This window comes from Thermobia domestica, chromosome 15 (genome assembly GCF_964235325.1).
Source record: "Thermobia domestica chromosome 15, izTheDome1.hap1.1, whole genome shotgun sequence".
Lineage (NCBI taxonomy): Eukaryota > Metazoa > Arthropoda > Insecta > Zygentoma > Lepismatidae > Thermobia > Thermobia domestica.
In genome coordinates, this window is record NC_137468.1 from 39,835,568 (window position 1) to 39,902,103 (window position 66,536).

General features: G+C 36.5%; 1 protein-coding gene across 1 annotated transcript; it reads right to left on the reverse strand.

The window, feature by feature from the left end:
- Positions 1–1,733: 1,733 nt before the first annotated feature.
- On the reverse strand, positions 1,734–34,324 carry LOC145671844 (uncharacterized). Its single transcript, XM_081741068.1, has 2 exons — positions 34,245–34,324; positions 1,734–3,120 (listed from the first exon to the last, which is right to left on the reverse strand). The coding sequence occupies exons 1-2, from the start codon at positions 34,281–34,283 to the stop codon at positions 2,524–2,526; spliced, it is 636 nt and encodes a 211-aa protein (XP_081597194.1). The 5' UTR covers positions 34,284–34,324; the 3' UTR covers positions 1,734–2,523.
- Positions 34,325–66,536: the final 32,212 nt, after the last annotated feature.

Sequence of the window (66,536 nt, forward strand, 5' to 3'; positions counted from 1 at the left end):
AGGGAAGTCATCTCTCACACGTGACGGGCTAACATGGCCATGGACACCGACAGTCCAAAAATCGAATTCCTATTCGGATTTCTACAGTGTATTGGCGTCTCTTAGTTTACGGTGCAAGTTATTAAGGAACGTGAAGGTCTAATAAATTTGGATGATTTTGTGATCACTGTGGTCACTTGTTGAAAGTTAGACAAATTATAGCGATTTTATTCGATCTTTTGGTTGGATTTCATGTAATCTCGTGGTGACCGAGGAGCGGAGGACAAGATCTGGCATCGACATGACTTCAAATTCCACCAAAACTGTGAGTAAATACTGCTAAAGCATACGACGAAACTATCGTCAGAATCATAGTGTTGTTAACAAAGTTGCGTACCAATAATTACAACCTTTACAGTGAAAAAAGTTTATTAAAAAAGCAGCATTTACCGCTAATAACTAACTAACTAACCCTATGGCCTATAGAACCTGGTGTTCAATGCTGCGTTCACAAAAGCTTTCCATTTACTTCTATCCTTAGCCAACTGGATTCAGTTTCTACTTTGCATTCCTATTTCTGCGAGATCCATCTTAATATTGTCCTATCCTACGCCTAGGTCTTCCTAATGGGCGTTTTCCGATTGGTCTTCCAGTTAAGACTTTGAAGCGTTCTTACACAGCAAAGAATGAGGTGTTGAAATAACACAAAATGACTACCACTTTAGCGTGTTACTTGTGTGTCAATTCAACACCAAGCACATCGCCTTCAGAGCACATGAGAAATACCTCGCTACTAGCTGTGAGTATTTGCATTATTTTTGTTATTTGGTATGAGCAAAGCTTTGCGAAATGTATTTCACATTTATGGCAAGTAACTAATAACATTCTATATTTTCTGTAATCGGTCACAATAATATTATTATAAACCTATGAATCATTTGACATCAATTACACAGATAGCAGTGCTTTCACCTATTTTCTTTATCTGTTATTCTTGTGTCTTAGCACGCATGAACAGAAGATGGCAGAACTGTTGCCTATGTAACTCTTGTCAGACGACTCACAGGTTTACAACAATACTATTGTGATCGATTACAGAAAACATAGAACACTATTCGTTATTTGGTATACGTGCCAAATATATTTCTCAAAGCTTTTCTTATATTTACCGATAATTACTAATTCAAATTCTCTCAGGTAGTAACTAGTTATTTCTAATATACTCGGAAGGGGATGTGATTGGTGCTGAATTAACACACGAGTATCATGCTAAAGTGGTAGTCATTTTGTGTTGTTTCAACACCTCAGTTTTTACAGTGTACTTTCGTATACAGCTTTTGTTCTTCCCATTTTTAATCACAAATATATTTAGAGGGGCATAAATGGAAAGGATTTTTTAAAATCTCATAAATAAAACTGTTGAGTAACATAGAAATCGACACATTACTGAAAGAACAAAGATAGTATATAGTTGCTGCACGTAACGAGGGGTTGATTTACCATTAGGCCCAGGTCTAGGGATGTACTCTGAACGAGAATTTAACAGCACGAAAAATATTTGTAAATAATAATAATAATAATAATAATAATAATAATAATAATAATAATAATAATAATAATAATAATAATAATAATAAATTTTCTTATATTGTTTTACTTCAACACCCTTTCCCCTTGTTTCATTAGTTTTATGCTTTGGTCTGAATAAAAAAGGAAATATTGAAATATGATGTTTTAATTCTTGCAATCAAAATAATCATTTTGTCTTACAGCAGAAACATAATCTACATTTCAACTATCAAAACATTTATTCTATTCGTTTTAGTGATATTTTTAGTGTTTAAATATACGCACTTATTACAAACAAAGATTAAAAACGAATTTCGTTCGTTATTGTACTAGTACATATTGTAGAAATAGAACTAATCATTATCTGTATCTTAATTTAAAAAATACATAAATTTGTAACAATTCAAATCTTTCTTTGCAGTACATTCAAAACGAAAATTAAAACTTACACAAAAAATCTTTAAACTAAAATATGCATAACTTATCTTTTAATTTTCTATTTGGGTTAAAATTCTGTACGTCAGGGTGAAGGACAGCAAAACTATTAAATCCGGCGCCGCATGTAACTATAATGTTGCTACTTCTATAATATGGAATTCGCAAACACCTGTAATACACTCGTCCTAGCAACCCTAATGAGGACAGAAACATGTGCTATTGAAATGCATTGCAGTAAGTTCACTTTGAAAATCTCCAGATTTTCATCTCTTCATGTGGCCATAAAACTTCCAAGTTTAGAGAGAAATTGTTGAATTTAACAATATAGTAATAAGGCTGAATTAGTCCGTCATTTTCTCTCCTTGTGAAAAGCTTTGGCAAAGTTCATAATAATAAACTTGCGCTTAGAAACATTGGTAACAATTATTGGGTCATCTTCGTTAACAGCAATTTCTGTGATTTTTACTACCATTTAACTTTTCGAACTAAAAACATAATTATAAATTTAATTTTACATTATTCAAGAACAAATCAAAATCAATTTGCGTTACAGCTAGATATATCAGAATTGAACTGACTACCATGTGGACATTTATAAAGAGATGGTATGAGTTTTTCATCTCTTATTATGCATGTGTAGTAGATATTTTTATTAGCCACTACAGCCTCAGTTTGTCCAAGAGCTTTGCAAGACGGAATAGGCAGCTTGGGACAAACACCAGGTGCGGTCAATTTGATGGAACATGTTTGAGTCGCGGGATCAAATCCGTATCCTTCATCACAAGTAAATGTAGTAGGCTTTGTAAGAGCACAGGGACAGAAATGGTATTTAATGCAATCATACGGATCTGGAAATAATCCTGAGTCCTCGCACTGAAAGTTGCCAATGTTGCAGCGTTCAGCTGAGGTGCACTGGGCAGTGTTATCATCCTCAACACATTGGGTATTGGAAGTACAATTGGACACTATAACTTCGTTAAACCCTCCATTTCCATCTGGGTTGCAGAAAACCAAAGTGCTACAGTTTTTACACATAACCCCTGTCTGAATACATCGTCTAGTTTCTGGTAAATCCCGAATTTCGCATGAAGAATCAATCTTGTTACCTCCAAAGGCAGTAAGACAAGTGGAGATCTAGAAAGAAAGAAAGTAGGTAAAATGAGAACATCTAGAATATATTATATAAACTCCAGTAGCACGTTAATTTGTTTTTTTAAAAAAAATATTGTAAAATGTTTAAAAATACACTATCCTGATAGAAGTAACAAACAAACTAACTCAATGGCCTTTGGAACCCAGGGGTTCAATGTCACGTTCACAAAAGCTCTCCACTGACTTCTATCCTTAGCCAACTGGATCCAATTTCTATTTTGTATTCCTATTTCTGCGAATCATCTTAATATTGCCCTCCATCTGCGCCTATAGCACTGCCAACAAGAGATGGTCTCTGACGTTTCTTACCACATGCGGTGGGACATTGCAGCCCCTACTTTGATACCAGTGTTACCAATCACGATCACTCTGTCTTATACCATTAATTAAATTGCCACTACAGTTGCACCGAAAAAAAAACTTGACACGCGAGTAGTGGCAATGTCACTGCGAGCTGTCAGAGACGTTCTCTTACTGGACGCACTATAGGTCGTCCTAATGGTCGTTTTCCGGTTGGTCTTTCAGTTAAGACTTTGAAACCGTTTCTACTTTCTTCCATCCTGGCTACATGACTTGCGCACCTGAGCCTGCTAGATTTGATGACCCTAGCAATGTTTGGTAAACCGTATAAATTATTTAGTTACTCGTTTTTAAGTTTCCGCCATTCCCCATTCCCGTTCCTCTTGGGTCCGAATATTCGTCTCAGGATCTTGTTCTCAAATACTTTCAGTCTATGTTCTTCACTCAGACTAAGCGATCATGGTTCGCAACTATACAGAATAACAGGCATGATTATCGTTTTATATATTTTAAGCTTCAAATTCCTCGACAGAATTCGCGACGACAAGAGATTTTGAACTGAATAATAACACGAATTCCCTGCTTTTAGTCGACATTTAATTTCTTCGTGAATATGATTTTCGTCTCTTAATATCGTTTCTAGATATCCACTTAATCAAAAGTAATATTTGATATTTTAACGCATCCATAATTTAACTTATTACAATCCCGACGAACTTCCATGTATTAATTTTCTCTGCATTTACTTCCCATGTAGAGAAGTAAGTAAAAGAGCAGAAAATAAGCTTGTGAATATTTCTCCCAAAGAGCGCACAAATGGAACCAACCATCCCTTATGTGTATTTAGTAGGAAGGCCAGTTTTCTTCAGGTTTCGTTCCGATTGTTGTGATTGTTGGTAGTCGCTAATGCAGGGGCACAGGCCTGTAGCCATCCCAAAAATGTAGGGGGAGCGGCTAAAGTTAGGGGGGCCCGATGCAACCATATTATAGTTCATTTGCCAGTCTACCGTGAAAATTTTAGGTGGGGCAGCCAAAATTTAGGGGGGGGGCCTAGACCCCCCTGGATACGAGCCTACAGGGGCATACCCACGTATGGGGTCTACCTGGTCCGGATCCTCCCAAAAACATCATAACACGGCATACGTTTGCATATTTTCTTAATAAAATTATACTTGTCTAGAAGGGAAATGATTGGAATGTAGCCTCAAGGTTTGATCTTATACTTCATCTGTATTCTTTCTTTTCTTATAAAAACAATCTAGTTTTATCATTTTCCTTGATAATCCAAATGATACTAATTAACGAGTACTTATCGTCTTTTAGGTAGAATAACACCAGTTCAATACTATACAGACAAAACGTGTTATTGGACTTTTCACTTTGGACACCTCTCAATAACAACAACAAAAATTGAGTGTGTGTATCCCTGCTCATCTCCTCCCTCCTCCAAGAGCTTGGACACAAGCTCACTCCAAATTAATCAGTATCCCTAATAAATTTGCCACACTCTCCCAATTTTTCTGTTCTGTCCCTTAAATTTACCATTCCTTCACCCCCAAATGTACTTTTCTATTCATAAAATTTGCCTATCCGGTTTGATAATAGCATTTTCTATCAAAAAGTGACGTCCCAAATAATCTCATGGAAGTGGCCTGCGCCGTGAAACTCTGCTCTGGGCATTCCTGCGTTAATATGATTCCAGTGTAAATTTGCCATAAAAGTCGTATGTGAACGCTTGTTAAACAATCTCAGTAAGCATGCAGGTCTATGGTAAGTCTATGTTTGCCCCTAATTTCTCTTGCTAGAATTAACCTTAGAGATTCTTTCTGTGTATGGCTTTACTCAGTGTAAATTTTAAGTCATGCTGGAGAGGTGCGTCAATTTAAAAGAATTTTAAGTCTAACCTTATATTACATCTAATTGATAAGTCTGAAGTAAGCTTGCAATTTAGAAACTAGCATGTTTGCTATAGTCTTCGTTTAAATGCAAACTTGTGCAAACCTACAAACTTAGCCTCCAAGGCTTGAGTAAAGCTATTAAACATCTGGAAAGCTATTAGGAACATTTCAAAACTGAAAACAATATTAAATTGAAATATGACTGTTAGGATTTTTCACAGATTTTAAAAATTGTGTTTAAGATAAATGTGGTGGTGATAGTCACTGATTCTCTCTGCGTCTAGTAGAAAAAAAGTACTGAAATACTCTTTTTCTAGACCATTCATAATCATAATTGATTCATACTTGATCCAGGGTGTAAAAGTAAGGGGGAACGTGGGAGAACGGAATTCCCCCACTTCCAAAAATATCTATATTGTTCATTCACTTCCTAAAAAATTACAATGGGTACAGATAGGCACGGGGAGCGGCATGACATCATCCGTCCCCCTGGCTTTTCAGATCCACTTTTACACCTGACTTGATCCATGAATAGTACTTGGCTATGATTAGATATTATAAACAAACCAAAATGAATTTTTGCTTATTATATATTTGCAGTCATAGAATCACATTTACATGCAAACGCTTTTTTTTTTTTTAGCATTATTTGTTTCTCTCGCATTATAGTATATTCTGACATCATTGCATTTGTTTTCGCACTGAATAAATTGTATTTGAGTTGCCAAACAAAACGGTATATTATCTAATCACTCAAGCACCATAATTCCTACAGAATAAGCTTACAAAACTCCATTTATTCTAGAAAACCTTGTACACTCTGCAGAAAAAAAAAACTGCAACATGAGCATGTAAGTTTATTATGAAACTACGCCAACAACGCAGGGAATCAACATAAGGTCTAAGTGGTATGAATTACGCCAGGAAAAACCTCAGCGTCCTCCCCTGCACACTTTATTTTGGAGCAAAATACTTCATCGTTTCACAATAAACCTGCATGCTCATGTTGCAAATTTTTTGCTGCGGACTGTACCTTTAAAATTACATAAAATTTAGACGCAATATAATCTAACTTGAGTTAACAACACATTTTATGTCGTTTGGTAAACTTATTTAAATTTAGGTTCACAGTAGTTCACAAAAATATCACAAACGTAAAAGTTCCAAATATAGACTGTAATTCTGCAATAATCAATACATAAGTGTGCTTGAATCCTTGCATACTGTCTGTACATAGTTCACAGCCTCACTTCTGCCTATTTATTGACCCTGGATATACTATCTGTTTGTGACGTACGACAGTCTTCGTTTTCAGTGCATGAACGTTAAAATTCACTTCTACTTAATTATGTGGAAAAAGAGGGCGCGGTGGCTCAGTGGTAGAACGTTCACCTCTGGTGCTTGGGGTCCTTCGTTTGATCCCAGCTCGCGCCGTGTGAACTTTGTGGTTGACAAACACCGTGCTCGTGAGTTTTTTCGGGGTTCTCCTTTTCCTCCCACTTTCTTTATTCCACCATTTCATTCATTTCTCATAATCATCGTCTCCTTTAGCCTAACCGGCATAACCGTGGGATCTAAAACTGAAAGATTTCATTTTTAATTATGTGAAGCTTTCATTATAACGATACAATCCACATACACAAATGCATATAATTTAAACAAAAATTAAATGAAATTCAATGCAAGAATTCTGAAAAAGAAAAAGGAAATAAATATTTTTAGTTCGAAAAACCATAGTACAATATATATTGGTACATTGTATTAGGCAAATGTGTTTTATTAGTTTATTTTGATGAATTAGTAATTGCCTCTACTGAAACATATTAGTTGATATTGATTAAATTAAAATTTAGTCTCATCTAGTGGTCATCCATTAACTTTGCGGTATGTAAAGCAATGTAATGTTTTCAATATTTTAATTTATATTCACTTTTTACGTTGCACGTATAATCGCGGAAAAATATTCTACAATGTTTATTACCATTTAACGGAAAGAAATTATCCAAAGATCAAACAAATACCAATCGATACATCTGATTGGGTAGAACAAAATGATGCTCATCAATGCTAAAGTTCATGCGTAGTTTTCGAGAGAATCCCGAAAAACAAAATTATTTTGAAAAAAAACCAAAAAAGTATTGCTCATTCAAGATACTAAGGTGATTCCAATACTGAAGTATACTGTAAAATTCTTTCAGTCTAAAAAGGTAGAGCAATTACTGTATACATGGGAATTTGGACTTTCCCATCACCTTTTATTATAAAATTGTCTTCTTAAATACAAAAGCTATACAATAAATAGTTCCACTAATAATTTGGGTAAGATAAAAAAAAAGGAACCCGGTGACCAAGCGTCGTGGGCTTTTGCAGATGAAGTTCCTCTCGGTGACCAAGCGTCGTGAGAGGGGTTTTGGGTGGTTCTATCAACCTGGGCAGATTGATGCTCGAAGATGTGTGCTGCTCTCTTTTATCCTGGTGTGTCGGCTGCCATCGGTGATCTCCGTTTTGCCGACTGCTGGCGAATGTGGGCGACTCCTCTTCGGGTCCGTCGTCTGCGATGTTTTTGTTTACTATTAACACGTGTTAGTACACATGGTTATCGGATGTTATGGGGACATGCGGAACCTTACAATACGTTCATGAAGCTCTTTATCATTAAACAAACAAAGACAATATAATCGATACACACCGGCTCCGGGCCCCCCAACCTTGCTGATCAACATACATTCGTACACTTTCTCAATAGAACAATTGTTTGACACAGAAATCATTGATGTAGCATTAAAATGTTTGATCTTACATTTTATCTGTACTCTTTCTCTTATAAAAACATTCTCATTCTAATATGTTTCCCCTGAAAACAAAGGTAGAACTATTTTACAATTACTTATCGCCTTTTCGGGTAGAGAAAATGAAATGAAATCTGTGAGTTTTTCGTCTCACGGTTATGCCGGCTAGACTAAAGAAGACGGTGACAATCGGAAATGGTGGAATAGAGAAACTGGGAAGAAACCCACGCACACGGTGTTTGTCCACCACAAAGTTCACTTGGCGGAAGCAGGGTTTGAACCCTTAACCTCATACACCAGAGGTGAACGCTCTACCACTGAGCCACCGCGGTGTCGAATTCATACTTTTCGGGGTCACTGAAATGAGCAATGACACTTCCGATGGCGTGGCCCTCAACATGGAGAGGAGAGGGGATATATACAAATCATCGTAAATGACCAATATCAAGAAGCGCTTTAGTAGTAGTAAAAAATGACTGACTAACGAAACATATTACTATTTTTTCTTAATTTAACCCAGCGAAGCGAGTACGGTAATTGATGCTAGTAAATAAATAAATAAATAAATAAATAAATAAATAATACAGTTAATTCTATGATTTAACCTAGAAAGACTGGCAGGATCTAGCCACGGGTGCCAGCAGTGTGAGCAAAGGGAGGGCAATCGCAGCTCACAGGATTTTCGAATGGGTTTCAGTTCTTCGAAATACATGTCAAAACATATCAGATATGCTTATTTAATGTTTTTACTGTAGTTAATAAAGTTATAGAATGTGCATCAAAATAACTGTTTTATATTAAGTATTATGTGTATCAAACTGAGTATATTTGCAACTTCGCTTGTGTGTCATCCTCTACCCTCCTTGAAAACAAAAACCCTCTGAGAGGATAAATATTACTTTCACTATCTTGTCTTTACATAATACATTTTAGTATAATTCTTTATAACTTCATCTGACGTTTCAAAAATTGTGATATTAGTAGTTTCAGAAACATACTTCTAACTTACTTGACTTGAAAAATACAAATTTATTTAATGCGTGAACTCAAATTTCACTTTCTAGCAATATTTCTACAAGTTCTTCAACAGTTCATTCAAAAAATTTTCCAAACTGGTGTATAAAAGAGAATATTTATGGAAAGCAATAGGTCCTAACTTTTCCGTTAAAACTGTCAGAATATGGGTCTTGAAACAGCACTGAATTACCGCCATCTGTTGAAGTTTGTGGTTAATTAACTGTAATTGTCTACACTTAAACTAGATTAAATTGTAATAAGCTCTGTACAGACAGAAGATAATACGAAATATATGTATGCGCAGTGGTGTATCTAAGGGGGGCTCCCGGGCTTAAGCCTCAACGAATTTCTTTTTACTAATTTAAAGTAAATCAAATATCTTGCCGAATTTTCACATTTCCAGGAATAAAGTTAGCAAAACCTCCCGAAACAAAATCATAAAAATACGCCACTGTGCATGCGATATCGATAACCAAAGTTAACCATTAAAGCGTAAACTAATTGACTTCATTAACGAACTAGAGGAGATAATCTTTCTTTGAGTTTTACGTCCTACGCTTATGCCGGTTAGGCTAAAGGAGACGGTGATGATGAGTAATGAATGAAATGGTGGAATGAAGAGAGTGGGAGGAAACGGGAGAACCCCGAGAAAACCCACGCACACGGTGTTTGTCCACCACAAAGTTCACTTGGCGGGGGCTGGGATCGAACCCGAGACCCCAAGCACCAGAGGTGAACGCTCTACCACTGAGCCACCGCGGCCCTAGAGGAGATAATCGTTCTATATTTCTATTGCAACAAACATTTTTTTTTAATAAATCGCATCCGTTTAAGACTTATCGTGTGCAGTAACGGATGTATATAACAACTTATTAGGATCACGCAAGTGGGGTTTATAAGATTCTACTATTAGTAGAGCTCAGGCCCGTATCCAGGGGGGTCTAGGGGGGCCGCCCCCCTAAATTTTTACTGGCCCCCTCTAAAATTTTCATAATAGGCTTGCAAATGAACTATAATATGGGATGAAATATATTATTTTTGGCCCCCCTAACTTTCACCGGGACCCCCCTACATTTTCGAGCTTGCTGCGGGCCTGGTAGAGCTACGTCCATTCGTTACACCACACGGTAACTCAGAGGAGGTCTTTAATGAAGTCAATCCGTTGACATATTTTAACGGATAACGACAACTTGAATTTTTCTTCGTTAGTGCACACAATAATTCTTGAACCAAAGATAACTATGGAATTCCTTTGTTTACAATAGATAGCTAGTAGAGCAATTATTTCAGGCGAGTTCGTTAACGGAGTCAATCCCTTTACTTCTTAACGGCTAACTGTGACTTACGTTCTTCTTTGTTGGTGCACACAATAATTCTTGAACCAAAGATAACTATGGAATTCCTTTGTTTACAATAGATAGCTAGTAGAGCAATTATTTCAGGCGAGTTCGTTAACGGAGTCAATCCCTTTACTTCTTAACGGCTAACTGTGACTTACGTTCTTCTTTGTTGGTGCACACAATAATTCTTGAACCAAAGATAACTATGGAATTCCTTTGTTTACAATAGATAGCTAGTAGAGCAATTATTTCAGGCGAGTTCGTTAACGGAGTCAATCCCTTTACTTCTTAACGGCTAACTGTGACTTACGTTCTTCTTTGTTGGTGCACACAATAATTCTTGAACCAAAGATAACTATGGAATTCCTTTGTTTACAATAGATAGCTAGTAGAGCAATTATTTCAGGCGAGTTCGTTAACGGAGTCAATCCCTTTACTTCTTAACGGCTAACTGTGACTTACGTTCTTCTTTGTTGGTGCACACAATAATTCTTGAACCAAAGATAACTATGGAATTCCTTTGTTTACAATAGATAGCTAGTAGAGCAATTATTTCAGGCGAGTTCGTTAACGGAGTCAATCCCTTTACTTCTTAACGGCTAACTGTGACTTACGTTCTTCTTTGTTGGTGCACACAATAATTCTTGAACCAAAGATAACTATGGAATTCCTTTGTTTACAATAGATAGCTAGTAGAGCAATTATTTCAGGCGAGTTCGTTAACCGAGTCAATCCCTTTACTTCTTAACGACTAACTGTGACTTACGTTCTTCTTTGTTGGTGCACACAATAATTATTGAACCAAAGATAACTATGGAATTCCTTTGTTTACAATAGATAGCTAGTAGAGCAATTATTTCAGGTGAGTTCGTTAACCGAGTCAATCCGTTTACTTCTTAACGGGTAACGGTGACTTACGTTCTTCGGTTACAAAACACGAGAACTCTTGAACGAAACGGAATGTTTGGATTTTTTTTTTTGCAACGGATAACTAGAGTAGACCTAATTATGTGAGCCGAGTTCGTAAACGGAGTTAATCCGTTTTATTCTTAACGAGTAAAGGTGACTAATGTTGTTTTGTTACTCACACCAGAGTTCTTGAGCGAAAGCGAATTTTTGAATTCTGTTTCTTTTTAGAAGCAAACGTCCTCTAGCTGTGACATCTAACGGACAAATTTGATACTTCCAGTGATTTTTTTTTTTTGGTTTGTTTTGTTTACTTCCTACCATAGTTAATTTAATTGTGCAGTAAAACGAAAAGATAGTGTGTGACAGTTTTCTTTTGTCGTCCTTTTAACTTCTCTATACAAAATTACAGAGCTTTAGTTTCTATGGGTGTGTATTTGAAATTTGAATTGCAACAATAGTCTCTAATAAACAAAAACGCATAGAAATATAACTTATATATATATATATATATATATATATATATATATATATATATATATATATATATATATGTATATGTATATATATTGTTTAACTAGGGTTGGCAAATGACAGGTATTTTGTTGGTTGACCTACGTTTATTAGTCAAGTATACGATATTTCAAGGCTTAAAATACATTTTTTTTGAGAATTGTGAACATTTACATTATTATTATTATTATTATTATTATTATTATTATTATTATTATTATTATTATTATTATTAATAATAATAATAATAATAATAATAATAATAATATTGGTAAGTAAATTGGCGCAACCGAGGGCGCCGATTTCTCTGTAAATTTGAGGGGGGGGGGCAATTCAGATGCAGACAGCAAATATATCAGGATTTTAAGACAAATGGCATTCGAATTATGCCAAATATTGTATATTCACTGAGGGGAGCCTGGCTCCTTCAGGATCGGTGTCCTTGGCCGCAACTGATATGCCTCCATTCTCCACGGTCTTCACCTAACCAATTCTTTTTCACGTATGATTTTTTCTGTTTTGATACCCTCCATCAATTGTAGCCTTCTTCGCCCTCTCCCTCTCTTTTCTGCCACGATAGTATCTAGCACGTCCCTCGTGATACAGTTCCTTCTTAACCAATGTGCCAACCATTTTCTCTTCCTCTTCTTAATATCTAAAATTGTTGTTTTCCCCTACCATTTCTAACACCCTCTCATTCGTTTTGCGCTCGACCCAGCTAATTCTTTCCATTCTGCTCCACACTCACATTTCGAAAGCTTTCAGTCGTTTGTCATCATTTTTGAGTAATGTCCATGTTTCTGCCCTATACAGTACAAATGAGCGGGTACCGGTATTTTTATTTTTCACACTTGGCAACCTTATGTGTAATGTACCAGGCTAAGGGAGACAGTAATGATGATACTGAATGAAATGGTGGAATGAAGAAAGTCAGAGGAAATAGGAAAAAAAAAAGAGAAAATCCACGGTCACGGTATCTATTCAGCACAAAGCCACTTCGTGCGAGTTACATTCGAACCAGGGACCCAGAGTTAAAAGGCGACCTAAAGGCTAACGGTTCAACCGTAAACTAATAATTAGAGCAACCCACATTATGCTGTATTACACCGAAAAGAAGTTTACAGGAATAAAAATAAGATTTTCATTGTTGTATTGTTATGTTCTCAATGATTTTGCATTGTAAATATTGGTTTTAAAAAGTATTAATACAATATGTTAAAATTGCAGTTAAACATAATTTTTCAAAAATTGTGCTATATATTTTAAATTATGCTTTATTTTCTTAGGTGGTGCGTTTAAAATTAGTTTCTTCTTGACCCTTAGACAACCATATGTGTAAATTGTTTTTATGCTTTTTATGCTTTTGGGTTGCCGTACTAATAATAGATACCAGTTATAGTTATGATAATTATTAATTTTGTTGTCTTGTAATTCAAACTTAAAGCATTGTAGACTACATAAGAGAACAACTTAACTTAACAACACAACAACCGAGTCATAAGTTTTACAATTCAGTCCTACGCAATGATTCCAATCGATAAAGCTAGGTTGCTACTTTACAAGAATCTTGTAGTTGTCATAAAAAAATTTTTGAAAACCTACAATATTTCTCCATGTAAACATAGTCTTGAAAGGGACAATACAACATTTCTTTCATCTTGCAAGGAGTCAAATCATGTGCAAATTTCTGGGTCGTCTTGCTTGCTGCCTGCTATCGCCCTCCCGCTGACATAAAGAAAAAACAGTTTCGCTGCTTCCAAAACAATCTTCGCTGCGTACGGATTCTTTTGGACGGGGAGGGGAAGGGCGCCAAAATACACGTTTTTAATGAGGAAGTTCAATATTTGTCCACTAGAGTTCACTGCTGCATGAGTGAACATATCTTTCTTGCTTTCAGAAAGTTGTAATGTGTAAACAGTAAATCGAAAGATCGGGTTGTAAGAGTTTTTAATGTCAGCTACAAGATTCTTGTAAAGTGACAACCTAGCTTAAGAAAAATCACATTTTCTGAAATATTTTGACATTAATTTTTCGAAAAGGAATAAAGGGAAGTTCCGTTGAATTTGGCAACATATGAGTATTGGATTTTAGGAATACATACCAATAAATTCTCTAGGGGGCCCTAAATAGATATAATGGGTTGCCAATAAGCATAAAATCAGTATTAATTTTCCAGTTTTTGATCTGAAATTCTTTATTTGCTATCGGGAATATGGTGTTCTCCTACTGGTTTACATTCCCACTTCCGTACATATCAAAATCTTTCCCAGTTCGTACAAGTACCAAATGCAATGAAATGTCACGATTTGAAAGCGATATAAGAATTCCCACTTCCGTACAGGTACAGTAGCTGGCACTGTTTGAATGAATTTTTCTTAGTTTTTGAGCAAAGTGGGATATGGAATCTAAGGGTTTCGTTTCGAGTAGCAGCCAAAATAAATCAGTATATTTTTTGGGTCTCCTTTCCTGAAAATCCTAACACCTGGAAAGATTGTGGAATGATCCCCTGGACCGAAGAGCCTAACAGATTTACCAGATTGTGGAAGGAGAGTGATTCCGTCATTAAAATTATTATTATTATTATTATTATTATTATTATTATTATTATTATTATTATTATTATTATTGAAGAAGTTATTAAATCTGCGATGGAATGTAATATTCCTAAATCTAGGTCTAAAAAAATCTAAATTTACCTTATGGTATTCAAAAAAATTGATCTCTTTATTGAAAATAAAAAATTAGGCTCATAAAAAATACAAAACTTCTCAATGTGAAAATGATTATGTAGTCTTTTCCAATTGTAAAAGAGCTTTTAAAACCCAATTAAATGTGGACAGACAAATTCATTTTAGTAAAATTGAAAATGATCTTATAAGGCCGGCTATACACTATAAGATAGATCCTAGGAAATCTCTTACGATTTATCCTAGAGTCAAAATCTCAACGTGTATGGCAACAGATCCCATGTCATTTCCTGTGTTCTGAACAATCCTATGAGATTTCTCTTGTTTAGAGCACGCTCTATTTCGGAAAGAAAATTCGTAAGATTTCGATTTAAGCGACATCAGGTGAGAGAAAGTGAAAACAAAACAAATGAAAACACAAATGATGAGGTATCTTCTGATCGTGCAGGTTTACTTTAGATGTACCACTCGAAATAATTGTTGAAAAATTATAATTTGTCACTATTTCCTAAATGATTTGCGTTGACCGACATGAAAATATCTTACATAGCATAGATAAAATCCCTGAAGGGGACCAACAAAAGCAATTGTTGATAAACTACAATTCTTTTACGATTTGCGTACAAATACGGGGTCAAGATATATATAGTATAAAACTATAGTGCAAAAAACGCAAACCAAGTTGTACTAGGTTGTTTCTAGAAAGTACGAATGCTATTTAACCGAGTCAGAGCAAGGCTAAGCGGAGTCCCGAGCGTCAGTGAGGGGGTGCGAGCGAAGGAAGCAGGCGCGTCAGTTGATGTAGTGAAAACGAGTGCGTTTTGGCAATGATACGAGTTTGAATAGCACTTGTCATGGTATCGTGGTAGTAGCGCTCCACTCGTAAACATAAATTATAGCTTCTGTAAACTATGCAGAAATACACCGGTGGTGGAAAATAGTAACACCGGTCAACTTTCATATGCACTCACTTACGTAAAAGTTTCGCAGAAGGGGTCCAGAAGTAAGCAGAACATACACAATTTACAGGAGAAATGGAAGATGCAAGTACTTAGACCTAACACAACCTAACTAAATCTAACCTAATGAAGTTAACTAGCTTAAACTAACCTAATATTAATAGAAGTAAGCGAAATTCTATCACTTTTTGAAAATTGTGTTGGACCCATGTACTAATATAATCTAACGTAACATAACCGTAACTAACCTGAACCAACCTAAACTAAACTAATGTGAATATAAACTACCGAAATTGTAGCATTTCTTAGAAAAAATAGCTGGACCCTTTCTGCTAAACATTGTCTCACCTATTTTAACCGTCGTTAAAACATTTATAATGATTTTACACTAGTAACCCTACAGTTGTAAACATAAAATACAGGTGTATTACTTTGTATTTAATTATGTTGCTTCCAAAAAATTTGTTCCTTATAAATATGTCTTTTCATGCAGTGTTAAATTTTACTTGTAAATCTTCTAAAATGTGGTACGCCAAAAGTATACCAGCACCCTTCTGACTTATGCTTTTTTTTTTTTTTTTTTTTTTAGAGGTATCCAATTTAACAATATAGCGCCTGATATTAATATCAGTGGGATGTGCAGTGTGGTTAGCATAGTAATTCTTCAACTTTATACTTTTATTAAATAGAACTATTTCACAATGTTGATATACGTCATTCGGTCAGACAGGAAAAATCTTCACGTGTATGGCACACAAGGGTAAGATTTCCTACAAGATATGTCATAACATTTTTCCGAAGGTAAATCCTAAGATATTTCCTAGGATTGATCTCGTAATGTATAGCGCGCCTAACTGCTCCTGAAAAATTTTGGAAATATGTAAATGGCTCTAAAAATAAGGTAATAAATGGTATTATTGACAATGAAGTTTTGTTGACTGATGATAGTATGTTGGCTGAAAAGTTTGCCAACTATTTTTCGTCTGTCTTCCAGACTTTCTCGGTTAGTGCTATTAATAATCAATGTTCATTTAAAGAATTTGGTCAAGTTAAACCCCCAGAAATTACTCCTCAACATGTATTGGAAGCTATCAGAACTTTAAAGATTAAATCGTCAAGTGGGTTAGACGGAATTCCAGCTTTCAGGAAAGGAATAGGTGAAATAATCGCACCAATATTGTCTTCTTTGTTTAACTGGAGTCTATCCACTTGTAATTATCCTGATGTATGGAAATTGGTTTCAATAACACCCATACCTAAAACTAGTGGAAACTCTATTAATGATTTTCGACCAATCTCTGTAATGAAGGGAATTCCGAAAATTTTTGAGAAAATAATTTATAAATATGTTTATAATAAAGTAAAGAATGAGATTAATATAAACCAACAGGGATTTATGGCTGGTAAATGTGTAATAACTAATTTAGCAAGTCTTATGCATTATACCCTTCCAGTTATTTGGGCGGGTGGTCAAGTTGACGCTATTTACTTGGACTTTGCTAAGATATTTGATAAATTACCACATCATTTACTGATAAACAAATTTTAAAAAATATAACCAGCCTAACTGTGTTATTGATTGGTTGACTTCATACTTAAATGGAAGGAAATTTGTCGTAAAATATAAAGGGAAACTGTCTGCTATTTATACTAATACCTCCGGGGTACCCCAGGGTTCTAATCTTGGTCCACTATTGTTTTTGCTGTATATTAATGACATTTGTGTTGATTTAACTTGTAAATATCTGTTATATGCTGATGATATTAAAATTTTCAGTCAAATTAAGTCTAAACAAATCAAGATACTTTGCAAAAAAAATATAGATATTATAGTGAAGTGGTCCGAAGAGAATTTCCTACCCCTGAACTTTAATAAAACGCAAGGAATAACATTTTCGAGGAAAATTAACCCTTCCATCTACAAATACAGGATAGGAAATCAACCGATTCGTTAAGCATGTTAGAGATTTAGGAGTAATATTAGATGAAAAATTGCTTTTTCAGAAAAAATCTTCAAGTTGTTATCTCCAAAGCTAGGAGGAATTTAACAATGATTAAATGCTTTTGTCGAAATTTTACAAATATTAACACCTGCAAAATTCTCTACATGTGCAATTTCAGGTCTCATCTTGAATATTGTACGGTAATTTGGAACAGTGAAGCAAAATGTTTTAGTTCTTCAATTGAATCAGTTCAAAATTCATTCCTAGCCTGGTTAAAATGGAAGTTTAAAGAAAAATGAGGGGCGAGCTTGTCAGACATAGGGGTGGATCTTAATCTTACCCCTCTGTATGACAGGCGTCGGCTCTTTGACTTGAAATTTTTTCATGTAATTCTGCATGGGGATTTTGTTCTGGAGAACTTTTTTTCTTTAACCCCTTCAGTGCGTAATTTTCAGATGCGAACCGCTGTAAAAAAAAAGTGTAGTTTTTTTAGAACTTTGGAATGTGTTACCTTTTAATAACTTTTGAACCTCTCAAGCAATCACAATGAAATTTTCGGCATTATGATCTTTGTTGCTTCTAATTAGCTACTATAACTTGTCATTGTCGTATTTATGGTCATCATCATCATCATATGGTTAGGTTACACAAAATTTGGGAATGCCTCAACAGATCAAGCCCAATTTTTCTGCGTGGTCTCTTGGGGTTCCTAGGTGAGCGCAAACTCGCTAAATATTGTCGGGAATAACATTACTCATACTATGGGCAAGTATATTCGCCATGCGCAATACAAAATAGCCAAAGCAAAATGAAAGCGTATATATACGCCACCCACACTGAAGGGGTTAAAAATTCCTCACAGAAACATTAGGAAATTTGTTCCGTTTATTAGTAAATATCTAACTAGGTCTTCTATATATAAAAGTATAGAAACAGCTAATAACTTTTATCCAGTTCTTGTTTCATAAGAAATTCAAGAAGGTGCGTGAATTATTTTTTATTTTTTTTATATAAATTTTGAAATGTCTTAACATCCTTAGGCTAGCAACTAATTCTCTTAATTTGGGTTTGTATTCTTCTAAACATTGTATGAATTTGTTTTATAAATATATTGTATTTTTTAAAAGTCAAATTGTAAGAATTTTTTAAATTATGAACAGATACACATGTTTGTTTCTTATTTTTATTATATTTCCGGATGTCATTTAGTAAAGTTTGTAAGGTGCCATTTGAAAGATTCTTTTATTTTTTGTTAGGCCTTTTTTTATTGTTCACTCGTCTTCATTTTCCTATCATCTTTTCTTTTCTTCTATGCTTAATTCCTTCTTTACTACACTGTAAATCGTATGGTGTAATGAAACACCCCAAAGTACCCTTTTTAGGTGTGATGTAGCACTTATGAAGTGTTTTTGTGAATAAAACTCCCTTACGTGTCACGTATACACCCTTTCGGTGTTCAAGTTCCACACACAGGTGTAAGGCAAGCATAAGGTTTTACTTTAATCCCTTTGAAAAGGGTGTAAAGTTAGTAGGCTAGGGTGTAAACGATTACGCAGAGATGTAAACTGCTCAATCAGGAAGTTCACATTAGTCGTTTTATTACTCTGGTAAGTATATATTATAGTCAGGTATGCAAATATAGTATTCTTTTCAAATATAAATATTTTTAACGTTGGTCTTCAAACGAAATATACGACAAGAGTAAATAATAGAGTGCGGTGTAAGAAATTAGTATGACAGGTTGATTGACGTAGTGCCGGAAACTGACTTGAATTACATATTTTTTTTTGCGTGTATCATACGCGCTTTAGGAAAGAAATACAATCTTACAGGTAAAGTATAGCATTTCATAATGTTAGTACCATTGTGATTAACATTTTTATTATTTAAGATTGTAACCAGTTAAGAAATGTTTAAGAACGTTATATTGAAACAACTCCTGTATGGTGTATTCAAAGCTGGAATAGACGTTGTTATATTTAATTTGCAAAGCTTGGAACACGAGATGCACTTTTCTCTGCTACAGCTTTGAACCTTGAGCACAACGACTACAATGGGATGGTTCTATATTACTGTTAAACCAACATCTTTCATACATGACTTCGCTTGGCATTACTGCCAAATAAAATATCCGTAACACTGGGTAGAACATTGCTACAGGTAGGCTTATTATTTCAGGTAGCAAGTTTAGTAGGCAAGGTTCTAGAACACAGGTCCCCCTTCCCACTGAATTGTAATAAAGACAGAAAGCAACGTATCCTGCGGGCCTCGAACCCGCATTCACTCGCTGACGCTCGCTCGGCAACCTACTTGTATGTTGGTGTATAGCAAGAAATGCGTATTTTTTCTATCATTTTCTGTGAATTTCTGCGTCGATAAAAACAGTGGTGACGAAACTAAATATCGGGAGGGAAGAGTTTCACTCTGCAGTGTATCTAACTATTTATAAAGGTTGAAGTTTAGGCCTACATGTTATAAGTAGCCCAATCTGTTTGCGATTAATAAAGAACATCATAAATTATATAGTTGTTATGAAATGGAGGAATGGTCCATCATTCCTGTAGTAATGCACAACTATTGTGTATGGTGACATATGCATGGAAATTACCAATTTAAGAACAACGTAAAACTTACGGAAGTGAGATACTACCATGTATTAATTACCTTGCGGGTTTACGTTTGACGCACCAATCGAAATAATTGTTGAAAAATTATAATTCTTTCACCAATTTCCTTCCTATTGTTTCCTAAAAGATTTGTGCTGGGCGACACGAAAATATCTCAATTTGCGCAGATAAAATTCAAGGAGGCAACCAGAAATAATTGTTGAAAGATTACAATTCTTTTTCGATTTGCTTATATACAGTTTCCGGATGTATGGCACAAGAACTACAGTGCAAAAGCATAAACCAACCTGTGATAGGTGGTCTTTAAAAAGCCCGAATGCTATGTAACCGAGTCAGGGTGGGGCATAGCTGGTGTGCCTGCGCGGGTGTGTACGAAGGGAGCAGGCGTGTCAGTGCTGGTGTGTATACGCGTAAGCGAAGATAGTGAAAAAGAAATGTATTTTGGCAAATATATGAATTTCAACAGCAATTATTGTGGTTTCATACTAATAACGTTCCACTTGCAAACATAAAATACTGTTTCTGTACATTGTGCAGAATACACCGCCAATGGAAAATAACATTTAATGGAGTAATATATGCACTCACTTATTTTATCCACCTTAAGGCCCTTGTAATGATTGTACACTAGTACCCCTATATTTGTAAACCTAAAATACAGCTGTATTACTTTGCATAAAATTTTGATACCTGCAGAAATATGTTCCTTATAAATATATCTTTTCATACAAAATGTTAAATTTTACCTGTAAATCTTTCAAAATGTGGTGCGCCAAAACTACACCACTATCTAAATCAGATTGGATAAAAAAATATTTCGTTTTATTCGAGTTCATTATAAAACAGGAGCAACCCGTAAAGCACAACACTAACGATATCAATGACTAAAAGATTGCTTTAGTGTTGGATAACTTAGAAACTTACACAATATCTTGTAACTGTAAGTTTAAATCAGTTTAAGGCTCGCTATGCTTGAGTTTGTTTTAAGTATAAATCGGTTAACAAATTATTTTCTCTTGTTTTAGCCAGGGAAGAATTCAGATACGTTTCCACTCGAGAACTGTGTAAGTCCTCGCCGTTGGTCTATTGGCTAGCGCATGTGCCTTTGCTGTACGTGGTTCTGGGTTGAATTCCAAGTGAGAACCAAAATTTAATTTTAGAAACCTTTACCTGCTAAACATCTGCCTTCTCCATCATAAAGAGCATAAGCATGGGAAGTTAAACTAACGAATTTTCATTTCATTTTTTCTATGAATGTGAATTCTTTGGGGGAAAAGGAGATGAAGAAGAAATTTTCCTTTATTTTTTTTAAAAAAAAGCTATGGGATTGGATAGCTTGTCTTTCGGGATTGACTAATGAAACTTGATTATAGTACATCTTTCTTTTAGGATTATTATTGAAATCCAACATTTTGGTAAATATGGAATAAAAGTATTGATAAAACATCAGAGTGTGGATAGTGTAAGGGTAAGTGTAGTTGCTTCAACACATAATAAATTTACAATTTCTTTCAGATTCTATGTCTCTCAATGGAAAGAATTAATTTTATTGTTTTAACATACAACATAATTTTTAAACTTGGGATTCTAATGTTATCTTAGTGTCTGTAATACGTATTAATTTGTCGATTGACTTCAGAGGACTGAGTGTAACCCATAAGCACAATTTGGCTATAGTTCAAACATATCAGACGTACGATCGTCTTTAATAAAATCTGACCCTCTCCCTCCTCTACCTGAAAAGCCCTGTATTGTTATTCACATATGAAATTCAAAGACAAAGGCAATCGTCATCAACCAGTTGTATTTTTTTTCAAGTCTAAGTATTAAACTGTGCTTCGTATGGTTGTAAAAGTTTGGGTGGCTTTTTTTTTTTTTTTTTTTTTTTTTGTTAATCTTGAATTTAGGTACCTAATATTGGCACTCATCTTCTTCATGAATTGATGTAAGAAGAGTCCACGTGACTTTTGGCAAATTGTTTCATCACCGGTATCTTTGAGCACTGAGGTAAGAGTGAAAGACAAACTTCGGTCTTCTCAAGCTTGATACTTTAAAAAACTTATGCAAGCGGTTTTGTTATTGAAATATTCTAATAGAATGAAGAAATAAGAATCGAGTTGAGTTGATGTTGAGTTTAACGTCCCGTTCAGCAGCGAGGCTATATGAGACGTGGACCTACTGATTAACGTGGACTCCGAATCACTTGATCTCCCGCCGGGAATCGAACCCGGGTCTCCCGCGCCAAAGGCGCGTATGCTAACCGGAAATAAGAATCGAGTCTCAACGTTATCCTTTATGCAAAATAGATGAGTTCGCGGTGGCTCAGTGGTAATGCGTTCACTTCCGGTACTTGGAGTCCCTGGTTCGATCCCAGGTCGCGCCGTGTAGACTTTGTGGTGGATAAACACCGTGCTCGTAGGTTTTCTCGGAGTTGTCCCTTTTCCTCCCACTTTCTTCACTCCACCATTTCATTCATTTCTCATAATCACCGTCTCCTTTAGCCTAACCGGTATAAGCCTGGTACGTAAAACTGAAAGATTTCATTTGTATGCAAAATGGAGTTAGGTAAAATTATCACCACTGTTTTAATTCAAAAAATATATGGCTATTCCAAGAAATCTGAAATGGTTTCGAAACCTACGGGGGACGCTGGAGCAAAACTTCTTACCTCCATACGTTGTATTTTCCTTTTTAATGATGATACACTTTGTTTCTGTTTCTATCCGTTTCACTGTTTCGCATTTAGAGGATTGGCCATAGACTTTAACGAAAACTGTGTTGAGATTTTGATCGTCCACCAGTTGGCTACAGGATTAGCGTAGAGACTCGAGGCGGTATTTAGATACTGGAAACAAGTTAGTTGTTCTGAGATTTTCCCTCTGATTTTAAAATAGCCGCAGTTACCTACGCCGTAGCTTTTTCTTTCATCCTGTAGTCTTCGCAGCTTTTCCTCAAATTCTCTAACATTGCATTAATTTTGATTTTAGATTCCGGGAATTGTTCCATCTTCTTTCTTTTAACAATACCTTGCAAACGATGGCTCCTCTTGTCATTTGAAAATTCTATAGTTGAACCTTGCCTGGGACAATCCGCGGAACTCTGGGGCAAAGTTTGTTACCTCGATACTTTTTACGGTATAGAAATGAAGAAATGCGTATATTCTCGTTTTGACATCTCTTTTACGGGATGGAAGCGGAATTCATGCCCACTCTGTATATTTAAGCACAGTTAGCTTTGGCTTCTCTCTGAAAGAATAAGCATTTAGGCAAGCAGATATATAGTTTGATATCGATTGGTTTATTTAGGCTTAACACCCTTATTTGACCGCGGGTTGGGGAAAGGGAACTTACTGCTTAAATACCATCTGATCCCGGTTTTCACCTTAGAAATTTTGTAGCCCACCAGGTTTCGAATCCGGAATCTTCTGACTAAAATTCGAAAATTAGATACAATCAACGTAGATGGATTGACTTTCAGATATAGAGAAATGTGAGCCTGAAGTTTACACTATTTGTTGCCCTAGTTTTTGGTATAAACTATTTAAAAGGAGTTTAAACCTGTGATGGCTAACTTCTCAGGACTACGGGGCCACGGGGTGCATATTTTGAATCTTGAAGGCCGCAGCCCTGTTTCAGTTTTTAGTGTCTTTTTTATTTAGTTCATCAAATAAATAAGGGAATCACTTTTGATTGCGGTGGTTCAACAAACTATTTGCAGCGGTGTAAGGCTTTCTTTGGAAATAAAAGAAGGCGTGTCGGCTTTCCGCAACCTCGGGGAAAAATAGAAGCTATAAAAGGTTAAAATACCTTGCTGGTTTCATCAAGAATTCAGGCAGGAATTATTATGGAAGCTTGCTGGGTTTTGCTGAATATGCTCGATGCAGCAACAGGTTTCAAAGCCGACAGACATGCTGGAAAATTTTACTGTATTAAGATGGTTCAGCAAAGATTTTCCAGCATATATTGTAACCTGTGTAGTTAATAAAACGACAAATGCTAAATCTAAAATTGTCAGAGATAATAAAAATGTTAAAAACCTCCATAAGTTAATATTTATGCAGGGTTCCTAGTGGCCAGGAAAGTCAGGGAAAATGAGTTGAAATCAGGGAAAGCCAGGGAAATTTTATAAAACATATTTTCTCTAACTAATTGTAGCTACGCCAATTTCAGCTTAGCAACCATTAATGATCACAGTATGGAACGTTACTCAGATTTATGTGGGTGATAAGTGGAATGTAAGTATGAGCAATTGATTGCTGTTTGTCTCTAAATGTTTTCATATATAAATATTCACCGTTATTTATTCCTTATTTATGTATCGTCATCCAACACTTGTCATTAAAGTCAGGGACTTTTCTACCAAATGTCAGGAAGGTTACGGAGAAGTAGTATTATTTATTTGAAGTACTATTTATCCAGCGTAGAAAGTATGGCTTATTAAATCACTTAAGAAGGCATATATATCTGTTCTTTTTTTTGGGGGGGGGGCCTCGCCATGACCGCCATTTTGTTTTCCGTTCTGTGTGCACCGTCTATATTTATAAAGTTCAAAGAATTTCTCGATAGCTTCGGCAATTTGTTTGCAATGTAAGTACTATTTTACCTGAATTTTAACCTGTTCTGTTTAAGAAATGGATGTTTCGAAATTGTGCGGTACGTGCCCAAGGAAAGAGCTTGACGAACCAACAGTAAATTTCATTGGTTCATCATAGCTCTGAGGAATCCCTTGCGCACGCATCGCACATTTTTGAAACGCATTTTTAAAATAAAACATTTATGATTTCGTAAGTGATTTGTTAAGCTGCACTTCCTTCTACGTTGGATAATATTTGAAATATAGGCCTCTGAAATTCATTTCCCACCCTTTTATAAGCATATATCTCTGAAACGTAGATTTTGTTCAAAGTTCAAGAACAGTTTTTAATTATTATTATTATTATTATTATTATTATTATTATTATTATTATTATTTGCTTGTTTTCACATCCAGTATCTAACATTCATTTTTTGTATACGTATTAATCTAACACCCTGTATACACCTGAAAACTTGTAAATTGTGACAAGGAAAAGGCAGAAAATTTTCGGTCTCCACAAAAGTGGGAATCCTGTCATATTTCCTTGTAGGTTACTAATATATTTCTTCTATAGTTTGTATTCCATTTATGTAAATGTAATGTTTAGTTAAGTGAAATAAACGAAATAACTTTATGTATACCATTTTTTTTCTTGATTTTGTTAAAAGTGTACAACTTGTAGAATAGTAAATGATGTACGTTCATTGTATGTATTTTCACTTGTAATCAAGGCTTTGTCAAAGTGTAATGGAATATGCTCCCACCAAAGGTGTAAGATATCACCTTTCAGGTGCTTCCCCTTCCCGCAGGTATGTGCTATTTGCATAACGTTACCTGCAGTGTATTGTGCTGATTTCTATATTGATTTACATGCAGTGCACACGATAAGGTGTGGAGGCCTGTAGTCTCTAAAAAATTGGGTGCAAGAGTAGTATACGTAAAAGGTTATGCAACTTTTCATATGTACCTGCTGACTACATGATTTCGCATGATGGACTAGTGCTTCAAATTTTGTTTTCTTCTTCGTGTTTGAGGAAAAGCACACCAACAAGTAAAGACAAAGTGAGAATAGCCCATCATGAGAAATGATGTAGTCAGTAGTTACACCTAAAAAGTTGCATAACCTTTCATGTATGCTACTCTTGATTAAATCCGCCAATTGAACCCAATTTTTAGAGACTACAGGCCTCCACGCCTTATCATGTGCACTGCATGTAAAGCAATACACAGATCAACACAATACATTGCAGGTAACGTTATGCAACCAGCATTCACGTGTACGAAGAGGGAGCACCTGAAAGGTGATATCTTACACCTTCGGTGGGAGCATATTCCATTACACCCTCGCGTGGAAGCATTTACACACTAGGGTGAAACAAGAAAAAATTGTTTCACCCTAAGGTGTAATGTTACACCTTACTTTTCAGTTACACCTTCCAACTTGTCAATTACACCTCAAAGGTGGCAGCATTTAGGTTCCACCTAAGGGTGTAAGTAAAGGCAGTGAAGTTACTCCTCAGAGGTGTTTGTTTACACCCAAGGGGTGATAGTTTGGCGGCAAAATTTGCAGGTTCGTTACACTTATAAAGTGTTAGGTAGCACCTTACAAGTGTTAATTAACACTTTTGGGTGCAACCTTATATCTCGCGGGTGTAGTTGTGCGAACTCGATACTGTACACCTTTGGGGTGTAACAAATCAGCCGGTAGAAACTTTACACTCTTCACCTACACCTTGAGGTGGAACCTAAATGCTGCCACCTTTTTGGTGTAAAGTTACACCTTTTTGATTTACAGTGTACATATACTGCATTAAATAATAATAATAATAAAAAAATTGGTCATGGATTCTTTATTTGTGTCATATGATTTTTTTATGCTTATTTTTTTCGTCATTATTATTATTAGCCTTGTTAATCTGTGTATTTTACCGAAGCGTTCAACTTGGAAATATTTATTTTCGTATTGTATAAACAGCTACAAAGTGTATTTTTGATTTTTGTCTCTTAACTGTTACAACTACATGGTTAATAATAATCTTTTTTTTTTTTAATTTCACTTTGTATACTAATCCTATAGGCTATACCCTTTTTATATATGCATGTTAATCATGCTTTTTTTTCACTATTGTTATTTTTGTATTTCCAGTTTGTGACAGATACTGCATCTTTTTATTTTTTTTCAACAAATATTTTATCTTTTTCATCCATTTTTGTATAATCTGTGGTATGATGTTATTCTATTTGCATGCGCCCTATGTAAAATATTTTTTTTCTTTCTTGTAAGGGGCACTTGTGGCTGTATTGCTGTCTGCTTCTAATAAACATTTTCAAACATTATTATTATTATTATTATTATTATTATTATTATTATTATTATTATTATTATTATTATTATTATTATTATTATTATTATTATTATTATTATTATTACAATAACAATGAATCTACATTTATCTTTACTTTCAGCGTGTTGTGGGTTCGCTATCAATATAGCTTACATAGGATTAATAAGGAAAATGTAAGAAGTTTGTTATGCATTTACGAAATAAAGGAATTGTGTCGGGCCCGAATGGAGACACAGGGTGAAAAAGTTCTTGGTGTATCTAAACATGACTGTACGGGTGATAAAATTTTGAGTGAGAGAAGATGTCACTATACACTGCAAAGAAATGTGTTCGTGAAGATGATGTACCTGTTTCAAAAATATACAGGAAAGTAAATGCTGATTTATACGGGCAGGGTTTTGAATTCTTAATAAAAGTGTCTCCGTTCATGTCTGTCAAAAATTCTCTTATCGAGAAAGACAAAGAGTTAAGAAGATCAGAAACTAATTGGTCACACAATAAAGAAATAGATTTATCAGATAGTCTTTGTTATTTGACGATGGAGAAGAGGAGAGGATAATAACGTTTGCTAACAAAAAAGGGGAGAGAGCTTCTACAAAGTTGCACGACCTACTCTATTGATGGCACGCTTAAGACCTGTAGCAATCTTTTCTCCCAAATTTTTGTAATTTATGCAAATATTAGAAGTTCAACAGAGGAAACTAATGCGATTCCAGTGGTTTTCGGCATTCTCTCGAATAAAAGAAAGCATAGATATGAAAGTTTTTTTCACTAATGAAGAAAGAAGTCCCGAATTAGAATACTGAAATTGTTATGATAGACTTTGAGAAAGCAGTAATAAATTCTTTTAGGATAATGTTTCCTTCAGCTTCCATAAGTGGATGCAATTTTCACTTTAACCAGTGTCTTTGGCGTAAGATACAGAATTTGGGCTTGGTTACAGAGGTTACAAAGATAATGATGATATAAGACTTCACGTTCGAATGTGTGCTTCATTCGCTTTCCTTCCGTTAGAAATGGCCGACAGTAGTGGTTCGCTGTCTATTCAAGAGACTACCCACTCATCCCATAAGCTTGAGCAGTTCTATGGCTATTTCGTTGACCAGTGGCAAGAAACTTTTACACTCCCAGTAAGCATGTGGAACTGTTATGAAAAACGCCATAGAACAAATAATCCCACAAAGGGTTGGAGTAATAGATTCGATACTCTGCTAAACAAGCAAGATTCTCATGTCATCGAATTAGTCCGTTTTCTCAAACTGGAAGCCAGGACAAGTGATCATGCTCACGACAAAAAGTGTTTCAGCTTGCAAGGTAAAAGAAGAAAGGAAGTACGGTATTTGTACAGCTCGACAAAAAAGGAAAGGATATTTTAGGTAGTTCTGATGTTTAAAAAGAAGTTAGAAAATATTTGGTTGCACTTTCATATATTCATAAGTTGTCAAAAACTGTAAATCGTGTACACAGTATATCTTGAGATATAAGTGGTGGTAACAACGGTAAAGGCCTGCTGCAGATGGACCAAGATCATAGAAGATCCAGATACTAGTTCAACGAAGGCTCTCTATAAGAGCCGACTTTTGTATCCCTTTGATGCGATTTGTGAATTCACATCCAACACATTTCGCTGATGGATTGGTCGATTTTGAATTCAACGCGTTTTACGTTAGTACTAGTTCTCTTGTTACCACTGTTGCCACAGTCCTATCTCTGGAGTGGACTGAAAAATAGTACCAAATTTAAACAAAAAGGGCTGAATTCATTATTTTATACCAGAGTATAACACGAAAAAAAGATGGTGAAGTTCTAGAACACTCCTCTTCCTCTTGTAAGAGTCCAAATCAAGAGTGTTTTTTTTTTCTTTTTTAAATGCTTTTTAAAAACATCTAAATTAGAGGACCCTGAACAACTGTGGAAGTAGATGAAACTTTTCTCGTACATAGGAACTATAACAGAGGATGCAAATTAAAAGGAAAAACAATGATCATTTTCGGTATGTATTGTAAAGAAATCAAACGCGCCTCTGTTTCAAAGTGACTAATAAACCAAAACGATATTATGGCCATATATAAAAAAAATAAATAAAACGAAGAACAAACTAATCATCTCTGAGTTCGTGTGTAAACAGTACTTATAATAAAATAGTAAAATATAAATTATTGCACCTTATTCTCTCTTATTTTACCACCGTAAGGAGGATAATAGACTACAATATTTGTTAGATGGTACTGAATTGGGAAGTAAAAATGAAATGAAATCTTTGAGTTTTACGTCCCATGGTTAGGCTAAAGGAGACGGTGATGATGAGTAATGAATGAAATGGTGGAATGAAGAAAGTGCGAAGAAACGGGAGAACCCCGAGAAAACTCACGCACACGATGTGTGTTTATCTACCACAAAGTTCACTTGGCGGGGGCTGGGATCGAACTCGGGACCCCTAGCACCAAAGGTGAACACTCTACCACTGAGCCTCCGCTACCCTTTGAATTGGTAGAATTGTACCAACTTTTCACAAAAGAGACTGAAAATGCCAGCGTGGTACCAACGGGCCGATGATTGACAAAAAGGGCTGGATTTGGTACAATTGTACCAAGTGTGGCAACACTGCTTGTTACTACTTTAAAAAACAACAGTATGGAAAATATGTATTACTGTTATTATTATTATTATTATTAATCTTTTTGTATTTCCTTGCGTATGCAATTCCATATCCCCCTCTGGCCAAACTTTATTAAAAATACACATAAACAGTGTCAGTTATTAAACATGAATGGAAGTGGGAAATCTTTTATCAATGTCAAAATATGTCATGTCATCGCTCATGTCACTTTTATGGATCTGGGAAGGATTTTGACATGTACGAATCTGGGAACGTACGCATCTGGGAGGTAATCAGGAATATTCATACATGAAGAACTGGTTATTAGCATCAAGTGACTTAATCGTTACGTAATTCTCAAATTTTAGGAACTCAAAATTCAAAAAGGAAAATTGTGCTGTGGTATTTAATACTAATTGTTAAACTTATCCTTAGACCTAGAGGAAAGGGGGGCAAAGTGGATATATGAGGCAAAGCGAATAACGCAATTTACAGTCAACTGAAAACAGAGGGCAGGAAATGTTTGCCCCAGTTTATGACGTCACTAGTGAAACAAGAGAAGGACGTTACTGTTTTGTGTATACGTGTTGTTGTTTAGACGAGAGAGGAGAAAAAAAGAAAATACGCATTTTGCTAAAAAAATTCAAGAGGTAAGGATTTTGAAATATTTTCTTACTATTCCGTAGAATGTTTGCGAACACACTATGCATGGCCAGGGTGGGATCTTACCTTTGTTATCATGTTTGAGAATTATCGTAAATACGTCGTCCATATGCTGTAGACAGTCTTTTGTCTCATGTGGTAGTGTGGGGCAAAGAGAATAATTTTAGAAGGGGCAAAGCGAATAGCGATTCAGTTTGCCCCAAGCATAATGCAGTACTGTTTTAGAACATCTGTTTGGCACTAAATGTGATATTGACGGTACGTATACGTTGCAACACAGCTAATATGAATATTGAAATTCATATGGAATTTGTTCCGTTAACACTCGCCGAACAAAAACATAGCAGTAGTAATAGTAGTAGTGGTGGTAGTTGTAGTAGAGTAACATCAGTAGTTGTTGTAGTAGTAAGTTGAGTTAGGATAGGAGTTCAGTTAAATAATCGCAGCGGCTATTAACGCAACATATCCTATATTAAACTATGTAATTCTATACCACTGTTAAGAAACTATTAGTTTGATTTTACATCTTTTAAAATGATTTTAATTAACTTCAGTTCTTTGTTTGTTTCTTCGTTTCTCTACTTTTTGCCTCGAATCAATTTACGTAAAATTTCCATACATGTTCAGTACTAATGACTACAGTGGCGTACGGTGAAATTTTGTTCGGGGAGGGGGGAAGCTTGAGGTCTCTACGTGCAGAGGAACTAACGAGTACTCCTATCAAGGAATGTTTAAAACAGAAGAGTGTGAAGAATTATAACAAGTCTACTATGTCTACCGAACCAAGTACTGGTGCAACTTCCGCAAAGGAAGTACCAGAGAAAAGAAGGAAATCTACCATTCAAGGTTCTCCTGCAAGAAGACATGTTTTGCTGCGGCAATAGCTATCCCAAGTACATCTGGAATTACAAAGAAAAAAACATTCAAAATCACCAGAAGGAGACGGTAGTTACCAATGCAAGTTCTGTTATGAATATTATTCAGATCCACTTAATGAAGACTGGATTCAGTGTTCTATTTGTCTGTCATGGTTTCACGAAAACTGTACCGATTATTATAAGGGACAAGACATTTACATTTGTGATCTGTGTAAACCAAGCGTGTGATGTGATATTATTTTCAGTCTTAAGCCTTATTATTGTTATTTTTTTTTAATCTGTTTGTTACTACGTAGATTGTACTCATTAGGGTTACTATAGATTGAAAGAAACTAGATACTAGATACCTACTTCATAAGAAAAAAGACTTCTATGGACTTGAGCTTTTTAAACATATTTAGGGATAATGTGTATGCAAGCTTTGTCTAGACTTAATTCTATATTTAAATGTGTTAGGCTAATATTCACAAAAGATTAAACATTTTAATCTTCTGGTAGGTAAAGCAGTTCATTTAGCTGTCATTCTTTTATTATCTTAGATTGTGTACACATATATTGTTCTTCTATACAATTTCTATTTTGCATATCTGCACTAAACCCGGACTTTTAATGTATGAGTTTTTGTTTATTCACTTTGCCCAACTATCATGATCCGCTTTGCCCCACCGGTGGGGCAAAGTGAATAAATTGCAGTAGTTCAGTAATTAAGCAATATCATTTATGTATATGCAATCCTTGTTACTATTGTATTGTTATTTGAAAGTCTAATAATCATAAAATATTTCCTCAAAACTTTGGTTTCCTAGTCTTAATTTTAGTTGCTATTTGAGGCCCTTGAAGTTAAGTGATCCGCTTTGCCCTCCTTTCCTATACACTTATCCTGATTCAGTATTCTTACGAAAAAAAAAAAAAAATAATTCTCTAGAACTAATTTTGAATATCAATATACGAAGTACAAACATTCTGCATGACTTAATCCTTGTCACCAGGGCCGGATTTAGCAGGGTGTATCATAGCACGTGCACTCCCCCTTCGTTGTAGATATACACTATCTAAAATGAGAAGCTAGCAGTGAAACTAGCGACACTTTCCTAAGGATTCTATACGATACAAGTATCCATCACATTTCAAGTGTCCATGATTAGAGAAACTCCTGATCTAAAGCAGAAAACTAATAATATACTGAACATTATACCGATACAAAGAGGACGTGGCTCAGTTGGTTTGCACTCGGAAAGTCGTGGGTTCGATTACTGAGATCGGGCACTGAGCATTTCCAGGCAATCCCTCATTCACACCACAGATGCCTAAAGGCATTTTAAAAAATAAATTTAATTCAAATTTACTGGTAGTTATTGGTGCAACCCCTGTCAGAAAATTCTGGATTCGACTCTGCTTGTCACTTTTACTAGTATCATTGGAATAAATAATAATAAATGCATTTGTATCAATACTTAATAAATATATACATATTCATAATAATACAATTGTATCTAATAAGAGTAATACTGAAAATTAATGCTCGAACTATTCTAGAGTAGAATTTCTCAACCTTTTTCTCTTTTGGGCACACCAAAGTATGTTTCAAACTTTCGCGACACCCCTACACGTGATTTGTTTTTCCTAGATGCAAAAAAGCTAACACATAAAATAAAAATACATGCAATACATTTCTTTCAAAATTATGGAACGTCTATGAGATATAAATCTCACAAGCAAATTAGATAAGACTCTTGAATAGAAACATATTAACATAAAAGAAACTTATGACTCTTAAGCAGGAATATGAAAAAGAAATATTACCATCAAAATATAAGAGGACACCAAACTTAAAACTAGTGAGATATTTACTCATAGCGATTTTGGCAGAGCATATCTATTTGTGGACTAATTTTTGACAGACACATTGTCTGTGTCGCGACATACCTGACATGTATTTGCGACACACCAATTTGTCGCGACATAGCGGTTGAGCATCGCTGTTCTAGAGATACAGTATATTGATTAATAGAGCAACCCACATTCTGCTTTACTTTTTGTTTAATTATGCTTTATTGTTTTCCAAATTATGCTTTATTATGCTTTATTGTTAATTTCAATCATTATTTTACATAAATCGTGTATAATGTATGATATTTACTATACATTAAATATTCTAAATATCTTGATCTATTTATTAATAGGCTATTTTATGCAACCAGTTTCTTTCATATTTAATGAACTTTCTTCTTAATGCACTATAAAGAGATATGCTTTACTCGAGTCAGTTTTTTCTATCACTTGTGTTCGCCTTAGAGGTGCATATATACAGAAAGGGAAACTAAAAGATGCCACCAAAAAGTACGGAAAGTGCTCAACTTCAAAGTGTGAAATTCTTGTGTTCTGTTCATTGTTGGCGGAAAGTTTTCTTCTTCTTTCCTTTTTTGCCTCACTTCAAAGGATTATACCGAAAAGTTTACAGAAATAAGCTTTTCATTGTTGCATTGTTATGTTCTCAATGATTTTGCACTATAAATATTGGTTTTAAAAAAATATTAATACAATATGTTAAACTTGCAGTTAAACAGAATTTTCCAAGAATTGTGCTATATATTTTAAATTATGCTTTATGCTTTATTCTCTAAAATTATGCTTTATTACGCTTTTGAAATTAGTTTCTTCTGGACCCTTAGACAACCACAACCATGTTCAAGATACCAACCATATGTATGAATTGCTGTTATGCTTTTTATGCTTTTGGGTTGCCCTATTGATTAATAAGATGGTTGGGCCAGGTTCACATTTTCTAAAAGTGGTCTCAAGATGAAAGTTCCAGAATTAATTCTCAATAAATAAGGGAATTGGCAGCTAACTTATATTTGAGATGTGTGTGAGACTGACCCAACCACTTCGAATTTTTTTTTTCAATACAACTCCATCCACAAGAAATACTAGGACTGCATTTCTCTATGAGAGAAGTACATATTATATTAATTCATACTCGTTGCTATAAAACAGGATTGCACATAAAATAAATTTTGAAATGCTAATTGTATAAAGTTTTCTAATATATAGTTCTTTTACTTACAGAGAAAACAAAAACTGAAAGCAAAGTTACAAGCTTCATTGTAGATGTCAGGTAACAAATCTTGGTGTGGATGAGAACAGTTACACCATCAGTAAATGAGAACAAACAGACGTATTCTCACTTATTTATACTAATTAAAAGACTGGAAATACATGATACGTTAAAATATCAATGAATCATATGTTAAGAAAAAGAAGAAATTGTTCTTTAGTTGTCGGCATCTTTCTTTCTGCCTTCGCATTTACTAAACAAACATGATTCCATTAAACCACATTAAACGTTATCAGTTCTTACACATGAAATGATTGACTTGACAATGATTAAAACATGTGATTTAATTTGTACGTCACATATATGTATTCCTAATTACTTCTTTGAAATGAGGAAACACGAGTTAACAATATATATATATATATATATATATATATATATATATATATATATATATATATATATATATATATACAGTATATAATAAACGATTGAAATATTGATTATTATTTAGATAGCCTGTAGTTGAACAATCGCAACACCGCCACATAATGAATGCAAATTTATAGGTTCTTTGCAGAACTCAGGGCCGCGGTGACTCAGTGGTACAGCCTTCACCCTCTGGTACATGGCGTTGTTGGTTCGATTCCAGATCGGGCCAACTGAATTTTGTGGTGTACAAACACCGTATGCGTGGGTTTTCTCGGGGTTTTCCCATTTGCTCCTACTTTCTTCATTCCAACATTTCCTTCATTTCTCATCATCGTCGTCTGCTTTAGCCTAACCGGCATAACGTGGGACGTAAAACAAAGATTTAAAGATTCGATTTCATTTTCTTTGCAGAACTCATCTTTTATTGCTTTGAATGGTTTCTTCTAATAGAAATTTTCATTTCTTTCTTTCTTTTTATTTGTTTCAACCATGTCAGTACAGATGAAGAACGCAGGTGTCGCCAGTGTCGTGCCGTGGGAAGGGCGAGTGGGGCGACGACCCCCAGGCGCTGAAGTAGGGGGACGTAAAATTCGGGAGGAAAAGAAAAGTAAAGAAGGAAAGAAAGAAGAGAGAAAAATTACTTGGAATATTACTAGTATGTACTTAGATCCTCTTCCTGCTTTAGGAAGTGGTCCTATAATGTTACTTATGTTAGGAAAATGCATGTGCACATATATAATATGGAAGGAAAAAAGTAATAAAAAGTGCTCAAAATCAAGGAAAAGTAGGGTTAATTTTTGAAAATTTTCTTACGAATCGCGCTAACCATGGCGGCGCTTCGCGGCTGGTCTGTTGCTGAGTTGGCGTGGGTCAATGAAAACAACCCATGACCCACTGACCCACCATCCACTATGACCCCCGACAAGCCATAACCCACCCCCGACAGGTACCCTCTCTGACCCACCACCCACCGTGACCCACTCTGACCTACTGTGACCCACCACCCACCATGAACCACTGTCATCCACTAGGACCTACTCTGACGCACCAAAATCCATCGTCATCAACTCTGAACACGATCCACGATCTCTTCTGTATTGACTAAAGAGCTTACACTTGTAATAAAACAAGACTGTGAAATTGTCACTAATCGTAGTTTGAATTTCTAGTCAATCGCTCACGCACCACTCTGTTACAATAACGGTGAATCTGACCTTTATAATATCAAATGGTAAAGTATTTATCAGTGAGGAAATTGGAGCACTTCGAGGTGGGGGAAAATTAGTGTGTGCCTAAAGTATACTTGTACTAAGAGAGTATTCTTGCAAGTGTTAATTTCTCAACGCATTCCAAAAGAAACTTCTATTCACAGGGAAATACCCCTGTACAATATGAAAAAGGTTATGGTTTCTCAGTTCACAGTATTTTTTCTTACAAAAGTTGAAAAATCAGTTTTTCATAGTGTATAAAAGTGCTCGGGTACCCTCTGTGAAAGCATCTCCATAAAGTATGTTCATAATTATAATTTGTGTAATCACTAAAACACCACGTTAAATTTAAGTTACAAATATGTATAATTGCAATTATTGCATTCACATAATACCTATTTGCATTCGATTTTGTAAAATAAGTCATTCAATTTCCCAATCACAGGATTAGATAGTGTTTTGGGGCGTCCATCTCTTTATTTTTGTCTCTGGAGAAGGACTGATAGCCTTCCCTAAACCTTTTAGAGACGAGTGTGGCATATAAATACACACGGTTGTTGTTTAGCACAGGTGTGGTATATAAACAAAATCTGGATTGAGACAATTCGAATAGATTATAAATCTTATTTGCATTCAATTTTGTCAAATAAATCATTCAATACTCAATCATAGACTTGGATACCCTTCAAATCTTCCATTTCTTTATTTTTCGTCTCTGAGTAAAGACTAATAGCCGTTCCTAAAACTCTTACAAACGGTTGTGGCATATAAACACACATACGATTATTCTCTTGAGGGCGGGTGTAATATATAAACAAAATCTAGGCGCAGAGGACTGGCACGGTTTACAAATTTTATTTGCATTCAATTTGGTCAAATAAGTCATTCTGTATTTAATCGTAGGCTTGAATAGCGTTCAGAAAGTCCATTTCTTTTTTCTTAATGTTTCTTTATTTTTCGTCTCTGGAGAAACACTGATAGCCGCCGCTAAACCATTGAGACGGATGAGGCATATAAATAGACATCCAGGTCCGGATTTAGGGGCTGCACCGGAGCACATGCACCCCCCTTCACTGAAAATATACACTATCTAAAATGAGAACCTAGCAGTGCAAAAGCAACATTTCCCGAAACTTTCTGCTGTCATGTGTCCGTTTGAGGCTTAAAAGAAAGCTTAATTTTGCAAAAGCAATAGTTTATGTCGATTTTCTGAAGGTTGAAGGAAAATGATTCACTGAACAAAGTAATATTCCTCATTCACACCACAGATGCCTAAAGGCATTTAAAAACTTCTGAAGGTTGAAGGAAAAGGATTCACTGAATAAAGTAATATTCTTCATTCACACCACAGATGCCTAAAGGCATTTAAAAACTTCTGAAGGTTGAAGGAAAAGGATTCACTGAACAAAGTAATATTCTTCATTCACACCACAGATGCTTAAAGGCATTTAAAAACTTAAAAATTGAAATCAAATATAGTGGTAGTTATTGGTGCACCCCCCTTCAAGAAATCCTGGATCCGGCCTTGCACACATCCAATCGTTCTTTTAAGGAGGTGTGTAGTATGTAAACAAAAACTGGACGGAGAGAAATGGTATGGTTTATAAATATCAAATTCAATTTTGTCAAATAAGTTATTCTGTGTATTGCAATCTATTAAAACTTCAGTTTGATATTGTTTATTTATTTGTGTCTCTAAAGAAAGATTGATTTAGAATAGACGTACCTCAAGGACTAGAAAAGAAATTTAGATTCTATACTTTCGTAGAAATTCCTCTATTTTAGTGCACTATGACATATTTTCTTTAAGATATCCCAGTTATCCCCATTCTTAGAGTTGAAATCTTTCAATAATAGCCTAAAGAACTAAAAGGGACAAATTCTTGCGGTTAAGACATAAACTTCCTTGCCCCGCTAAAGAAGGGATAGATTTACTTATATCTTTGTGACAGAAATTCTAGTATTTTGAAGAAAGCAGTATTGCGGTTGACATAAACTTCCTTGCCTCGCTAAAGGAGAGACTGATTTATTTATATCATTGTGACAGAAATTCAAGTATTTTGAAGAAAACAGCATTGCGGTTCAGACATAAACTTCCTTGCCTCACTAAAGGAGGGATAGATTTACTTATATCATTGTGACAGAAATTCAAGTATTTTGTAGAAAGCAGCATTTTATGTATTATACTACTCTGGCTTCCCCGGTATTTTCTTGTTTCCTTTTCATGTCAGTTCCACATGGTTTTGTTTTCTGCAGGTAGACATGCTTTATTATTCACAGGTTAGAATTATGTAGTCATTTAGTACCGTGAAATGGGGCTACTTGGAAAACTGACATTTTTTTGTGTTATATGGTATAATAATGAGAGAACTATGACAGATACGTAGTTTTCTTATAGACCAAAGAAAAGTAGGCACCTAAAAGAAACAACATGAATGGTCATCAGTGCTGTGTCTTATTTATAGATTGGTCTAAAATTCTCATAGCAATTGATTTTTTTGTGTTTTTTTTTTAATTTTCTGTACATTGTTCCTGTGTTACCGTAATGAAAAGTGATTTTTACCTGGTTATGCTAAATATTATTGATTTCAGAAGTTTCCTAATGAGACGAATTGGTTTCACATTTCTACTTCGTTTCTGGGACAATCTGTAACCATTTTCTTCATTTTCTTCTACTAAAAATGATGATATTGGATAGACAACGACGACATTATTGAAGTTTTGCCTGAGAGGACAAGTTGCTTTCCATATGACTTTGCAGCAAAGAATTTTAATATGTGAATTTTTGTCCTTATCGTACAGTGTTACATTATTAGTATTATCACAGTATCACAGTATCTTTTTGCAAAGAGTTAACGTAAATGTATACTTGTAAAATAGTACCAGGCACTTAAATGCACTTAAACGCACTAAGCACTAACGTTAGTGCTACCATATTTTATGATTTATTCATGATTTTTGGTGGGGGACCAACTTCAAAAATATCAAATTCCATACAAATTGACGTAAAACATGGGATTAACGGCAGTCATTAGTGCATAGTTAGTACACTTAAACGCACTAAGCACTAACGTTAGTGCTACCATATTTTGGGATTTATTCATGATTTTTGGTTGTAGGGCCAACTTCAGAAATATTAAAATCTATACAAATTTACATAGAAATGTGGGGTTAACATCAACCGTTAGTGCATCATTAGTTCACTTAAACACACTAAGAACTTACGTTAGTGCTACTATATTTTGGGATTTATTCGTAGTTTTTGTTGGGAGGGCAACTTCAGAAATTTCAAATTACATACAAATTGACTTAGAAGCATAGGATTAACGGCAATCGTTAGTGCATCGTTTCTGCACTCAAACGCATTAAGCACTAACGTTAGTGCTACCATATTTTGGCATTTATTCAAGATTTTTGGAGGGGAAGACAACTTCAGAAATATCAATACCTATACCAATTTAGGCGCAAGGATAGGAATGGCGAAAGAAGCCTTTAGGAGGAAGAAAAGTCTGTTTTGTGGGACCTTGAATAAAGAGTTGAGAAAAAGACTCATAAAATGCTTCGTGTAGAGTGTTCTAATGTATGGGGCAGAAACGTGGACATTACGTAAAGGTGACGAAAATCGGCTGGAAGCCTTCGAAATGTGGGTGTGGAGTAGAATGGAAAGAATTAGTTGGGTAGAGCGGAAAACGAATGAGAGAGTGCTAGAAATGGTGGGTGAGAAAAGAACACTTTTAGATATTATTAGGAAGAGGAAGAGAAACTGGTTGGGACATTGCCTAAGAAGAGATTGTATCATGAGGGACGTCCTAGAGGGTATGGTTTCGGGAAAGAGAGGGAGGGGGCGAAGGAGACTACAATTAATGGATGATATTAAAACAGAAAGATCATACGCGAAGATGAAAAGGTTAGCGGAGGACCGTGGAGCATGGAAGCTTCTCAGCTGCGGCAAGTGACCTGCCAATAAAGGCAGGATACCTATAATGATGATGATGATACCAATTTACGTAGAAACATGCGGTTAATGTCAATCGTTAATGCATCGTTAGTTCATTTAAACACACTAAGCACTAACGTTAGTGCTACCATATTTTGGGATTTATTCAAGATTTTTGATTAGCGGTCAACTTCAGAAATATCAAAATTTGTACAAATTGACGTAGAAACATTGAGTTAATGGCAATCGTTAGTACATCGTTAGTGCACTTAAATACACTAAGCACTAACGTTAGTGCTACCATATTTAGGGTTTTATTCAAGATTATTTGTGTGGGGTCAACTTCAGAAATATCAAATTCCATACAAATTGACGTAGAAACGTGGGATTAACGGCACTCGTTAGTACATCGTTAATGCACTTAAACACAGTAAGCACTAACGTTATAGTTACCACTTTTTGTGAAGGGTATTCAGAAATATCTAATTCCATAAAAGTGTTAGTGTTTTCTAGAAGCACTGACGATGCACTAACGAATGGCACCAATTTTTTCGTTAGTGCTTGAAGTGGGCGGTAAGTTTACGCTGATCACTAAAGATGTTTTACTTGTAGCACCTGCACTAATGAAGCACTAACGTTAGGTGTTGGTGCAATAGGTAGACTAAAGTTGCACTAATGAATTACATTAATCTTTTATTACTGCTTGAAGTGACTGTGGCAGTGAACTTGGCCCCCCAAAAGATTTTTATTTGTAGTATCTATACTAATGAAGCACTAACGTTAGGTGTGCTTCATTATTGTGGGTGTTACAAGTAAAAAACCTATGGGTGCCCAGCATGAACTTGGACCCCATACATTAAACACAAAATAATTAGTGCCATTCGTTAGTGCTTCTAGAAAACACTTAAGAGTTCTTAGTGCTTTACTATTAGTGTAGTTATGGCCAATTACATGTCACGAAACTCGCATAAGAAATGTATGGGGAATTTTTCATTGCGTCAAACTTCCGTCAAATTCAAAAACACTAATGATCTCTTCTAGTGCAATCGTTAGTGCATCGTTAGTGCTTCCTAGTGTACCAACCCCTAACGCTAGTGCTTTATTAGTGTAGGTGCTACAAGTAAAATATCTTTGGATTTCAGCTTGAACTTGCCCCACTTCAAGCACTATCGAAAAAATCAGTGCTATTCGTCAGTGCTTCTAAGAAAACACTAACAGTTTCTATGGAATTAGATACTTATGAAATTGGCCTCTCACCAAACATTTTGAATAAATCCCAAAATGTAGCGTTTCTACGTAAATTGGAATAGATATTGATATTTCTGAAGTTCGCTCCCCCACCAAAAATATTGAATAAATATGGTAGCACTAACGCTAGTGTTTAGTGTGTTTAAATGCACAAACGGTGTACTAACAATTGCCGTTAACTCCATGCTTCTACGTCAATTTGTATGTAATTTGACATTTCTGAAGTTGGCCTCCCAACAAAAATCACGAATAAATCCCAAAATATAGTGGCACTAACGTAAGTTCTTAGTGCGTTTAAGTGAAATAATGATGCACTAACGGTTGCCGTTAACCTCACATTACTATGTCAATTTGTATAGATTTTAATATTTCTGAAGTTGGCCCTACAACCTAAAATCATGAATAAAACCTAAAATATTTCAGCATTAACAGTTAGTGCTTAGTGCGTTTAAGTGCACTAAGATGCACTAATATTGTGATAAGTTTGGTGGAAATCTGTGTGGATAATGGTGGGTGGGGAGCTACTTCATATGAAGTTAGCTCCCCACCAAAAATCTTCCATAGCTCGTAAAATCTGATAGCACTAACGTTAGTTCTTAGTGCACTAACGTGCACTAACGATATACAACGTTTGGTGTAATTTGGGAGAGGTGTGGGGCCAACTTCATACACGTTAATATTGTTACTAAGCAAATTCAAAATAGTAACAATCAGTAGCGTACGCAGGAATTTATTTCGGGAGGGGTCCAAACTCAATATGAGGGTATCTATCTATTAAAATGCTTCAGTACCAATTAAGAGCGATTTTTTTTTAACAAGAGTTTCATTCCCATCCAATGGATGGGCGGGCCGTAGAAGGCAACACCTTCTCTGTGGCCAGAGATATTTTCAACTTTTTTGAATTTGATGACATGGAGAATGATTTCAGGCTATAGAGTAATGTGGATTGAAGTAAGGAACTAGTAGCAAATCAAGTTGACGAGGATGTGAAAGAGGTGGCTATTGTGTTAAAATGTTTCTTGGGTACATGTGCAGAGGTTATGAGCAATATATATGTGGATTTCGGTGGTAGATACGGCGGTCAGGATTATACTGATCTATGGCTTCGGTGCATTCGTATATTGCTAACAGATGATCCAGTGGTGGGTAGGCATAGCGTGGTACAGCAGGAACTTGGTCTAACAGCTCATGGACAATGGGATGTGCCAATTGGATTCGTGTCGCTATAGTGGGGGCTGAGGTTGAGGCATGTCGGCTACATAAAGAATATATAATAGAGGAGATAAAACAGATCCTTGGGGCACACCGGCGCGGAGTTGAAAGATGCGTGACTTTGCCCTGTTGATCTGAACGAAAGCCTGGCGCTGATGTAGAAAATTGGCTATTAATCGGACATAGCTGTGAGGAAGTAGACGTTTGAGTTTGTAAATTAACCCCTCATGCCAAACAGTATCAAACGCTCTTTCAATATCAAAGGAGATCAAAACAGATGGTAAACGCTTATTAAAATGGTTGACAAGTAGTGTAGAAAGTTTGAGTAATTGATCAGCAGTGCTATAGAGTGGACGGAATCCAGCTTGAATAATTGGTAGTTTGTTCGTGATTTGTAGATAGTGATGTAGCCGTTTTACCAGAAGGCGTTCTAGTGTCTTGCTAAACACGTTAGTAAGGCTAATGGGTCTGTAAGATGACACAGCAGTTGGATCTTTGCGAGGTTTTAGAAAGACCACAATTTTAGCAAGTTTCCATGTAGTTGGAAAATAGCCTGTAGATAAAATAGTTGTATACAAAGAAGCAAGTAAGACTAGAAACGCCACAGGTGCCTTAAGCAGTTGACGATACGTAATTGAGTCTGCCCCCGGAGCTGTGTTGCGACGGCATTTAAGAACAGCTGTAATATCATCTGATGTTATTGGAGCAGTGAGCTGATTTGTGGGATCAAGGTGGTAGTTGAAATCAGGTTGAAATGATGGCTGCACTAGAGAACCAGCGTGTGAGATATGGGTATCTGTAGGACAAGTGAACAAAAGTGTAGTGTGTGGAGTGAAGACTCCCTCAAGATATGTAGTGAAAGCAGTTGCCTTTTCTTCATCCGTCGTTGGTACTTGGTCAGCACATATGATAGGGTATTGTGGGCCCTGTTTCTGAAATGTTAGACGTTTAAAGGTATTCCAGAATTTAGTAGGATTTGTTTCTTGGCGCAAAGCATTACAGGACGCACGCCAGTCTAGTCGTTTGCGGGCTACTATGTAGTTCTGAACCGTTCGTTGGAATTGACGATGGAGAAGAAGAAATCGGCGGTCATGTGTGCGACGAAACTCTGTTAAATACTCGTGTGAGCGCCGGAGAAGATCGAGGGCGCGTGCTGGTAAACGAGGTCTAGATGATTTGGTGGTACATTTAGGAACTGCGTAATCCGTAGCGTGAGACACTATATCAGTCAGAGTATGTGAGAGTGTTTCAATAGATGCAACTGTTGTGAGAGTAGGTGCAGTAGCCGGCAGATTTTCGGTAAAATAAGTGCTGTACTGATCCCACCGAGCTTTGCTAAAGTTATATCTGGGTGTGCGTGGTGATGCAGATGCAGTGGATGTCAGACGTGGAGTTATAGAGAGAAGTATTGGGAGATGATCACTACCTATGGAACCAAGGACATCTATAGTAGTAAGTGGAAACAGATTATTGGAAATGATTGCCACGTCGGGACTAGTGTCGCTTTCCGGACGAGTAGGATGCGGCAGCTGCAGTAAAGAACTATGAGTAGTTTGGAGGAAATCATGAAAGCGTTGTTTCTGAGCTGCTGTACGAGAATGGTAGTTGATGTCTGCTAAGAAGATGTATGTTTTAAAGTTGAGATCTAAGTATGTCAGAAAACGATACGGAAGTGGCTGTGTAGATCGAACATAGGTGGTGGCGATGGTATTAGTACTAGCTGGAAAATAGAGCGTCTGTATGACATGTTCGGGATATTGCCCGGGAGAAGGTGGTATGATATGGCGTTGTGGAATAGAATGCTTAACGGCTATTGCTGCACCACCACGTGCGATGTTTTGTGGCAGATCAGAGCGTATGAGATGATAACGTGGAAAATAGAAGCGGTCAGATCGTTTTAGAAAGGTTTCATTAAGAAGAATGCTATCTGCATTGTGCTGAGTTGCTAAAGTTTCTAGGAGAACTCGGTTGGTAGGTAACGAACGAATATTGCAGAATAGCAATGTAATAGTCATCCTTCTCTGACCTGTACTATTCATTATAGGTGTCTGTATGAAAATGGAAGTAGGTTGAGAGTCCGGAATATGTAGCTGTCATGTGGAGCTGGAATATATCGAAGGCGGCTTTGGTTGCATGATTTAGTATAGCCTCACGCTGGAAAGGAAAGGCATTTTGAAGAACGATAGTGATGAACTTCAAAATACTTTCTACAGTAGGTGGTGGTAAGTAAGATGTTTGTGTGGTCGCTGTGGTACTAGTCGGACGTGATGAGACATGAACGCGTAAAGGTACAACAGTCTCGGGCTTATCTGGAAGTGGTTTAGGTTTGCCCTTACACTTGTAGGAGTAAGTTGGATGTTCCCCGTCACAAGTGTTGCATCTAGAGGGTTCGTTGAGCTTAGGACACTCCTTTATTTTATGATCTCCTTTGCAGTGGGAGCAAACGGAAGGATTTGTGCACTTGTTCGTTGGATGTGCATTATAAGTTAGGCAATTTTCACACCGTAGTGAGAGAGGCGGGGGTGTGCGTGAAGGCTCGACTCGATGGTGGCAACGGTAGATGTAGACACCGTTATTTAGAAGATCGTCTACCAGTGCTGGATCATCTGTTAGTAGTCTGACCATATATGTAGGGCCATTTGCATTTTTAATACGGAGAGCTCTAGTAGGTTGAATCCCATCTTGCTTTAGTTCCTCCAGTATATCTTGTTCGGTATAGGTAGGATCAACTCCACGGATAACGACAGAGAGTAATGGAGTACGCCGAGGCGGAGGTGGTGTTTTGATATGAGGAGTTTTAAGGAGTTGAATTTTCGTGTTAACGCCAAACATTGCTGGTCCTACTTTATAGATGAGATGCTTATAAAGATCAGGGTTCTTTGTTTTTAGGATGATTCCGTTAGATGTCTTACTTAATTGATGGAGGTCCAGTCTAGAACAGTAGCGTATTAGTTTTTGGTCAAACTTTTTGATGTCCATGAGCTCAGCAGGAAGATTAGTAAATAGAATTGTAAAAATGAGAGTAGGAACAATGTCCATAGTAGCTTCTGAAGTAGATGGCGTAGATTGAAGTTGGATGTTGGCTGTACTGGTTCTAGGAGGACTGCGCAAAGCATCAGTGTATCTAAGCTTCTTAGGTGAGCGTGAACGGTCTCTGTTTGGTTCGCGAGTTGGTGAGAGGCTAGAGGTAGATGAGTGAGATGCTGAACGTGCACGCGCCCGTGGGAGGTCTATTGGTGGACCCATAACAGTTGGCGGTAGTTTATGCCTTTCAACTCGACGTTCCGGCGGATCAGAACCCGGCATTAGTGAAACTACTTAAGTACTGCCTAGTCAAAAATTGAGTAAGAAGTTGCAGATAAAGCGATAAACAGCACACAGTTGATTTCCAATAGCTCCGCCTCCGAAGAGGAGAGAATAAATCAAAAAGCCAAAAAAATAGCCAAGGTCGTCAACTTAGAATCAATTTCGTTTGTTTACCTCCGTGGAGGCTTATAGTCAATTCGACGGTTGTTTCCTTACCCTGAAAAAGGCAAGTAATCCAACCGTATATGAGAAGATCGCGACTAAAATAAACCACTAGGGATGGAATACCTAAGGGACTTGGTTATTTTTCTCCGCCAGCTACGGATACCCTATTTTTTTACCTGGTTAGAGATTCCAGGTGGCCAGTTCGTTTAAGAGCACACGGTCACGGTCACGGTCACGGTAATGTTGTAGTTTTGTATAGAGTATCGGGCCTTAGCCCCTGACTCCATGAGTAGGACTGGATAAAAAATACATAAAGATGTGTTGATAGTTAGTTGGAAATTACTATTGTTTTGTGATGGATGGAAGTCTACATCTGCAACTGTCGCAGAGTAGCTGATTGTGAGTGCATTACGAGTTCTGGAAAGATATTAAAGACGTGGCGTACGATGGACGTTCCGGAGAGTGCATTCAGTGCCGATGTTAGCTATGGCGGAATTAATATGTCTGGGTAGAGTACGCCAGAACTTACTGTGCAAATGCCGTAGAACTTCTCTAACAGTGGGTAGCTCTAAATCTTCCAGAATCTGACTGTTTCGTGTGTATCTGTCGTGACCAGTGATTATACGACCAGCTCGAGTTTGTACACTTTCGAGTGTTTGGATATGACTGGGTGAAGCATGTTGCCAGGCAGGGCATGCATAATAGATTGTAGATAGGACTATCATCTTGAAGATGTGAACTCGAACCTCATGGGAAAGTGAACTGCAGCGAAAGATGGGGTATAACGCTGAAATTTTTCGTAAGGCCCTCTGTTTGATGTCCCTGATGTGAGCGGCGAACGTTAAACCACGGTCTAAGGTTACACCCAAATATTTGGCGTGCAGAGCGTGAGGAATACGAGCATTCTCATAGGTTAAATTTCGTGGAACACGGATGTGTCTCTTACTGTGAATGACTGCACAGCTTTTGTCTGCATTGATTTTAATCCTCCAACGTCTTGCCCATTCCTGAAAAGCGTTTAGTTGTCGTTGCATGTAGATGTAACACTGCGCAAGTGAACTACTGCTCGTGAAAAAGGCAGTATCATCAGCATATGTTGCGAAAAAGCAATGCGGTAAGGTCGGGAGATCTGCCGTGTATAGATTATATAAGAGCGGTGAAAGTACAGCGCCCTGTGGAACACCTGCTTTGATAGATCTAGACGTGGATTTAACACCGTCAACAGACACATGAAATTTTCTGCCCATGAGATATGAATGAAGTAAGAGTAGAAGACGATCCGGAAAACCTTGAGTGTATATCTTATATAATAGTCCTGATAACCAGACTTTATCAAAGGCTTTTGAGACATCTAGGTAGACTCCAAGAGTGTGTTGTTTCCTGTTAAAAGCCGCTGTTAAGTGGTCCACCACTCGTACGAGTTGTGTAGTAGTGCTATGTTGGGCACGAAACCCAAACTGATGGAAAGGTAGGAGGTCTCTATTAACTACATGTTGTTTTAGCCTCGAGAGTAACACACGTTCAAAGAGTTTACTCAAGTGCGACAGAAGACTTATCGGTCTATAGTTTTCCGGGAGCAGTGGATTCTTTCCAGGTTTGGGGATGGTGATCACACGAGCTTCCTTCCAAGTCTTGGGGTAGTAACATAATTGAAATATGGCGTTAAATAAATAGCTTAAAAAGACCAGTAGTTTTCTAGTTGGATGTTTTTGGATCTCAGATCGAATCCCATCGGGCCCAGATGCTGTTTTTCTTGGCAGACATTTTAGGTGTCTTTCTATTTCACGAGGTGTTACTATGGTGATGTCATGTGTTGGGTTTTGTGACCTGATGCTATATAATGTGGTTCGGATGTGCTGTTTGAGATAGGGATCGAGGCGTGCTCTGTTAGGCTGGAACTGTTCTTCCAGAGAGTCAGCGAAAATGTTCGCTTGCGACTGAGGATCTTGTGTCAGTCCTTGAGGTCCTTGTATGACTCTAGCTTTGGAAGCATTTGTAGCACGTTGGAATGATTTGCAGTATGTCCACATTTTACGGTCATTTACTGTGACATTTTGAAAAGTATTTTCCCAGTATTGTTGATTTTGTCGTGTTGTCAGCAACTTGAGCTTTGCACGCAGTTTATTCCACAGCGTTTTGTATGCTGGATGTAGTGTATGTTGCCATCGACGTCTAGCCCAACGTTTTAGATGAATATAGAGTTGTAGGTGAAAACTGTCACATTGACGGATTTGGGTTGGAGAGATTATGGAGGTGGAGCTCGCTGCCTCTGCTGTGCGAAGTGCTAACGTGACGTGAGAGACCACTTGGTCGATGTCCTCAATGGTGGCGGTCCGATCTCGCAGATCGATCATAGTGTTTAGTTCTTGTTTGAAAAGATGCCAGTCAGTTTCTATTTGCTTGATGATAGGGGCAGAATGAGCGATGCTGCGGTGCGAGACGTGAAAAATGACTGGATCGTGGTCAGAATCTAAATCCGAAATGACATAAGGATGAACACTAAATGATACATCTTTGCAAAGAGCGACGTCAAGAACATCGGGTTGTCCGCCGAATTTTGGATAATGAGTTGGGTCAGGTGGAGCACTGATGATGAAGTTGGAGGTAAGTAGATATTGATGTAAATCATCTCCAGCAGTGTTTGAAGTAATCGAGTTCCATTCTCCATGCTTAGCATTGAGATCTCCAGCTAAGATGACTTTTGGCCCTAAGTTAGCAATGGCATCAAAGTCTGTGGGCTCTAGTTGTGTGGCCGGGGACCTGTACCCGGTAACCAATATTAATGGAATACCTGGAGTTATCAATTGAACAGCAAGTGCCTCCAAAGTAAGTAGGGGTGGCATTGTAATCAACTTGACTGGGAATGCCTTTTTGATGATAAGTAGTAATCCTCCTTTCTGTCTGCCCACTCTATCCTGTCGATACACAATGTAATTGGGTAGTCTCCAAGTAGTGATACGAGCAGTAAAGTGTATTTCTTGTATAAACATGACATCAACTCTGTGTTGTGCGAGAAATCTAATCAGCATTTGTTTCTGCCCCTCTAGACCATCTGCATTCCACGTAGCGAGGACAAGTGTGTGTTGTAGGACGCTGGATTTAGAAACAGCCATCGTCAACCATTTCCGCTATTGTTTCGATGACTGCTGCAGCCTTGGAAGCTGAGTCTGCAGCTTGTCGGAAACGTGTAATACCACGTTTTATGTGTGTTATTATTTTGCGGAAATGCAAGCCCTTGAGGAATGAAAGAACGGACTTTATATCCAGGTCTTCGTTAGGGCTCTCCTGTTGTTGAGTAGAAGCTGAGTCGGTGTGGGATGAAGTGGAAGCTTTAGCATCAACACCATCCGTAGCCACAGGTTGGACATTGACAATAGTGGGAATTTCCTGATCTGATGGGTCGTGGGAACTTTTCTTGGTTTTATCTGGATGTTTCTTCGGCTGCTGTGCCGGCAATTTGAGAGCCTCAGAGTAAGATTTAAATACCGGGCAACCGCGGTAATTTGCCGGGTGATCTCCCTGACAGTTTGCACAAGTGGCGGGTGTGGATGTATCTGGTTTACTGCAAGACTGTGTAAAATGCAGTTGCCCACATTTGAGACACCGAGGATGGGCTTGGCAGGTATCTTGCGAATGCCCCAAACGTTGGCACCTATAACATTGTAGCACTGAGGGAGGCTTATAGGGTTCGATTTGGACCTTGTAATGTAGTAAGTTGTTAATTGCATAGATCTCTTTAACAGCTGCAGTTCTCTCCAAAGCAACCAAGAATAATGGCATTAGTATTTTCTGGCCACCCGTCTTACTTTTGCGGGACATTTGATGGATGCTTGTCGGTTTGTTGCCCAATCTGATAAGATCTTCTTTCAGGTCGTCTAATTCTGTATCAATAGGCAGTTTTCGAACAACTACCTTAATGGGCCTTTCAGTTTTTGCTACTCCTGTGGCATATTGAGTCTTCGTTTGTTCACAGTAAGTCTTAATAGAGTTATAATCGTCTTTGTTAGCCGCTTGAAGCCGAATGCGCTCTTTGTTGGGCTGTGCTAAGGGAGGCTCCTTCAATGCACGTGACAGGGTCTTTATAAAGGTATACGTGTTGGTAATCCCGTATATGAAAATCGGGGGCGGCTTGAAACTGGAGGGCTTTTTAGGCGGTGGGGTGGTGTTACTGGAACTAGGATTGTCCATTTGTTCCGATGACAGTACATCGAACTTATTACTAGTGGGAAGAGGTGGAAATTCTGGGGTTTTATTGATTAGTTTTTCTGCCTTGTCGAGATTTTCCAAAGAAGACCTACGTCGTTTTAGTGTTCCCACTACTGTGAAATCCATGTCTTCAGGCTTATTTGAAGTTGATGGCTGTGAGTTTCTTGACTGCATAGGTGTAGGTGTTTTCATTTTCAGCTTTGCTGGTGTGGTTGTTTGGCCCTTTTTACCTAAAGGCAGAAGGAAGTCTTCCGGTTTATATGTCGCTCTTATTAGTTTGCCCCTGGTACCGGGAATTTTGGTAGATTGTGCTTTTTTCTCTGGTTTGATCGGTGTTTTCTGAGAAAGCATCTTTATTGTTAGAGTGGGGGAGGGCGCCAGCTTACAAGAAGGGTAATGGCGTTCCCAATAAATGATATGATCTTAGAGCAGTGCTCTAAGTTTTAATTTGAGAAGGTGCTTTTCCTCCGAAGAGGAAGCACTGCTAATCTTTCGCCGGTATAAGTGCCAAAGTCGTCAACTATTTTTTTTTCCTTCAGTTATCTCTACCTCCGAAGAGGAGAGTACCAAAATAAATCGTTAAACCAAGAGGAATAGCAAGGTCGTCAACAGATATGATCAATTTGGTGCGTTAACCTCCGTGGAGGTATTCAATATAATTCGACGGTTGTTTCCTTCACCTCTAGGAGGTAAGTAATCCAACCGTATATACGAAGATCGCGACTAAAATAAGCCAATGGGGATGGAATGCCTAAATGACTTGGTTATTTTTCTTCGCCAGCTACGAATACCCTATTTTTTTTACCTGGTTAGAGATTCCAGGTGGCCAGTTCAATTTAAGAGCGACCGAGCTCCAACCTATAACTTTAGCTTTTAATGCTTTGATTTACGGTTATTTGTAATTTCACGTTTATAACAAAGACAAATATTTTTTTAAAAGATGTACTTTAAATAAATTACTTAAAGATATTTTTCACAAAGTTTATCTTTTTAAATTATTGTTCAAAGCCTTTGCATTTTAATAAGCCTTCTTGGAAATAAATGCAAATGAATTGTGCTGCCATCTCTGGAGTTTTTAAAACTATACGTTTGAGGACGTTTATATGTTTGTGGCAAATCCTTTCGACAGCGAGATCTCGGAAACTACAGGCTCTAGCAAGATGACGTTTTCACTGATCGACTGCAAATTTTGCGTAGATTGTCCCGTTCTAACTCAATATTTAAAAAACCATGACCATTATTTATTTATTACATTTTTACGGGTACACTGGAAGTGTTGAAATTAAAAAAAAAAAAAAAAAACTAAAGCATAATATCCTACCTATTATACATTTCAATACCGTATAATTGTATATAGAGGCTGCATATCTCTCAGGTGTTTGTTTCATGGCCATATTATAATGAAACACGAAGGATAACCATTTCTCCATCTACGTTGAATCTTTATTGTTTGGAGTGTTTTGCCCAATGAACACGATATATCACTGACTTTATAATTGATTGTATGTGTAATGTATTAGCTTATTTTAAAATGTATAAAACGATAATCATGTCTGTTGTTCTTAATGGTTGCGAAATATGGTCTCTTACTCGGAACGAAGAACATAGATTGAAAGTATTTGAGAACAAGATCCTGAGACGAATATTCGGACCGAAGAGAAACGGGAATAGGGAATGGCGGAATCTTCATAACAAGGAACTACTTAATTTATACGGTTTATCCAACATTGTTAGGGTCATCAAATCTAGGAGGCTCAGGTGGGCAGGTCATGTAGCCAGAATGGAAGAAAAAACGAACGCTTTCAAAATCTTAACTGGAAGACCAGCCGGACAACGACCATTAGGAAGACCTAGGTGCAGATGGGAGGACAATATTAAGATAAATTTCGCAGGAATAGAAATACAAAGTAGAAACTGGATCCAATTGGCCAAGAATAAAAGTCAGTGGAGAGCTTTTATGAACGCGGCATTCAACCGCCTTGTTCCATAGGCCATAGAGGTACTTAGTTTATGTATTTGCTTATTACATACTACATGGAAGAAGAAAGAAAACACAGATCATACATGAATTAAAAACTGCAACCGGAAGTAGGCTCAAATCTTGCAAACGGTACGAGATATTGAAAAAGTAATCGAAAAAAATCTCCCATTTACGGTATCTCTTGCCTATTTTTACCAAGACTTCTTTCACTTGTGTCTGCAAAGGGACATGTACAGATGTGAGGAATAACAAGGAGATTCATGCTTATATATGAATGATGCGCTGCGTAAAGAGTGCAGGTTCAGCTAGTTTTATATTAAAATTCCTAAAATTGCTCCTAAAATTAGGCTAAATTTACACAAAAGTCGAAATTTCGCAGGGTCCTGACCCCCAGGACCCACCCCCTGCGTACGTCCCTGGTAACAATAGAAGGGTTGTTAAAATATTAATGACTTACATTGCTATTATATTAAAATTAAATTGCCTTATATAATAAATAAGGCATACAGATCATCTATACAGCAAACGTGGTAAAATTGTTGTACGTGATCTTATGTAGGCAATGAGTGCCATGGCAAAATCAATTTCAACGTTATTTTGTATTAATTTGCTAAATAATCTACACATACTTATGAAAGGTGCATTCAAATGTGCAATTGTTTTAGATTTCTTACAAATTAATAGCAATCTTGTCCTCAAACAGTTTTATGTAATACTAAAATTTAATAAATGTAAACATTCAGGATTATCAAAAATTCCATTTACTAACTTAAAAAGAAATAGAAGTTGAAAATACTTCCGTCTAGCAGATAATGTACAGTCCGCAGCAAAAAAAAAAAAACTGCAACATGAGCATGTAAGTTTCTTGTGAAATTACGCCTAACAGCCAAGGGAATCAACATAACGTCTAAGTGGGCACGAATCACGCCAGGAGAAACTTTGACGTCTTCCCCTGCACACTTATTTTGGAGCAAAAGACTTCGTCGTTTCACAATAAACTTACATGCTCAAGGTTTTTTGCTGCGGACTGTACCAACATCAAATAACCTTAGAAGAGTTGCATACGATATTTTATTTTCATAAGAGTTTATTCTATAAGTTTTGTAATATAAGTATCTCAGAAACGTATTCTGAATCCGTTCAATTTTTAGCAATGTACTGCTTATAATACGGTGTTCAAACTATACTTACTTAATCAAGTTTGCTTCGTACTAGAAAATTGAATAACATATGGATTATTAAAATCTCTAGTACTTCTTATCACAAAACCTAGAGATTTGAAAGCTTCATTGACAACCATGTGGAAAAAAGAAGAGACGAACATATAAACTTATAAATCCTATTATCAGGGCCGGATTTAGGGGGTGCACCGTTGCATGTGCACCCCCCACCCCTTCGTTGTAAATATACACTGTCTAAAATGAGATGCTAGCAGTGAAAATAGCAACATTTTCCAAAACTTTCTGCCGTCATGCTTCCGTTAGGAGCTTAAAAGAAAAATAAGTTTTGCAAAAGCAATAGTTTAAGTCGATCTTCTCAAAGTTGAAGGAAAAAGATTTACCAAGCAAAGCAATAGAACATTTGTCAAGTAGAGAAGAAAACAGAAGCCAGAAAGAGAGAAGAACAATTTTTCCTGCACATTACTTGCGACCCTCTCTAGAATATTCTCTCCCCCCCCCCCCCTTCTGTTCAGTGTATCAGCGTTCTCAGGTGTGAAGAATATTGTCACTGCAACTTTTAAGAGTTTCATTGAGACTGGTTATTTTGGTGGTTATGGTGCACTCAGGGCCGGCGCTAGAAGTTTTGCCCCCCATTTATTATTTTCTTTCTCAAATTTTTCCGCCCCTGTATTCTTTTCTTTTTCAAATTTTGCCGTCCGTCAGACTTGCCGCCCTGGGCAATGGCACGGCTCGACCCCCCCTCGCACTCCCCTCAGAAAATCCTGGATCCGACCCTGCCTGTTATTGTCTTATGATTCCCTCTAGCGGCCTAATGAACAGATATATAAGTAGACGACCAGTGATTTCTCAAAATAAATGATTGGACACCCTCTATCAAAGAACCTGAACGAAAAATACAGCGAACTGGCTTTTTATTTATGTAGATTCAGGATTCGAAGAACAGATTTTTCATTTCAGGTTTTATTCTTCTGCTGAAACTAGAAGTAGTAGAAAGTATTAGGCTATTACTTTCGGTTTATTTTTTTTCTGTACTGTAAAAACTGTAAGGGATAGTGAGAAACTTTTAAATATAGATTCAGTGTGCAAATAACATTGAGTTGAGTTGATTTTGAGTTTAACGTTCGTTCAGCACCGAGGCTATAGGAGAGGTGAACCCTGGTCTCCCACGCCAAAGGCACGTACGCTAATCGCTTAGCCACGAAGGAACTTTGTGCGAAGCACAGATTTGTTCTCTGACCTTATCATTCTGTTGCAATAAGAAGCTATTGTGTACTGCTTCCTTTAAAAACATTTAATTCGCACAGTTTAGAACTACACCGTAGTTTCCCACTTGTTTAATTTTTTGAATAATCTCTGGATAGATTTGCACTTTTATATCCTAAAGTGACTCTTTTATATATTTAGTTGGCAACACTTTCTACCACAATTGTCACGGCAGAGACTACAAAACAGCTGCAACCATTGCGCACATGAGAAATGAAAAAGGCTGTCATTATGGATTTATCGCCTAAGATAATCTTCAAAATTACTTAACAAACAAAATACTAATTTATCAAATACACTACAATATGCATCCATTTTCATTGTTTTAACTTTTGTTTGAATATTGATAATTTTATCATCAGAGATTTATTTCGAGTTAAAAGCTTTGATTTAATTTTGTGATTTAGCCAAAAACAATTATTAAATATCTCAAAGACATAACTTGAATACTGATTTTTGTTTTATAGCGATATTATTATCTTAGAAGGAAACACTTGTTAATAATATACAGTAATTGAGGAAATACAGTGATTCTATTCGATGCGTAGAAAGCTTTTAACATAGCGATTTAAAGTGCTGCAACTGTCATATGACTCCGTGGTTCACGCGAACGCCACCAGGGTCGCTTGCTGCCACGGTGGAAAGCGGATAGAACTTATTTTGATTTTCTCTGCCTCTTTCTCTCTCTCTCTGTGTGTCAGGCCCGTGCTGGGGTACTAATGAGGGCGGTGGACAAATCTACTAAGAGGGCGCCCATACAAATGGGTATATATATATATATACTTTGAAAGAAAATATGAGTGCTATTTTATATCAAAATCACCACCAAATTTGTTTTAATAATAACGCAAATAGATAATTTGTGGAAACCTCTCTACTAGAAAAAATATTTTTAGTTCCTGTAATAACATTTGTGTCAAATAAAAAGAAGCTAAATATATCAACAATTTTATATAGTTCTATGGCCTATGGACGCAGGAGGTTCAGTGCCACGTTTACAATTACTTTCTATTGATTTCTGTCCTTAGCCAACTAAACCTAGTTTCTACTTTATATGTATTCCAATCTCTGTGAGAACCATTTTAATATTATTCTCCCATCTGCACCTCGGTCTTCCTAATGGTTGTTTTCCTATTTGGATTTCCAGTTAGAACTTTGAAAGCGTTTCTAATTTCTTCTATTTTGGCTACATGACCTGCCCATTTGAGTCTCCTAGACTTCCGCCATTCCCCATTCCCGTTCCTCTTGGAGACTAAGTATTGTTCTAAGAATCTTGTTTTCAAATACTTTCAGTCTGGGATTTTCCTTCAGAGTCAGTAATCACGTTTCGCAACCATACAGCACAACAGACATGATTATCGTTTTATATTTTGAGTTACAAATTCCTCATCAGAATTCGCGACAACAAAAGATTTTTAATTTAAATATAACACGAAATTCTGCTTTCAGTTCAGTTCACATCAAATTTCGTAGTGATTATGGTTTTAATCTGTTAATAATAGTCCTAGATATTTGAAAATATCCACTTTGTCGAAAATAAATATTATTTGGTATTTTAACGCATCCATAAAATGCAGTATTACGATCCCGACAAACTTCCATGTACTTTGTTTTCTCTGCATTTACTTGCAAGCCCACAGGAGCCGCGGTAGCGCAGTGGTAGAGCGTTCACCTCTGGTACTCGGGGTCCCGGGTTCGATCCCATCCCCGCCAAGTGAACATTGTGGTGGACAAACACCGTGGACAAACACCGTGTGCGTAAGTTTCCTCGAGGTTCTCCCGTTTCCTCCCACTTCCTTCATTACACCATTTCATTCATTACTCACCGTCTCCTTTAGCCTAACTGGCATAACGTGGGACGTAAAACTCAAAGATTTAATTTCATTTTTTCTAAGCCCACATCCCTGCAAGCGTAAATTAAGATTTCTGCATTCCTTTCTATTGTTCTATCATCCTCTATTAAATTTACATCATCAGCATACGACATAACCTGGTAAATACAATTCACCTCAAGGACCTGATTGCTGTCTTTGATTTTCCTTATAGTGTTCTCCAGAATTAAGTTAAATAATAATGATGACAACGCATCTCCTTGTTTCAGCCATTTTCAACGTAAAAGCTCGTGAATAAGAATTTATTTTCTCGAACCTTATTTTGGGATTCATTTAAACATACCTAATTAATCTAGCTTTTCCAGTATTCCAAATTCTGTAAGCATGTTGCACAATGTTTCCCTCCTACCCAAGTCTAAAGTCAATAATTGATATGCCAGGATATTGTATTTCCATTCCTTTTCAAGTATTAGTCGAATGGTAAATATCTGATCGATAGTTGCTTGATCGATTTTACCTAAATCTGTTCTGATAGTCTCCAATAATTTCATCTGTGTATGGGGTCAATCTTGCTAATAGAATGATTAGGAGGATGTATTGGATGTTCACAGAAGAGAAATGTCTCAATAGTTATTACAGTCAGTTTTGTTGCTTTTCTTCTGAACTGGAACAATGATTGATTCTTTTCACTCTTGTAGTAATTCCTCCTTGTTCCAGATAAGGAAAATGAATTTGTGCATCTTGCTCTACAACTTTTCCCCTCCAACTAAAATTAATTTCGTCTAGATCCAGAGATATGTGTTTCTTTAATTTTTTATTAATTATTTCTATTTCTGTCTAGTTAGGTTCTGAAATATATGGTTATGCTGTATGCATTTCACTTTCTCCGCGAACATTAGCTTTTAGCTATGTGTTAAGCAAATCGTCAAAAAAAAAAAAAAAAATAAAAATTCCATCTACGTAGGTATTTACGATGCTATCCTGATCAGTGAGAACTGTTCCGTTGACTTTCTTAAATATATAAGCACGAAGTTGATAGCCTTTCTTAAGTTCGTTGATGCATTTATACATGTACCGAATGCTTTTGTTTTTACTATTATCTTCAAGTTAATTTTAGATTTCAAAAATCCCGTTTCTTTGCTCTAAAAGTTTTGGAAGTTTTCTGCCAGATGACAATGAAAGTTTATGTAGTTATTTCGTTCGGATTTTGTAGCCAACGCTGCTTCTTCTGTCTTCTCTTTGCTACTTTAGTGCATTCCTGATTGAACCATGGTTTGTTCCTACGTATTTCTTCGTGCCCCAATACACATTTTTCTTTTGCTGAAGTTTTAATGTTATCTCTAATTTCAAAAAAGTATCCTGAACACTAGTACACTCTGAATCTTCTAAAACCGAGAATCTATTCAACAATTCAATCTGGCTTCCCTCTCACGTGGTCGTCCTCTAATTTCTTTAAATTAAACCGCTCCGATTTTTAGTTATTTAATATTTCCTTTATTCGACGATAGTCTCTCTTTTATTATCGCTGCTACCAGATAGTAATCAGTATTACAGTCAGCTCCTCTGGACGACCGAACATCAATTGCGCTATACTGTTTTCTTCTGTCTACTAAAACGTGTTTAATTTGTGTATGTCTTTTTTCCATCTGGTGAAGTCTAAGTATATTTATGAATGTCTCGATGTGGGAATTTTGTAATCTTCACGATAAGGTTTCTGAATGTTGCGAAGTTCACGAGTCTAACGCCGTTGTCACAACTTTCCTTATGCAGACATTTATTCCCATCGGTTTGAAAATACACTCTCGTCCTAACTTCGCACTGACACCGTCTATCAGAATTTTCATAAGGTATTGCGGGAGATGATCAAATACCCGTTCTATTCTTTCGTAAAAACTCTCTTTTATATCATTATATCCTTATTTTCTGTTGGGACATGCATTTAAAACAATAATATTACACCACCGACCCTTAAGAGAAGTAAAAGAAAATTTATCATTAACAAATTCAACCCATGTAATTGCTTATATTATTTGTTTGTGAACGAAAAGTCCTGTTCCTAGTTGGTAATTTTTAATTCGTTCCACGTAAAAGAACGTAAAATCTCCTGACTTGAGTTTTCCATTTCTTTCTCATCTAACTTCCTGATATCCCACTAAGTCCATCCTCTATTTCTAAACTCATTTGTTACAAATTTTAACGCGCCTGCCCAAGGGCGCCCATGTTGTGGTTTCCAAGGGGGGGCAAGTATAAGCGACGTTTCAAATATAGTTTCAAATTTTGCTGTAACTAATGTAAAAATTATATTGTGTTTTCGATATTCCCAAGTATAATTTCCTCTAAGGGGCGACAAGCGCCCCACCTTGCCCCTCTTCCTGATGGGCGCCCTTGCGCCTGCCCTATAGAGACTTCTAGGTATATTCTATGTTCCAAATCTCATGTCGAGTTTACTTTGCTGAGTTCGTGCCAAGTAATTAATTCTAAGCCGAGGATTCTGCGAATATATCTGAACAAGCCTTTTATTACAGGATGGGGTTGTTACCCCATACCAAATCCCCAAGCTGGAGAATCACCCCTTGCCGTCTGTCCGCGAGTGCTTATTCAGTATATTCGCAGCTAACGTCTATATCTAGAGGCTTTCTCCTCGATCCACGACCTGAGGACGCGCCATGCCGTAGCGACAGGAAGACCACATTTCATGGAAATTAATATAGCTATATTTTAGAAGTACAATAGGTACCGATTATCCGAACACTGCTTTAAAACACACTGGACCAATCAATATGCTCGGATATATGGATGCATATTAAGACTGTGGAAGCTTCGATGTCGTAAAAATCGTAAATTAGAGACTAGTGTCAGTGTAGTATTTTATGAATGCATCGTACGTTTGACTATCCGAACTATTCTTGATGTATCACATTGTTTCGTTTTATAGCTGCATAACTTTATAATATTTTTAAGTGATTATATTCTTTACCTGTTCTCTGCCAACAACAACTGTATGAATTTATAATACAAAACTGAAATGCAGAAGAATAAAATTTTAAAAAATATAATGTGATATTTCGCAGGGCATCTTATGTAAAGGGCGCCTTGTGTCCTTCACAGGTTCTTTATTAACAGTCACTATTTGAATTTATTATACAAAGTTGGTATACAGCATAACTAAAACCACTTGTCTATGATGTGATGTTTCGTAGGGCGCCTAATGTAAAGGGCGCACTGTATCTTTCACGGGTTCTTTACCAACAGTAACAACTGTATGTATTTATTGTACAGAACTGTGATATACAGAAGAGTGAATAAAATCGTTCATCTTTGATGTGGTCTCGCAAGGGCGTCTAATGTAAAGGTCGCACTGCACTTTTCACGGGTTCTTTACCAATAAAACTGTAAAAATTTATTACTAAAAACTTGTATTTTATTTATACTGTGATGTTTCGGAGGGCGCACCGGGACACGTCCCGGTGGGCCATCACGAGCCTGGTGTGTGTGTAGGTGTGTGTAAAAGAGTGAGTGAATGTGCACGTGAAAATAAGATATTAACCCCTTACCGCATGCCGTGCCATATATGGCACATACCCATTGTTCACTTTAGCTTTTGTATGATTTATCAAAGGCACCAAATGACTGTTTTGTCTGCTGTGTGAGATATTGACGTGTATGAATAAGATATTTTGATGTCATCTGGCATGTTCTTTGTGAGTTGTAAGTATGTCATATATGGCACTTACTTATTTCTTGTTGGAATTAAGTGAAAATCTACAATTCAAGTTTTAATTCATTTTTCGAGTTCCCATATGAGGATTTCCAATACTGATTATTTTCTTTCGCTAAAAGAAAAAAAATCATGCAGAAAGGGGTTAATTCTTATGTAGTTTTTAACCCTTAAATAGCTAAGGAGTGGCGAAGTCGCCAACATTTTCGTTTTTGTGTGAGCGGTCCCGGGTTTGATTCCCGGTGAGGACACACTTGGTCGAAATAGTGTAAAAGCTTTTTTCAGGCCAGATATCCTGAGTGAGATTTTCCTGGGATTTTCCTTATTCACACCAGGCAATTGCCGGGATGGTATCTAACATACGGATCCCAGGCGCTTTCTTCCTTCCCTTTCCTCGGATACTGTGATCGCCGAAGAACGTTCTCCCTCATATGTGACGGGCTAACATATCCATGACTTGCCGAAAGTCCAGAAATCTAATTCCTAATCCTAATCCCTAAATAGCTAAGGAGTAATAATAATTAGCACTGTTATCTGCGCGTTACGAGTAGTATAGAGTAAACGTATTTACTCCATGATATTACATTCAACCATTCAACACAGAATCGTTTTGTTCCCAGTTACAAATTGGTATATCGTAAAAACGATGGTCAGCGTTTATTTAAACCACTTCCGAACTTATAACAACTGGAATCCTAACCATCTGAGTTCCCCGCGCCAAAGACGTCACGTAAATGTAGTTTCGATGAGTTTGTAGGTACGTAGGAGAGTTCACTGAAAAACAAAGCCAAATTTGGTTATAGCGCTTTGGTATTTTTTTCCCTTTAAGCATACCTTTAATGAAGTCGGTGTTCCAATATATCACAATTAATTTGCAAAAATATTACTCAAGGATCCAGCCTCAGCAAGAACGTTGTTGCACATTGTTATTTTCAGAGGCCATTTTATACTGGATATCTTAACAACAACAACAATAGAAAGGATTTGGGAAGGTATCGGCCAGGGCCTGTTTTAGGAGGTGCCATCCAGGCATTTGCCTGGTAGGACTGAGGGAAATCCTGGAAAACCCCAGTTAGGATGGTCGGTAGTGGGAATCGAACCCACGACCTCCCGAATGCGAAGCCAATGCTCTACCACTTTTTCTTAAACTTCCTAACATTATCTACTTCAACCACTTTTCAGGACTACTAGACTCGGCAGGGACACGAACACAGAAACATCGAGGACAGTTAAAATCACACCCTTGCTCTGCAGAGGGACTCGAACCCCTAATGGGCTTTACCTCAGACCGCTCGGCTACACCCACCGGCTCCACTTGAGCTACTTTGCTCGGTATTATACTGTTGCCTTAACTTGCTGTGGTAGTAGGCTCCACAAGAAAGTTTGGAAAAGGACTTGGCATTTTGGAAAAATATAAAACAACGACCGCGTATAATAAATCCTTATGATTCTAGTAGAAAAATCTTTGCTGTAAATGACTTTTACCACGAAATTAAGGTCGTAATAAAGCATTTGCTAAAATAATAACACAATAATTTACAGCGGGAAAAATCATAGAATTTGTCTATTACCTGGGACTGTATGAAGTTGAAAATTATAAGAACGGGAAGTAAATTAGACCATCATTAACTTAGGTGCACACAGAACCCAAAATATTTGAAAAGAATAGTATCAAGCTAGCAGTACAGTTGATTAGCAATTCAACTGCCTCTAGTTTAGGTCTTCTAGATGTTCCGTTTTAGCCGGGACAGTCCCCAATTTACTTGTTTCCCCAAACAATTGAAAATGAATGAAATCTTTTAGTTTAACGATGATTAATGATAGACGGATGATATAAGAAAATGGATGATTGTGAACTTAAAACTTTTGTCCTCTCCCATCGGGAACCGAATCCAAGACCACTTGGACCAAAGTCACGCGTGCTAGCCATTAGACCAGCAAGGAGCATCCCCCTCCCCCCAAAAAGTTCAAAATCCCAAATATTCAAGTTTTTCTTGAGGTCGTAAATTAAAAACATTTGTGTGGTATCTAAAATATACATTACCTAATTTATTTTGTCATAAATATTCAACTAATAGAAATAACCTACTCTATTTTACGTTCTTTTACTCGACCTTTTATTTATTAGTAATTAATTCTGATATTTGAGCAGAAAGCAAGTCAGTGGCGGATCTAGCCTGAGGCAGGGGAGGCATAGCCCCCCACCCCAGTTGAGTGATAAAAATTATTTAAGTTATTTATACCGTATATTTTTGAAAGTTTATAGTAAACTCATAATACCCCTATCATAGTCTGGGCTCTGGCTGCCCCCGCCACTGAAGCAAGTCCATAATTATTACTATACCTATACTGTACATTTTCATACGGTACACTGGTTTAAAGTTCTATCGCGACCTTTGTGTAAGTGGACTCGAAAACACGATAACTGGAATGTTTATTCGCGGAAGGAATAATGTGTTTGATTAAACGAACTCAAAATTGCCACTTGAGGGCCCTAAAAGAGTAAGTAAATAAAATAACACATTATTTTGAAAAACTTTTATGGCATTCCTTAACATTAAGAGAATATATTTGCACCACAAGAAACTTTAGTATGTTTGCGAGCAGGGCCGTGCCGTGGGGGGAGCGAGCGGGGCGACGGCCCCGGGCGTCGAAGTAAGGGGGCGAAAAATTCAGGAGAAAAAAGGAAAAAAGATAGGAAAAATTGCTTGGAATATATGTATGTAGGCGTCGCCGTATACTCTCGCCCCGGGCACTGATTTTCCACGGCACGACCCTGTTTGCGAGTGATAAAAAGATGCACAGTGGGCTTGCCTAAATGGCTTCGGTGTTCAGGCTACATGCACATTCTTACTCCGAAATGTAACCAGGATCCTGAAAACACAATAGTCTCCGTCGCGGAATACGTTGTCAAAACTATTCTTCATGAGTTACCTTCTTTTGAAGAACTTTTCTTGGTATTTTACAATGTAATCAAATATACTGACACCGTAATTACCGCAAAACGTGAGTATCAATTATCTAACTTGGGGAAGACTGCATTGGGAAAATACATTTAGTTTCAGTGCTTCGATATTGCTTTGAGAAACACTTGTCCAGATATTCACTGATATTTATGTTTCATTATATGAATTGTCGCTTTATTTTTCGAGCTCCGCAAATTACTACCGAAATGAATTCAAAATAGTCTACAAAGTCGGATTCATTAAACAGCGAATACAAATTGCCGTAATTCAAGCGTGCGCAGCAGCATCTAATTTTCCTCTCCGCTTTGTATCGGACTAACTACGCTAGCACCATCGTGCGACAGAATTAGGAACTTGAGGAGTTCCACAGAGACTGATTTTGCCCTCTATTGGCTTTTCACTAAGTTACTTTTAAAATGATAAATATAATGATAACTATTCCAACTTTCAAATAGTATAAATCAGAAGAGTCATTTCACATTTTGCTTGGGCGGAGGGAAATTCATGTTTCTCCATCGTTTCACTTTGTCCATGGGGGTCCACCTATGAGGGGTCCGCCGGGTTCGGACCTCCCCCAAAACTTTTTAACTCGACACACATTCTGTACATTTCTTAATAAAACCAGAAGCAGAGAAATTACTGAAGTAAAGATTTGACTTTAGTCATCATTTGTAATTATTATTTTTTATGTACGGAAATATACAGTTTTAAGTTTTGTTACAAATTGTGTCATTGGCATTGCTCGTAAGTTATAACTATGAAACTTTTGAAACTTTTTAAATAGAATCATCTTAGCACATACATGATATAGTTAAAAAATAAAAAAGGGTGCTTTTGGTATTTTTGAAATTACTGTTATTATTATTATTATTATTATTATTATTATTATTATTATTATTATTATTATTATTATTATTATTATTATTATTATTATTATTATTATTATTTTGGTATTTTACATGTATGGAAATATAGAGTTTTAAGTTTTGTTACAAATTGTGTCATTGCTCATAAATTATAATTGTGAAACTCTTGAAACCTTTTTTGTAGGATCATTTTATCACATACATGATATGGTTAAAAAATAAAAAGAGTAATTTTGATATTTTTGTAATTATTATTTTTGTACGTCAGAGTGCAATTCATAAATCGCTCTGGGCCTTCTATATTTTACTGGCCAGAAAATGAAGACTTTTGTTGGATACCTTTTGAAAATATCATCTGGGAAGTTCCTGTTCTATCTTTTACAAGGCAATCAGCCCGGACTTACGTAACTGAAAGCAAAATTTAAAGAAGACATCATATCATCAATGAAAAGAATGAGCTGTGAAATATGGGACACAACATTTTGTATGTAAATCTACGTAATTCTAAGAAGTATTACTGGTATATATGTTTATTGTTTTCATCTATGTACATTAGTCTATTATTTATTATTTCTGTGGATTGGGTCTGTAATAATCACTCAACCCCTTACATTGCTAGGCCTATATTTTCCATTCACAAAACCGCAAGATTATTACAAAAAAGTAGACCTATCCCTTTTTGTTATTTAATCATACCTAGTAAATGCAAACTAATCCTATAAAAAGTTACAAAAAGTTGATAGTTGTAAGCGATGGTGCAATTGGGAAACAAGTTGAAAGTCATGGTTAAAGTACAGAAACATAATAATATGGCAATACCAAAACTACACATTACACCAGTTTTATTTTTAAGCATACCTAATATTTATGTCACTTTCAGAGTAGGGATGGCGAAAATTTTCCACAATCGGAAATTTCACTTTCCGGAATTTTTTTCCGAATTCCAGATTTTTTCCGAAATCGGAATATTTCCGAATTCCGAAATTTTCTGATTTTACTTTTCGGAATCCGGAAAGTAAAAATTCCGGAAATGGCCATCATTACTTCAGAGGAAAGGCATAATCTGTTAACAACAGTAAATCCAGTGGTGCTATTCTAATCTTTTAACAACCGGTTCTCTCTCTCTCTCTCTCTCTCTCTCTCTCTATATATATATATATATATATATATGGACCTTTAAAGTTCGTTTTTTTCATATTGTCGGCAACCTGTAACTCCGAAATGAAGCATTTGTGCACCCAATTTCGTCTATACTTTTTGCCTTATCTTGGTGATGATGACTTTGAGTTTAACGTCCCGTTCAGCAGCCAGGCTATATGAGACGTGGACCTATTGATTAACGTGGGATCCGAACAATGAGTTCCCACCGAGTGTCAGGAATCCTCTCCCAAACATAGTCGGTATTGTTTTGAAACACCCTGTATACATGAGAGAGATAGTAGATAGATAAGTAAGTGGACAGATATAATTCTCTTAGGAAACAAACTATACTAAGTAGATACAAGAGTTCTCACGTTGTACAACACAACGCCAATTTCACCACCTTGGGTTCAAACTAAGAACTATTCCTATTATATGTTTTAGCGACACGTTCAAACACAATCAACTTGAAGGAGGGGAAAACATATGATAAAATATACAATAATGTATTTTTGTTAGTGAGATTTAGTGCAGGTAGCTTTACAGCTTTACCAAAACCAGTCTTTTATTGTCTGAAAATTTCAAATATTTATTGTCACCAAATACAAATATGGAGCACTCAAGAAATAAACAATTAAAACTTGGAAACCTTTTAGTAACTTGACTGCAAAACTTTATCGGTCGCATCAGATAAATTTCTTGCCACCCACCCACACAAATTTGTCTGGCCAATCAACTGAAACAATTTAAAGTTAATGCAAATGAACGGGAAAAGTACAGAGGTGTTTTCACAAATTTGTTTAATTTCTTTCTTTCCTCTTGATTAGGTCATGCGTATGTATGCATGTTTGTGTTTATGTCTGGGTATAACAAACGGTTCTGAGAACTCAAAATATTTCAACAACTGGTTCTAACGAACCGGCTGAATAGCACCACTGAGTAAATCTGTATATTTCTATACATTTAAAACACAAATAATAATAATAATTGCAAAAATACCAAAAACATCCTTTTTATTGTTTAACCATATCATGTATGTGATAAAATGATTCTATAAAAAGAAGTTTCAAGAGTGTCACAGTTGCAACTTACGAGCAATTTGTAACAAAACTTAAAACTGTATATTTCTGTACATAAAAAATAATAATTACAAAAATACAAAAAAAAAACACCCTCTATTTTTTAACCATACTATGTACGTGTTAAGATGAATGTACAAAAAAAGTTTCAAAAGTTTCATAGTTGTAACTTTTGAGCAACGGCACAATTTGTAAAACACCCTAAAATTTGTTTTTTACACCCATTAATGTTTGACAGTGCAACATTTTGCAACGTTACTTAAGATCTACTAAAAGTGCAAAAATTAAGCTTTCATTTGACACCTGGATGAGCCCAATAACTTCAAAAATAAGGAACTTTTATGAGGTAATTTTAGTTCCATGATGCTGTGCTGGAAAATGAAATTGAAACAAAATTCACATTTTTCAAAAATTTCTCCCCGGTCCATTTCTCATCTCAAAAATCAGAAAAAAAATACTTTAGCATAATTTCATTGGTATTTATGTATGAAAAAAATTTGAAGAGAATCTGAGACATTGAAGCACGGTCATATTTTAAAATTAGGTGATTTGGCATGGAAT

What these genes read in the sequence shown, in the direction of transcription:
- LOC145671844 (XM_081741068.1), bottom strand. Translation starts at nt 34,283, where the DNA reads ATGAAGCTTGTAACTTTGCTTTCAGTTTTTGTTTTCTCT. An exon ending in TTTCAGTTTTTGTTTTCTCT is followed by an intron (nt 3,121 to 34,244) that starts GTAAGTAAAAGA and finishes CTTTCTTTCTAG; the next exon opens with ATCTCCACTTGTCTTACTGC.